The sequence below is a fragment of the Phocoena phocoena genome, chromosome 12 (genome assembly GCF_963924675.1).
Source record: "Phocoena phocoena chromosome 12, mPhoPho1.1, whole genome shotgun sequence".
NCBI classification, from domain to species: domain Eukaryota; kingdom Metazoa; phylum Chordata; class Mammalia; order Artiodactyla; family Phocoenidae; genus Phocoena; species Phocoena phocoena.
In genome coordinates this window covers 29,183,052-29,255,140 of record NC_089230.1, presented here as the reverse complement: position 1 = coordinate 29,255,140, position 72,089 = coordinate 29,183,052, and the positions used below count along the sequence as shown (strand labels likewise).

The window sequence follows — 72,089 nt, the reverse complement described above, 5'->3', positions numbered from 1 at the left end:
TGCCCTATGATGCTTTCATAGTTCTTTTAGTACCCTAGAGAGGACTCTAGTATTTAGTGTGTATGTGTGTGTGTGTAAACACATCTAGTGCCACTCTAACAACTTTTCAAAGGAGTGGTAAGAAATGTATGTCTGGTGGTTCTTGTAATAACTCTTGATCACTCTTGTCAGGAGTGCTGGCAAGCGTGGGCAGCCTTCTGCCCAGTACTGTCAACTGTATACTCAGAGCCAGTCCCATGATTCAAAGGGAGCTTATGGGGTGTGATCTGAGGATTGCTGAAAGGGTATTCACCCAATATATCTGCCTTAATAGTAAGCCATAATGCCAGTAATCCCCATGAAGCCATTCATTTCATTAATATACAAAAGTGGGAAAATGCACATTCATCTTTAGGGATAGGAAAAATGCATAGTCATAGCCATCCATGAGTACATTAGTTCTAATTAACATGTTATATCAGTCACCCAGAAGCTTCTAATCCTATTTGTTATATAATATACATTTTTCATTTACTATATGTCAGGCATTCTGCTGAATTTTTCTACACTTTTCAACACATTTAATGCACATGACATGCTAGTGAGGTAAGCACCATCATCTTCCCTGTTTTACAGGTAAGAAAACTGGAGCACAGAAATGTGAAGTAATCTTCCAGATACCACACAGCTGAGAGATGATCAGGCCAAGATTAAAACCCAAATAGTTTTCCCCTAGGGCTAGAATCACTGTGAATATTACCTCTGTGTGAGACCCAGGATGAGGCCCAGAACAGACTGGTCTGGAGGGAGTATATGAACAAGCAAGGGCCCGCTAGGAAAGTCTGTCAATGGAAAGCTGCCTGCAAAGGAGCAGATCTGGGAGATATGCTAAAAGCAGGCAAGACATCCGCTGTTGCTGGGTACTTGAGGCCAGGAGAAGATATGGGATTGACTCAAAGGTCAATCCTGTCTGCCATACCATTCTCCCTATGACTTCCCTGACTCTGCTTTTTAAAGAAATCCCATCATAACTGTAGAGCCACTGCAGATGATTTTGCTTCTTAACAGGTGAAAGCAAAATGCAGAAAATATCACTAAGTCATAATATAATGAATGCTAAATATAGGTGAACATAAAGACATGGCCCACCCAGCCCCCATCTACATAAAGAAACTAAAGGCCCAGACAGGTTAAGCAGTCTGCCCAAGATCCCACAGTCTATTAGTCTCAAAGCTAAAACTAGAAACCAAGTTTCTTCCAATCTTTTACTCCCATGAAATGACTCCCACCTACCTATACTCCATCCTTTAAGAAGCATATCTGGTACTATCTCTGGACACTGAGTTCTGTTGCTTAAGAAATCCATTAGGATCTTAAGCCTGTGCTTGAGCTGCATGACTCATTAGAGGGAAGGCATCAGCCTAACCCCATTGCTGTGCGAATAAAGTAGTTATATTCAAACACCAAGGTTCACTCAATGAACTTTAAGCACTAATGCTTGAGGAAGGAGGAAGTTAGTGGTAGACCTCTTAACATCTTTTTTAAGGCAATGTGCTCAGTGTATTCCCAAAACCACACACACACACACACACACACACACACACACATACATTTTTAGAACTTACTAATGACAAGGGCTGTAGTGCTCTTTTTTGGATTTACTACAGACAGCAACATTTTTTGAATGGTCTAATCAGCCCCATTAAATGCTATTTATTTATTTAAGTATAGTTGATTTACAATGTTTCAGGTATACTGCAAAGAGATTCAGTTATATGTATATATGTGTATCTGTTAATCCAAATTTCTAGTTTATTCCTCCCTACCCCCCTTTCCCCTTTGGTAACCATAAGTTTGTTTTAAATGCTATTTTTTATGGGCTTTGGAGTCAGACCTACCTAAGTTTGAATCCTATATCCCCCATTTCCTCGGTGAGTAAACTTAGACAAGCTAACTGACTTCCATGGAGAACCATTGTGAAATGGGACAAGCATGAGCTTTAGAATTATAAGGCTTCATTTGAATTCTTCTTCCACCACTTGTTAGCTATATGTTCTTGGACAAGTTTCTTAACTCTTCTGAGAACATTTCTTCATCTGTAAAATATATGTTGTAACCCCTGCCTCTTACAACACATAATTCTTAGGTTTGTGGTGAGAATTAAATGAGATGATGTTTGTAAAATGCCTGACACAGTGCTAGGCACAAAGCAAATGCTCAGTAAATGTTAGTTTCTTTGTCTTTTCCATTTTGATCTCAGTCCCCTTATCTGTAATCTGTGAATAATATAATGTACCGTGGGAGGTTTTGTGTCATTTCACAATGGATGTGAAACCATAAAGAACCATGGATTCACATGGTAAATGTTGAAGATACATAAGCTTCTAGGTGCTTTGTTTCCAAATCACAGAGTACCAAGTTCGAGTGCCTGCAGTTCCCCTGCCTGCCATCTGGATTCAGGACACAGCTCTCAACCCATAGGGAAGAGGGAGTAAAGAGGAGTGGAGGTGATGGCATATAGATACCAAGTGGCTCATCTGCGAGGCAAAGAGGGCTTGCAGACACCAGGCAGGACCTTGAAGCAGAGACAATCTCCAGTAAAGACTATTAAATCTAACATCACAGAGATGCTACTTCAGTGGGTTGGACCATCCGGTGTAAGGAAGATGGATGCCACTGAGAACTGCTATGTAAGCACACAAAACACACTTCTAAGGACTTCTGGATTTAACTTCAGCCACTCACATGTTTGGAGTGCTAAAAACTAGCCCCAGACGATACTCCAGTCCATGTGCTCATCAGAACCACATTCTTCTCTGAGTAGAGATGTTGAGTATCAAGTGAAGGGACCATAAGCCATGGTTAGAAAACAAACTCCAGGCTTCTGTTTTGTCCCAATTCACATAATTTTTGGTACCTTCAATTTTTTAAAAAGTAGAATCTAAGTAAATAATTCCATTATATTTACAGAATTTTTTTAATCTCACGAAAATTTGACTATAATTTTAATGAATGGGTTGAATTGCAAATATAACCTTTCCATTCACATGAGGAAATCATGTGTGTAGTTCTTCAATTATATTTGAATTTTATAGGTTGATAACAGCAATATAGTCATTGAACAGTGCAAGAATTCCAATGTGAGTTTCTAAATATTAAAAAGTCATAAATTTCTCAAAATCCTAATATGACATTTTCCTTTGAAAGAAAATTCTTTAGTTGGTCTTTGAGAGGGGTTGGTGTGAGGAAGTACATGAAAAGTTTAACTATAGAAGCTATTATTAAAGAACAAATTCCTCTGTTTATGCTTGAAACTTGGAAACCTTTTATAAAAAATCGGAAACAAATTCCATGTATGTAAATTCCATTGCCTGTTAAATTTATAATGATTAGGAAAACATACAGCGATAAGATTTCTCATGACTTATTCTGAGCTGTTCTTTTAAGATATTAATTTTGAAAGGATATCTCAGCTCATATCCCTGATACCTGCCTACATATGTACACAGAACCACAGCGGTTACATTTGAATTTCAGATAAATAACAAAAAATTAGTACAAATATGGCCAGTGAAAAACGCTCAATTGCATGGGACATACATATACTAAAAAATTATTCTTTGTTTTCTGAAATTTAAATTTAGCTGGGTAGTCTGTATTTAATTTGCTAAATCTGGCAACCCTAACACACCTAGACATATGCACCCACATACACACACACACAAGGCCAGTAAAAAAATCTTTAAATTTCTTTTTATTTTTAATTTAATTAATTAATTTATTTTTTTGGCTACGTTGGGTCTTTGTTGCTGCACGCGGACTTTCTCTAGTTGCAGTGAACAGGGACTAGCTGCGATGGGAGTGCTTCTCATTGTGGTGGCTTCTCTTGTTGCAGAGCATGGGTAGGTGCACGGGCTTCAGTAGTTGTGTCACGCTGGCTCAGTAGTTGTGGCTCACGGGCTCTAGAACGCAGGCTTAGTAGTTGTGGTGCACGGGCTTAGTTGCTCTGCAGCACGTGGGATCTTCCCAGACCAGGGCTCAAACCCTTGTCCGCTGCATTGGCAGGTGGATTCTTAACCACTGAGCCAGTAGAAGAATCTTTAAACCCCTATGTCTACTGTAAAACAAAGTTTTAGAAGCCACACACCACAAAGTTTTATTTAAATCTTTGGGACTGGAGGGACTACTCAGGCCTCCACTGATAACATACAGCATAATCATTAAACTCTCTGATACAATTAACATGTGACTTCAAACTAACTCGAAATTGTCTCCTTCCTTTACTTCTTATCTTCATTTGCCTTGCCCACCTGCAGGCTCCTCTTGAACACTTGTTCCTCTCTTGCTCTGCAATTCCCTACTATCTACCTGTGCATTTATTAGCCTGTTGGATTCTCATTCTAACCCACGAGTAACTCCCCACTGCCTTAGCAAAGACCACAATTAATATTTACTTAAGTTTATCATCTAGTATTAATACCTGTGCCCACACTCATCTCTGTCATCTTAGTTTCCTCAGTGACTCAGCACCTAGTTTATTTTTGTTCTTTCTTTTAGAAGTCTCTACCATCAACTTAGATTTACTTCAACCTCCATGTTAACAGCTCTTTAAAAACTCTTGCCTTGGAGTCCTCTGATTTTAATTTCACTCACCATCACCCTGCTAAGTCACTGACACCCAGCTTCATGTAGCATCTTGACATCACCCTCTTTCACCATAGCATCTTTACTCTCATCAGCCCCTTTGTATGCACTCTCGCTAATCTGCCCTTTTTCTTTATTCCTTCGAGCTTCCCTGTCTGCCAGTCTGTGATCACTGTACTGAGTCATACAGCGTCATTCATACCCACCAGTCTCAAACCTAAATTAAGCCCTATTTGTCTGCCCATGTTAGTTTATACCCAAATTTTTCTTAAAAGGAGACAAGGTAGTTTACAAGGAAAGAAAACATCTCCTTTCTTCAAGTCAGAGATTCTCTGGGTCTTCAAGCACCTTGCCTTCCCTCCTTTCAGCTTGGCCAGCGAGAGATTCTACCTCTTCCTCAGGCCAGTCTCTTTCCACATGTAAACTTCATATGTAACACTTCTCATCTGCAACCTTGCTAAGTAATTTTATTTCCACCAAACTCTCCCATTTTACTGCCTCCTTCCCCTCTGTGTACAGCCATGAGGAATTCTCCCCACCTCACTCCCTCAATTCCTGGAATTTTGTTAAACCTCATAATAAAAACTCTACATAAAATGGAAATAGAAGATAACTACTTAAATATAATAAAAAGCTTGCTACCAAAACTCCAGTGTAGAAAATAATTAAAAACTGAGATAATTTCTACTAAAAATAAAAGCTATGTAAATGATACCTGCTATTACTACTATAATTCAATATCATTTGAGAGGCTCTAACAAATGCAATGAGAAAATAAATAGAAATAATCAATATTAAAGAAGAGAAGGCAAAGTTACCTATACATACATATGATAGGGTTATATGCTCAGAGTACATAGAAGACTGTATAAGAAATTTAGTAAAGTAGCCAGATAAAAGAGAAAAAAGACTTACAAAACAGACTTTCTCTATATTAGCAACCAGTTAAAAATCCAAATTGAAAAACAAATATCAATTAATAATAACAACCCAAATGAAAAAATAATACCTAGGGATATATTATGTAAGAAAGGTAAGGAATTTAAAGAAAATTATATAAGAGTGGTACCTGAACACTTGGTGCTATTGTCTGAATATTTGTGTTCCCACAAAATTCATGTGTTGAAATCTAACCTGCAATATGATGGTATTAGTAGAGGAGACTTTTTGGAGGTGATTAGGTCATGAGGGTAGAGTCCTCATGAATGGGATTCGTGTCCTTCTAAAAGAGACCCCAGAGAACTTCCTAGCCTTTTGACCCACCAGTAACCATGTGAAGTTACAGAGAGAAGATGGTCCATGAACCAGGAAGAGGGCCCTCACTAGACACTGAATCTGCTGGTGTCTTGATCTTGGACTTCCCAAACTCTAGAACTGTGAGAAATGAATTTCTGTTGTCACTCAGTCTGTAGTATTTTCTTATAGCATCCCAAATGAACTGAGACTCTTGAGAAAATATATTTCATTTCTGAATGAAACAACATAATATTAAAAATGTAATTCTTTCCAAATTAATATGTAAATTTAATGCAAATTCTGAAATCATTTACTGCAATCACAATGTGAGTTATCTTGGAATTGGATAAAATTAATTTAGAATTCTCATGAAAAATAAATTACTAAGAACCACAAATATCTCTACAAGGAGGAAAAATGGAAGGAAAATATGCTTTAACATGTATTAATGTATTATAAAACAAACACAATTCCAAACAATACATAAATTTGTCAGTAGAGCAAAGTAGACAAAAGTACACATAAAAACTTGATATTTGTCAAATTTAAGCAGGAAGGATTTTGAGATGACTCATTTTTGACATGAGATAAATAACATAATGATGATAATAATAATAATCAGAAGTATATGAATCAGGGTTCCCCCAAAAGGAAAGCAGAGACAAGAACTTGGCTGCTGTTAGTTTATTTGGAATCTGGTCCCTGGGAGTAGTGAAAAAGAGGGAAATGAGGCAGGAAAGGAGGAATATTCGACCTAAAGGTGTATGATTAGGGTTGCTGTTTTGGGCAATGGGCTTAGTTCCTCTGGGACTGACTGGGAAATGTTCAGAATGCATCCCAGAATTGTCCCCTGTGAAGAATTGGAGGAAGATGGGGCATTTACCCAACAGTTCCTATCCCTCCTCGGTGGAGGATTGCCTCTGGGCATTAAAACTACCCCTCCAACCCCTATGTTGCACTTGAGTGCAGGAAGCCCATAAGTAGAGAGCATGTACCCTGGATAGGACAGTGTTAGCTGAGGTGAGCCTGAAGTCACCTGGAACTGTGCAGTGCAGATATGGCTAAAATCAGAAGTCAGTCATGGGGATGCTGATGTGGGAAACCAGATGTGCTGGGAAACCCTGGGCATATCGGTTTACCTGGACTGAATGTTCAGCCTAGAGAAATTGTGGGTAAGGGCTTTTGGGAGGTAAGTTTCTTTAGTGATGATGCTCTTTCTTCATTGTTATCTCTTATGGTATAGCCTGATTTTATGCAGTGAGTCTCATTGGGTCACTGAAAGAACACTGACAGTCAATAAAAAGCCCATGATGCATACATTTGATCTCTCTCATGGATATTCTCCCAACCCCCAAAACTAATTTTGCAAGGCAATTCCAGTGTTCCAAACCTTTACTTGTTGTTGATGGGGAAAATTGTGGGTAAAGTATCTTTCAGATTTATGAAAAATCATTGATATTCAACATTGGATTCTTGACTTTTAGCTAAAATATAAGCATTCCTTAATCATCTTAGTGCAAATGAATCATTGTTATAGCCTCAGGTGACGGGTTATCCTGTTCTTTGTTCAGAAGCCAAACATGCGTCCAATTAGAAAAATCTCAGGATGATTTAAACGCAACCCTAAGAAAGGAAAAAAACACTTCCCATGAGTTTTTTCAAAGATCAGTAATAGCAATCTCTCTGGAGAAAAAAAAAGATATATTTTAAGAAAATAAAGTAGGCAAAAAAAGCAAGGTCTGGTGAGCACCAGAAAACACTAATATATTAATATTCCTATGGTGGTGAATATATTAATCATAATTTATCTTCAGTCATGACTGACTTTTCTAGATGGATTCTATTTCCCAGGTTCTACTGCTAATTTCTTCACCTGAAATGTTCTCCTCACTTGTCTATATGTATTCAAAACTCCCTTTGGCTTTATTTCTTCACTGATTGCTGTGAATTAGTAGTAAAGTTTTCTTTTTCTGTAACACAGATTGATTTATGTTCATCACCTGGATCCTGCACCAAATATAGTAACTTCTAAGTACACTTGTTTCTATAATTGTATATGCCACATATACTATCATTCTGATGTAACTTCTTTTAATGATCGTGCTTCACGATCCCTGTCTGATGTTCCACAAAATCAACATTATGCCTCTGTTTTATGCTGATCTTCTTGTTTGCACTGTTTTATATACTAACTGACTTCTGATATAAGTTATCTTAAACAAATATCATTCAAAATGACATAGCCTTTCCTTTAATTTTAACTTTTCAGACAGTATTGTAATTTAATTTTACAAAAATTGAAACGTTCACGTTCAGAATCCTGACTTGTTGAATTAATAATACAAATAAAACTAGACTGCTCTTCAAAGATTCAAGACTCATTTTTTTATAACAATGTGACACTTCAGATTGAAAATAAAATCTTTTCTCACACAAGATATCTCAAGTTGCCTGGAAAATAGGCAACTAGGTACAATGCTAGAATAATAAGAGAATGTTCACAATAATTGTAATTCATACAACACAGAATCAAAATTAGACTTCCAAAAGATAGTTGTAAGATTGAAAAATAAACTAAAACTGCCTTCTGACATAGAAAAACACTGTATCACATGTATACTCCAAAATACTTATGTTTTCACTATAGGTACAATCTAACCAGAAAGTTTTCCAGTATTTAAGACTCAACAAGATAATATACTGTGGTTTGATATAGAATATATCAGTGTGTCCAAACAAATGTTTTCCTTAAATAGGGTGAGGCTGGGATCTAAATCTGTCTTAGGGTGTCTTCAACATGGTGTCTGCGGGAGGTATAGTGAATGTTATGGTCTGTCAGTCCAGATACCCCTCAATGGTGAGGCACTCATCCTTCCAGATGCTGGGGTGTTGACTGCTGAAGGTTCCTAGTGAGTTCCTCTCTGGACATTGCCCTTTTTTATGATAATTTTTTTATTAATTCACCTTTCTTAAACTATTTCTTAAATTGAAGTATTAAATGTTTGCAATGTTGTGTTAGTTTCAGGTGTACGGCAAATCCGAAAAGAAGCTTTTATAGGTTATTATACGATATTGAATATACAGTAGATCCTTGTTTATCTATTTTGTTTTTTAATTTTATATTGGAGTATAATTGATTTACAATGCTGCACTAGTTTCACATGTACAGCAAAGTGGTTCAGTTATACATATACATATATAGATTATTTTTCAGATTCTTTTCCCATATAGGTTATTACAAGGTATTGAGTAGAGTTTCCTGTGCTATACAATAGGTCCTTGTTGATTATCTATTTTATATATAATAGTGTGTGTATGTTAATCCCAACCTCCTAATTTATCCCTACCCCCTCACCTTTCCCCTTTGGTAACCATAAATTTGTTTTTGAAGTCTGTAAGTCTTTTTCTGTTTTGTAAATAAGTTCATTTGTATCATTTTTTAGATTCCACATATAAGTGATATCATATGATACTTGTCTTTCTCTGTCTGACTTACTTCACTTAATATGATAATCTCTAGTGAACACTGCCCTTTGTACAAGGAAGTTGCCTCACCCAAGGTAACACCTGTTCCCTGGGAGTAGCCCACATCCAAGGTAGCCAAGATAGGTGTCCAAACTGATTCAGGACAACTCTGAAGGGTCATCTCCGCTCTAGAGGATCTGCTGAGGCCTCCGTTACAACAGAATCATAGTTCAACTCCTCCTCTCTTCCCAGTGTTTCTCAACACTCACAGGTGTTTCTCCCAAGAGTGCTCATCAACTAATCGCTTTCACACAAATTTCTGTCTCAGAGTCTGTTTCTTGGGAAAGATGGAAGCCACAGCAATTTTTTAAACATTATTTGAATAGTGATATTCAACACTCTAGACGTTTTTGTGCTTTATATTAGAAAATAACATTCTTATATATATTAGATACCAAGTCTAGGCACAGAAGAAGGAAAAGAAAATTAAACCACAGGAAAATTTAATTCTCTGAACTTATCAGCTTTACTGGCAATTGTACATTTTAGTCATAAAAAATAAAGGTCATCATGAGCATGATTAATCCACATGACCTATATTAAACTAATTATAAAACTAAGTCTAAGACTGTTTGTTCATGGAAATTGAAATTATTTAGTTCAATTAGTGGTCCATTTTCCTTAAAACTTTCAAGTTACTTATATGCAAAGACATGCATAAATATATTCAGGAAATATATATTATGGAAAGCTGCCCCAGCATCAAGGGGGCAGCTTGGATGGCAGTAGCAGGAGTGGAAGCTGTTTGCTTGACCTCATAAAGGCAAACAAGACTACACAGTAAAGGATTCTGGCTGAGTCTCTACTCAAGAGTCCAAGGCCTGAATGCCTCTGTCCTGGCCTCCTCGGCCTAGTGCTGACTTTTGGCAGCAAAAGAGAAGATGCACACTTGCTGCCTAGAGGTTGTCTTTTAAGAATCCTAGGGAAGGCTCCAGGCTCTAGGTCCTCTTCCCAGGCAAGTGTGAGGAATTAGAGTCTCACTGGGAGATTGTACAGCTACTGCAGGTAAAGTGTGCCTTGCCTGCTGGCTACTTCTCACTGCACAGTGAGTATTCACTGCAATATGGAAACAACCAAGGCCAACATCTGCTCTAACTTGAGCTGCTCTTGTGATTCCTCCTCGTACCACTGGTGACCATTTCTTGTTCCAAATCTGGTGTGAACTCTATCAGCCACTTGGTCTATTCATAGAGGAGTATTCATTGCTCAAACAGCCTTGTTTTTTCACAGGGACAGGAAACGCATGGGTTAGAGAGGGATACAGGTGAGAGCTCCCTCTAAATAGTTGTCTATTGTTGAAGAAGCCTTGCCTCTCTTTGTTACTAGAGGCTGTTTTATATCCCCAGAGGTCAGTGTGAACGTGGCTGACCTCTCCTTCTCTAAATACTCCCATTTTTAAATCTTATTGCTGCAGGTGGGGGTAATTCTGGAAATTTTATAACTGCTTTTTAACAGGAAGTCACAAAGTAAGAGCAGAATTGGAAAGAGATGATGATACAATAAAGGAACTGCAAAAGAAGTTCTCTCCAACTTGTATTTCAAAGGAAATTCCCCTGTCTTGTACTGTTTATTTTCCACGGTTAAAATAATATAGAATCAGAGGCTCAGGATTTCAAGCAGTCTTTTGTTTCTAATTTCCTTACAGAATTGACTAAATCAATTTAGAATATTTTTGCTTAATGTTTTCAAAACTCTTGTAATCTTTCTCTCATTTGCCTCACTCTGTATTTCACACTGCACTTTAATTGTTGATAAGGTCCATTATCCATGGCTTCATGTTTTATTTGGTAGAATACCAGACTCATAGATGATTAGCCATAGTTTATGAAGTAAACTTTCTTAGAAGTTCAGGGGTCTTCTATTGTACGAAACTGAATATCTAAAACTAGTCTTTGGTGTCCTCTCAGTGCAAATGGTGTGGTCACAATCACCCGCTCATCCAAAGATGAGAAAACTGGCCAAAGCAATATAAGAAAACTGATGTTTCTTATTGACCCCTACTGATTTCATAATCAAAATTTATTTTGTCAAGTCAGTTTTGAAGATTATAATAATTTTGTTAAATAATTAAGTTTTAAAAATGCACATAATTAGTTTTATTTTACTGATAAAATATTTATTAGCAATCAAAATAGGCAAAAAAAATTTATAGGGAAAAATAACAAATACATATGCTGTCAACTGTATTGTAATGCACTTGACACCACCTACAAATAAGTCTATAAACTACAATAATTCACCAAATTATGACTTTACAACAGCATTATTGCTGTCAAGGAAAGATGAGGGAGAGCAGAGCCACTAGCACAGAAAAAAGCAAATTGAAGTACATATAACTAAAAAGCAAAAAAAACCTAGATTTTATTAGTTGCATTGTAATTGGAGTGGTTTTTGGAGAGGAGTAAAAATATGCCATCCATCTGCTTCTAAGGAAGAAGATTCAAACATTCCATTCAATAAATAAAATAATAAAAACAAAGTTTAACTTCATGATATAGTTAATAGAGTCAAAGAAGAGGGAAGAGAAATAGACACAAAAGGAGACCACACACAGTCACACAGAAAGAGATAAAGAAAGGGGCCCTATGAAGGAAGAAATGTACAGTCATTAACACAGAAACAGAGAAGCAGGGCCGATTTCCATGGAGAAGTACCTTCATCTTGTGGACTTGGCATTTTGGGTCCTTAAAGCCCATGAACCTAGTGCAGCAAACACCCTTGTCACTTGGGGCTGTTTGACTGTGGGCTGAAATTTAGTCAAGAACCAGCTGGGCTCCATGGGCCAGCTCTCACTTTCCAATTTTCTTGACTAAATTAATAAAATCTATCTGCTTACACCAATTTTCATTAGAAAGAAGGCTTACTTCGCTAATTATCTCACTTCTAAAATGTCAAACGGAAAGCTAAAGTTAATACTTTTATTCCCACCACCACACCCCCAAAAAACCCCAAAACATAACCAAAAGACAAAAAAAAAATGTTATTTGCTTTAGGAGCTGATGTGTTTTTTTTTTAAAGGAGGAAATGAAAGAAGGGTGTTTACCAGTTTTACACATGTCTTTTCTTAAAGAATCTTATGAGAATCTAAGTTTGAGAAATATATGTTAGAGAGAAAAAGATGAGCAGTGAAAGAGCAAGCCAATAGCAGTAGCAACCCTGCATGACCTTGGACCTAGCAGCTAGGGAGCAGCAAGATGCCCAAAGGGATGAGGGCAAGAGCCCAGAAAAACAAGGGAAGCAGTCACTGCTACTTACAGTGTTCTCCCCCTGTGCTAGGCTAACCTTTTAAAGCCTCATTTAAAAGATGTATTTATATGTGAACTAATAACCTCAATATTATGTAACAGCCTAAATGGGAAAAAAATTTGGAAAAGAATAGATACATGTATATATATATATATATATATATATATATATATATATATATATATAAAACTGAATCACTTTGCAGTACACCTGAAATTAACACATCATTGTTAATCAACTATACTCCAATAGAACATAAAAAGTTAAAAAAAAACCAAAAAACCTACTGTATAGCTAGGAACTCTACTCAATACTCTGTAATGACCTATATGGGAAACGAATCTTAAAAAGAGTGGATATAAGTATAACTGATTCACTTTGCCGTACAGCAGAAACTAACACAACATTGTAAATCAACTGTACTCCAATAAAAATTAATTTAATAAAAAGAAAACAGATAAAAAAAGAAAAATAATAAAAGATTTATTTAGAGATAAACCTGTGCTAAGTTTATGCCATTCAGAGATTTTAAAAATAGCTTTATTGAGGCATAGTTGACGTACATAAACTGCACATATTTAAAGTATAGAATTTGAACCACCCCTGCAAGGTAATGAACATATTTATCACTCGCAGAAGTTTTCTTGCACTTCTTCATAATCCCTTCCTTCAGGACCTCCTAACCTTCTTTCTCCGGCAACCTCTGATCTGTTTGCTGTCAGAATACATTAGTTTGCATTTTTCAGTTTATAAAAATGGAATCATACAGGATTTTTTTTCTGACTTCCTTCACTCAGCATAATTATTCTGAAACTCTTTCCTGCTGTAACATGGATAAATATTTCATTCATTTTTATTATTGAGTAGCATTCCATTGAATGGGTGAACCACATCACTTAGTTTATGCATACCTATTAATGGAAATTTGAATTCTTTTCACTTTTTGGCTATTATAAATAAAGTTCCTATGAGCATTTGTGTACAAGTCTCTATATGGATGTGTGCTTTCATTTCTCTTAGGTAGGATCTAGTGGAAGTGCTAGGCCAGATGATAGGTGTATGTTTAACATTTTAAGAAATTGCCTATTTTCCAAAACTGTTTTACCATTTTACATCTCTACCAGTAAGAGTTCCACTTCCTCATCAACACTTAGTATGGTCAGCTTTGAAAATTTTAGCCATTTAATAAATATGCAATGCAGTGTTATTTTGTTGTAGTTTTTTTTGGGGGGGGTGCTGAACCTAATTATTTTATTTGAAAGAATACTACAAATGAAAGAACTTAAGTTGGTGTTTTGGTGCAACTTAGAGAAAAGGTAAAGGTAAACCCAAATGCATGTACTGCCTTGGTGACCAAAGAGGTCACCCCATGGCTATGGAGAAGCCAACTTAAGGCTTAACCCTCAGGGTCACTGTCTTCCAGGGTGTGCTTGTCAAAGACAGGCTCTGTAGTGCCAGGTTCCAGGGCCCCCATCTTATGCAAGTTGATTATAGTGGTCACCCAGTTCTTTAATGAATTTCACCTGCTCATTCAGGTCATATGTCTCAATGAAATCACACAAGTAGGTCTGTTTTTGTCAATGCCAGTCTGTGCAGTTCCAGTACTGACTGACTTACACTTATTTTTCAAGTGTAACATGCACTCCATTGCGTTCAACTCACTCTCCCAGTGGTCTCAGTTTGGTTTCTTGATATCCTGATGGGAGTTTTGGGTATCTACTTGTTTCTTGTAGCTTCATCAGTTTCCAGCATGTTCTCTCTCCTTATGAGATTGGTGAAGGAAACATTTGGCAAAGTTCTTTAAAGCCACATCATCACAGTCAAAGTAGTAAGAGGTGCATGGACAGGTAGATATAGGAGATGTAGAGCTCCTGCTTGATCTGACAGTTGGTGGTGACCTCTGAGTCCTGGCAGTCATTCTGGTAAACCTGCAAGGGGGAACTGGCCACCACGGCAGGCAGTGGGCTCCTGGAGGTGGTCTGTGGGATCTATGAGGAAGTGTCAGAGGGCTGGCCCTAAGTGACAGGCTAGCTAGTTTCCATAGAAGGAGTACTGAAACAGGAAGCCACAGTGACTTTCTGCGAAGAACCTCTGCCCTATTGCATTGTAGCTTTAATTTGCATTTCTCTAATAATATTGAACATCTTTTCCTGTGCTTATTTGCCATTCTTATATCTTCTTAGATGAAGTGTCTGTTCAAAACTGTTGCCCACTTTTTAAAAAAATGGATTATTTGTTTACATATTGTTGAGTTATGAGAGTTTTTTACATGTGTGAGATACTAGTTTTTTAATCAGAGTGGTACTTGGCAAAGATTTTCTCCTAGTCTTGGGTTTTCAAAGAACAATTTTTATTAAGTTCATTTATTAATTTGTTCTTTTATGATTTATGCTTTTGGTGTTGCATCTAAGAAATCTTTACCTAACCCAAGATCATAAAGGTTTTCTCCTATGTTTTCTTCTAGAAGATGTATAGTCTTACATCTGGTTTGTAACCTATTTTTGAGTTAACCTGTGCATATAATGTGATGTATGAATCAAATTTTTGTTTATTCATCCATTTTTTTCTATATGGATATCCAATTTCTAAGCACTTTTGTTGAAAAAACTATTTTTTCACCATTGAATTACCTTTGAACTTGTGTTGAAAATCAGTTGTCTATTATGTGTAGGTCATTTTGTAAACTATTTTATTTTACTCTTTTATTTCTCTGTCTTATTACCAATGCCACACTGTTTTAATTTCTATAACTTTATAATAAGTCTTAATAACATATAGTGTTAGTCCTCTAACTTTATTTTTTGTTTTCAAAGTTGTTTTAAATATTCCAGTAGAATCAGATATCTTAAAACCTTCAAAAATTCCTAGTATTTCCCTCCAAAGTTATGGTGCTAGTACACTTACTCAGAAATAAAATTTAGAAAAAACTGGACACATACAAATTGATGTTATTCATATATCAATATGTTGTTATACCATATCCAGAAGCTGTATTATTAGAAGAACCCTATCAAGGAGAACAGTCTGCAAATAGGAAGAATCAACTTGATTAAAAGATAATGAAAATGTGAGTGGAGAATAAGAAAATCAGAAAGCACTTTAATTTCTTTAACTTGACTCATATTCCAAGTCCAAACATACTTTATTTAGGGCCCTAGAATAACTTCAAGATATTTTCTTTAAGGCACATTCCTCCACTCAGCACAACAAAGGCTCAAAAGCTAAGCAGGATGACACAGGCTAAAAATACATTTTTATATATGTGAGATATATAGAGCTATATATATATATTCAATATATATATATATATGTATGTATATATGTATAATTTTTCCCTATCACAAAGGGAAATTCCAAGAATGGCAGTGGGAAACTTCTAAGATAAGCCAGCTGTTCTTGGGTGGCCATTTTCATTTAAGTGACATGATTACATAAATTAAGTACGCATGGGTTGGGAAATGTAGAAAAATTTCCTTACAAGTAAATCTGGACAGATTTTGAGGTCTTGAGCTTCCCAACACTGTGAGTTCAGAAACAGACTGGAGGCCCTCCATCAGGGGTGTTGGGGAGAAAATTTCCTCACTGGGTGAGAGACAAATGTCACTGACCTTGAAGGAGGCAGCCGACTCCAAAAATTGATGGTTTTTGAACAATTCATCCTATGGCATAGATAACTACAATAGGTGAGTAGTTTTCAAACTATATTCCAGAGTACAGCATCTCTCTATATTTCATAGAGAGAGCGTTGCTTCGGTGCCTGCCTCAGCTACTGCGCTAGCAGTGTACCTCCAGGGCCTGGGTGAGCAAAATTCACGAGGAGATTCCAGCAGTTCAGAAATTAAAGTCATTCTCCTTCCATTGCTTTACACTTTCAATTATATAAACACATACTGGCTTTTTAGTGATCCAAGCAGCATTTCACACTTGATTGGCCCACTCTTCTGTGGGAACTTTTCCTTTGCTCACATGGATGACCACAGGAACCATTTCAGAATTCTGCACAGAGTAGCAATAAAAATGACTTTGGCCCACATGTTTGACTGTAGAGCTGATATCTACCCCAGATCAAATAGTTTTTACTCTATAAATAAAGGGTTTGACCTGTTCATTTTAGCTAGCTTGTCTAAACACAGCAGTTCAGCTGAGAAGTGATCCAGATTTCAAGTGTCCGGGCCTTACATATATAAAACACGGGCACACATTTGCACACATATGCAGATTCATGTGTGCACACAGGCTGGCATTCTTCCCCCTTTGACCAGTTTTGGAGTATCTGCCCTACTTCTCAGAGGAATCATCTAGTAAATAATCAGCACAGGGAGAGAGAATGATCCTAGGATTTTTTCCAGAACACCTCTAGCTCAGTAGGCACTCGGATGAAAAGTAGGGCAAATACCAATCTTAAAGTTTATTGGCTGTTTAATTTCCAGCCAAGAAAGCAATGAAGATGGAAAAGGGGGAGTACCTGTGGTCTGTGATTACTGGGGTGGCAGGCTTCCAGAGACACTGAGCCTTGACTTTGTTTCATCAGGATTCTTCCTAAGTTGCTATTAAGAAGTATTTTCAACAATCTCTTTTTATTAGCCGTTTGTGCCCAATATAGTTTTCTAGTTGCTAGTTTGTTATGGCTTTAACATAAATAAGGTTCTAAAAATGTCTCACATGAGGAGTTGCAGGGCTGGGTATGCTATTTAGACCACATAAAAAGTCTATGTAAAGGACTTCCCTTGTAATGGGACTCTTTTATATTTAATAGAACTGTCATATAAACATATACTAGCATTTAAAATACAGTTTCTGAGCTATAAAATAAACACCATTTCTAATATTGCTGTTGGCTTTCACATGCATAGAGCTTAGTTCATTAAATGTTCTTTATTCCATTTACGTGAAATGTGTTTTTAACCACCGGAGCAGCACATAAAGTGCATTATCCCTTGAAATGCAGCCATTATCAAGTAAAGAGCAGTGAAAATCAAACATACCAAACATTTTAGGCAGATTCAAGAAAATTACAGTTAATTTTAACACCTTGTACAATGCCACAAATTGGTACTTTTCCAATAAATTATTATTGATGATTATAACTGTATTCATAAAATGAAATATAAATGTGGACATATATCACAGAAAAATATATATATTTATTTAGAAATATTTTCACAATTTATTGTTTACCTGAAAGTTATACAATAGCAATATTTCATTTATTTTTCAAGTTAAAATGAAGTGGATTAAATAAAATGATTCTGCATTGCCTATCTTTATAAACTTGAGTAAAAATTTGCTACAGTGTGCTTCAGTTTTCTCATTTGAAAAATGCTGATAATAGTAGTTCCTAAGTCACAGTTTTCTTAGAAATGAGTTAAATATATAAAGTTATAGAGTTAACATAGTTAACACATATAGAGTTAACATAGTTTTTAGAACATTTCCAAGCACATAATCAGCAACCAATAAATCTCAGCTAGTAATAATATTTTTCTAGAGCTCTATTTTAGAGTCACCACAAGTAAATATTTTGTTGCACATGTTGCAATATCCAACAGAAATCATCGGTGTACATTTTGTGCTAAGTAGGAGGTGCTATGTTGTTTATCAACATATAGCATGAATCAGTTTAGATCAATATGTCTATTAACAATGTTTCATTGTACTTAATTTTTATAAAAGTTAAAAAGTGTGGGAGAGTCAAAGAGCCATAAGATGTGATTACTGTCCTTAAGTAGTTATGTGAACATAAAAAAGAAATTAATGACATTAAAAATACTAAAATTAACCTTACAAAAAACACTGACAGTGACATTACCAGACAGTTGGGAAGTGGTTGGCATTTGATACATGGTGCTAGAACATGTGGCTATTCCTACATAATACAACACAGAAAAAGTAACTACCTGGTAAATTAAAGGCCTCAATATGAAAATAAAACTGAAAAACTTTTAGGAGAAATCCTAAGAGGATATCTTTATAACATCAGGACTCAGAAAAATTTATTAAACCAGACACAAAACCCACAAACTATAAAGGAAAAAATGTTTGAAATTTATCTATTAGCACTGAAAATTTCTGTGTGACAAAAGGTAACGTAAAGAAAATTGAGACAAGTCATAGACTAGAGGAAGATATTTGCAGACATATTATAGCCTCCTTTCCCCCAAATTGTATTTGGAGTTCTTCATGTGTTAGCAACCAAAAAACAACCTAATAAAAAGTGGACAAAGGATTCACAGAGAAGAAAACACAATGATCAGTAAATATATAAAGACATCCCCAAGCCCACTATAATAAATGGATATGCAAATTAAAATAACAGTCAGAGGGCGTGTGCATCTGGCTATAGCTGCCTAACTTGCATAAGACTAAATCTTTTAATATAAAACAACAAAAAAAAGTCTGGAAAAATTAAAAAATCTGTTTTAAGACTTCAGAGAGCAATCAAAATAGTTAGGACTTGAGAAGCCAAAATTCCAAAGAGAAAGGAATAACAGAGAAGTAAGCTCAATATTCACCGTTGCCTGCCCCGTTGAAATATTTGTCAATATTTGCCAATCTGTAACTTTCAGCCAAGATGCCAAAAGCCAAACAAAAATGGTATCTAAGAGATTAAGAAGCTTCAGATTTTCCAACAGTCACAAAGGCTGGGGAGACAAAAACTGAAATACAGGGCTTACCATAGAAGATCATGGTAAAATGCCCCAGACATTCAGCTGAAACTCCAGAAAGGCTACGCTTTGGACTAAGGAAACTGGAAATAGACTATTAGTGAAAAATATCTGGAATTAGTTCAACCCAAAATAGATTAGGATGACCTCCTTCTATTCTAATTGTCTGTCTACCAGAAGCAAAATTTAGTACTCTCTGTAGGAAAGTAATATTATCATGAGTGTCAAATTATCTTTGAACATTTTCATATACAATGACAACATCCATTTAAAACAACCAGTCATACCAGAAACAGAATCAAATTACTTAGAACAAAAAGGAAAAAAATTGGTAAAATAAAAACAGATCCATAGGAGATCCAAATATTAGAGTTATCAGACACAGAATTAAAAATAATTACGGTTAATATGATCAAAAAAAAAAGTACAGGACAAGATAGAGGCTTTCAGCAGAGAACTAGAGTCCAGAGCAAAGAATCAAATAAGAATTCTAGCTTGGAAAAATATAAAAACCCAAATTAAGAACTCAGTGGATTGGTTTAACAGAAGGCTGGGCACTGTTAACGAGAGAATTAGTGCACTGGAAGATAGGTTGGCAGGTAACAGCTTGAATGAAACACAGTGACAAAAAAAGAGGAAGAGTATAGAATATATTACAAGAAACATACTGGACATGATAAAAAGTCTAGCATGTAATAAATATATAATATGTATAAAAGGAGAGAAGAGATAAAGTGGGACAAAACAATATTTGAAGAATATGACTAAGAATTTCCATAAATGTGTAGAAAATATCAAGCTACAGACTCAATAAATTTTATGAACCACAAAAGAGATAAATACAAAGCAAGTCCACACAGATACACATCACAGTAAAACTACTGACACACCAAAGATTCAAACATACAAATACAAATACAGAGAAAATATCAGATGCATCGAGAGAGAAAATGTTACCCTCAAAAAAGCAAGAAACAGACTAATGGCTAAATATGCTACACAAACATTAGAAACTAGAAGAAAGTGATAGTTTTTCAATACTGGAATAAACTACCTGCTAATCTAGAATTGTATACACAGCAAAAATATCCATCAAAATTTAAGGTAAAATAAGTATATATTCAGAGATAAAAAAACTGAGGGTTAGTCACCTGCAGACCCACAATAAAAATATATATATATAATAAAAATTTTATTAAGTTCTTTAGGTAGAAAACCTGCATAGAAAAGCTGGAAAAAATAAAGAACAAAAAAAGGATAATTATTTGAATACATCTGAATGAATGTCTAAAATATTGTCTAATACATTGTGTGATTTAAACATTTGAAGATGTAAAATACATAACAATGAAAGATAGGAAAAGAATATATGCATTACTGGGGAAGTGGTAAAAGTAACAGTTTGTATTAAAATGTAACAAATCAAGATTCATGTTTTAGTCTTTAGGCTAATCAGCTAAAGAATAGTATAATAATGAATAACAAAGTAATAGAGGGTAAGTATGGAATAATAAAAAATACTTGATTAATCTAAAAGAAAACAAGAAAGGGCAAAAGAAAAACATGTAGAAAATAAATAATAAGATGGTAGATTTAAACCCAAATATAACAGCTATTTAATTAAATGTAAGTAGTCTGAACACTGTGATTAAAAGACAAAGTTTGTAGAATTGGATGTGGTTTTTTGTTATTTATTTATGGCTGCGTTGGGTCTCTGTTGCTGCGTGCAGGCTTTCTCTAGTAGCAGCGAGTGGGGGCTACTCTTCCTTGCAGTGCACAGGCTTCTCATTGCAATGGCTTCTCTTGCTGTGGAACACAAGGCGCACGGGCTTCAATAGTTGTGGCATGTGGGTTCAGTAGTTGTGGCATGCGGGCTCTAGAGCACAGGCTCAGCAGTTGTGGTGCACGGGCCCAGTTGCTCCGCAGCATGTGGGATCTTCTCAGACCAGGGCTCGAACCCATGTCCCCTGCACTGGCAGGCGGATTCTTAACCACTGTGCCATCAGGGAAGTCCCTGTATGTTTTTTAAGTCAGGCATTTATGACACACAAAAGATGCATCTTAAATGTAAGACTGTAGAAATGTTGAAAGTAAATTTTTTCTGAAAAGAATGATAAAAGATACATATGCAAATATTAGCCAAAATAAAATTTATATAACTGTACTAATATTAAAAGAAGTAGGCTTTACTGCAAAAATCACTATTAGAGACAAAGAGGAATATTTCAAAATGATAAAAGATCCAATCTACTAAGCATATATAACAATTCATAAAGGCTCAAAATACGTAAATCAATAACTGACAGAATGTAGAGAAGAAATTGACAAATCCACAATCATTGGGACATTTTATTACAAAGATTGATGGGGATATGGAAGATTTCAGCAGCGTGAGTAACCAGTTTAACTGACTTGAAATAACAGAGGACACTGCACAAACATGGAATACACATTCTTTTCAAGTATAAAATTGGCCATATGCTAGTCCATAAAGCAAGTGCTCAATCTCATTAGTAGTTAAGGAAATACATATTAAATTCACAATGAAATTATTACACATCAGAGTAACCAAAATAAAAAATACAGAAAATACCTCGTGCCAAAAGAATGTGGAGCCACTGGAATGTACTGCTGTTGAGAGTGTAGATTGGTGAAGCTAATTTAGAAAAGTTTTTGGCTGAATCTACTAGAATTGAACAAATGCACTTACCATGATGCAACAATTCCATTCCTAGATCAATACCCTAGAAAAATGAACATGTGCTCACCAATATGAACAAGTTGTACAAGAATCTTCAAAGCAACACTTTTTTTGTGTGTGTGGTATGCGGGCCTCTCACTGTTGTGGCCTCTCCCGTTGTGGAGCACAGGCTCTGGACGCGCAGCCTCAGCGGCTATGGCTCACGGGCCCAGCCGCTCCGCGGCATGTGGGATCTTCCTGGACCGGGGCACGAACCCATGTCCCCTGCAAAGGCAGGCGGACTCTCAACCACTGTGCCACCAGGGAAGCCCCAAAGCAGCACTCTTTATAGCAGCCAAACACTGGAAATGACTCGAATGCTTATGAACATAAATGGAGCAATACATTTTTACACACACATAATGGAATGCCATAGACCAGCAAGATGGACAAACTACCACCATGTTCAACAATGCAGTAAATCTCAAGAAAATATCTTTAGTGAACAGATCTAACACAAAAGATTCTGAATCCGATAGTGATCCTGTTACTAAATCATTCTGAATGAAACTAATCTACTGTACTAGTTTTTTTGCAGGCTGCCATAACGAAGCACTGCAAACTGGATATCTAAAACAACAGACATTTATTTTCTCACAGTGCTGGAGGCTAGAAATTCAAGATTGGCAGGGTTGGTTTCTTTTGAGACCTTTCTCTTTTGGTTTGTAGAAGACCATCTTCTCCTTGTATTTTCACATTGTTTTCCCTTTGTACCCATCTGTGTCCTAATCTCCTCTCCTTATAAGAACACCAGTCATGTTGGATTAGGGCCTACCCTGATGACCTCTTTTTAACCTAATTACTCTTTGGGGGGGGTTACAATTTTGCCCATAACATTTATGTGATTAAAATTTAGGATAGTGTTTACCTTTAAGGAGGATGGTGGTAGTAACTGAGAGGAGGAAAGAGGAGGTCTGATATTCTTGATTCTGATAATACGTGTATTCTCACTTTATAAATGCTCATTAAGCTATATACTGATGATTTGTGCACTTTTCTAAACGTTTGTTGTTCTTCATTTTTAAAAATCTTAATAAGAAAATATGAATTAATAAAAAGTAATTTACATCCATCAAATTGCAGAAATATAAAAAATGCAATGATATGTGAAGACTTATGCACTGCTGGTAAGTTTATAAATTAGTGAAACACCTTAGAGAGCAATTCGGCAATTGTTGGAAAGATAACAAAATAATTGATATACTCATTGAGCACTGTTCTAAGCACTGTTGTATTTACTATGACAATGCCATAAATGATGTATTTTTTGAGTCTGAACTGGACTGCTGTAAAAAAGTGACTAATAAAAACCCAGTGGTTAAAAAAGACACCTATGTATCCTCCTTATAACAGTCCAGCAGTAGATGGCTAACAGGACAACTCTGCCAGGTTCAAGATTTCAAGATGGAGATTCCATCTCTAGGAATAAGGCCTCTCTCTCTCTCTCTTTCTCACACACACACACACACACACACACACACACACACACACACATACCATTCTCTCTCTCTCACCATTTCTAGATAGCAGGAAGTGGGGAAAGGCACACAAACACACGCAGGAGTGTACATCACTTTCACTCACATCCCATTAGCTAGAATGTAGTCACATGTCCACATCTAGCTGGAAGAATGCTAAGAAATGTAGCCTTTATCTGGACACCTGAAACTCTTCTATGGACAAAGGGGATAATGGATATTGGAGTACAACAGGCAGTCTGTCATAGGCAGCTACTACTACTATCATGATTTTAGAGATCAAGAAACAGAGTCAAATTTGGTAAGGGTACACACAGAGTAAACGACAGAGTCAAGACTTGAACTCACACAAACAACATACCTACTGTATGAGGCACTGCCTCTCTACAGCTAATAAAATTAAAGTTGTATACCCTGTAACCCAGCTGTTCTAGCACACGTGCATAAAGACGCATGTACTGGGATGTTCATTCCAACACTGATTGTTAAAATAAAAAACAAACAAGCTAAACTAAACTAAAAAAGACATGCAATGGAAACTTCTCAGCCATCAAAACTAGCGTTCAATATGAAAAAATCTCCAGAACATAATACTGAAAGGAAAGAAGTTATAGAAAGAATACATACAGTATGATGTCAGTTGCATAACACTTTAGAAATAAAAAATATGTATTGTTTATGACTGAATAAGTGTGCAGTAAAAGTACAGCATATGTGTGGGAATAATGTTCACAAATCTATTAAATATGGCAAGATGTTAACAAATATTTAGTCTTATATGCTCATTATTTTAATTTCTGGTTTTGGTGTGTTTTAAAAATTTACCAGTGGTGTCTAAATTTTCTTTTTTAGATGCATTGACCATATGGTGTAGATTTATTGGGGATAGTTTGGATATAAATTGCTCTTTATAATCTCTGTAAACTATCAATATATTCTAGGAATATCAATTCCTTTTGGACTACCTCTCACACATAGAACTGATATAAAAATCATTATCTTGATTTTTTATCTAGAAATATAGTTGGCCTAGATGTGGTGGCTTACTCAGTTGACTTAGGATTCAAATTTCACATTTAATTTTTACATTAATCATATAAGAGAGAAACCATTTTTCTTTCATATAAATGATGTAATTTTCTGCTTCTCATCCTCCTATACTTTCAAAAGTTCCTTCCTTTTCATCTAAAAATCTTTCAGACTAATTCATATTGGTCTACCATTTTAAATTATCAGTTTCATTTCCAAGTGAAAATTTGACTTACATTTTTGTGACTAAACAAAAATAACAACAGACTTCATCACATTTAGGCTAGACTGAATTTTTAAGTGAAGCAATTTCTTCACATCTTTTCTAGGTGGGACTGGGGGAAAGAATGGGAATGTGAGGAGAGATCTTTGATAGCTTTTTTTTTTTTTTTTTTGAAGGGCAGGCTCAAGTGTGGTGTAGAGAGATTATAGAGTCAAGATATTTCCACTGGACAAAAAAAAAAAGATTTTTCCACTGGATATTCCAATTATTCTTGAGGCGCTATCTTTCTCTTAGACCAACATCATTTAAATCCAGATATATTGCCTTGGCTTAAAACAATTTGGGTAAGAGTAAAGCAGAATTATTCATCATTCTTTCTTCTTATCGAATGCTGACATATTCAAGACAGATTTGGAAATTATAGGTACCTAAACACTCATCTCCTTCATTATTTAAAGTTGATGAATTCCTAAATTAATTCTTAGACCTTTCTTTAACAAGACAGACAGAAATAAAAGGAGGGTAGAGAGGTTCCTCTTACATTTGAACCAAAGTTACTTTATTACTTAGTATAGCTAAAATTATCAAAGACAGATTTCATGTTTTAACAATGGATTCTCTACAGTTTATAGGGATATTGTTCTACAGAGGAAAAACAAACTGAGGACTTTTATAAGAGGGCATTCTTGGTTCAGAGTACATTATAGATGATGTGCTATCACTTTCAGACCCAACAAAAAAAGAGACAAGGTTTTAATGTTAAAACACTAAGATTGATTTATTGATATTATGCTTGTCAAACACAGGAGAAATGGTTTTATAATGTTGATAAAGTGAGCATAGAATTTAGTTTTGGCTATAGATATAATTTCTTATGTAATGCAACTACAAAAACAATTTCTTGAGGGTTCTCTGAGGAGTAAACTGGGTTGAGGTGGACCACTAGAACTTCAGTGTATTCTTAGTAAACTGGAAGCTAATAATGACCCTATCTCTTTCTGGCAGCTGAATGTTTCTAGCTTCATATCTAGGGGTTCACATAAGAAATGCATGATAGCCAGGCCTACAAAATTTCTTACTTACAATCTCTTTGGGGTAAAGTGAAATAAAATTTTGATCAACTTCATTCATCAGCTTTGATCTCTTCTCTAAATTATTTGGCCTATATTTCTAAAAAATGAGACTCTAAGACAAAGTCTTGCATGCAGGTAGTTGATCTCAGGGAGAAAAGAAGGAGGACATGGAAAGTGAGACCAGGAGGAAGGGAAAGCTAATCCAAAGGTACATATTGAACTGGCCGTTACTGTGGGGGCCGGTGCGTCATCCTGTCAAGAATTCTCAAGCACTTCATGGAATATGTCTCAGATTGAAAAACCAGGGGACAAAACAAGAGAAATGTTTATTAATTGGCTCCATTTACCTTATTAGTCAATGGTAGGCTCACTCCTTTGCAGTCCTGGTTTGTGCATTCATGAAGGCCAGGTGGGTCATTCAATCCCATGTTGCAGTATCAGAGGTGTCCTGGGGCAGGTAGTGAGGGATATTTGGCACGAGTGTTGTTCAGAAGCACCTGAGCAAAGCTGGTAGAAATCTGCAGAGAAGATATGAAGCAGTACTCAAGAAGTGTCTGATGTAGTCTTTGCAACTTTGCACCTTTTAGATCCTCTTGTGTCCCGCATTAATTAATTCCATTAAGTCAAGCTCATCAGAGTCCCTTTCTAGGTCATGACCACTTGCAATATTTATAAAGACTCAATACTAAGAGGCTTAGTGCAATAAGTTGTGTTTCCTGCTGCTACAATCGGTGCTGAGACTGAAATTGATACTTACCATCTCACTCCTCTACTACCCATTCTAGAATTCTCTCATCCTTTGCCTGTGCCTCAGCTTGTCTAGGTTGCTTATCTAGTGTGGTGACCTACACTGTCTTTCCCAAAGACTCCGAGCTCTTAATGCCTTTCCCTTTTCAAGCTGTGGTTGCTATGCATCCATTTACCATTATCACTAAGCACAGAGTCACCAAAAGACATCCTCAAATACCCTGTAGTCTAGACAGACTTCCCTAAGTTCCCATAATGTAGCAGCAACTCTAGATCTTCAGAAAAATTAGAGTCAATTACTTTAAGTTATTCCTTCCTTTGCTGACATGAAAAACCCAAAATGACCAAGTGGTAGTTGGAGCTATAAGTTCAGAGGAATCTTTACTATGTCTTGTGGTGTAAGTGTTTCCTCATTGGGAACTGAGACTTTTGATCTGGCAGAGCACGAATAGGAAACTCAAATTCCAAAATACAGTCACTAATGGTGAGAGGGTTCTGTACTACCTGTCTTTGGCTCCTGGACCCAATTTTTCTGACAACTCAACACCAAATATCACGTATCGGATAAGCAAATATGCCACATCCCAGACTATGGCTATCCACCTTGCTGGTGCATCAGCTGAGCTGCTTCTAAGCAATAAAGTTTATAGTCTGGAGCCACTTGTCTCGTGTCATAAAATGTGTACCTTCATCTGAGTCACTGTTATATGGGATACCATAACAATGGATTGGTATTTTGGAATTCCTCAGATGGTGGTACTAGCTGAGACATGGGTTATACATACAGTAAACCCATATCTACTATAAGTGTCAGTTCTGACTGGGGTACCTCACTTCTTCCTCCAGAACGAAAGGGATCTGATGTAGCAGATATACTACCAGAAATCTGGTATCTCAAGGGATTGTGCTACATCTAGGGTTTCAACCAGCTCTTCCCTGGATCATTGTCACTGAAGTTCCAAAGTCTGACTCTCAGTGTCTAACAGAGTACAAGAACACGCGAGAAATTATTTTATAATAGCAGATACTTAGTTCTCTGCTAAAGCAGCCATGACTTTGCTCTAGAATTCTGGAAGTCTGAATTGTGACTTTTCTGGTAGAGCTTGATAGAGATTCTACCTTGCACACTTGACCACCATGGATACCTCTAGCACTCTAAGCTCTTGAGGCAAATGGCCCAAGTGCCAGGCATCTCTCATTGAGTATGCATCTGGTATAAAATTTTCCATTATTCTGGGTACCACTCAAAACTGGGAGCCTTCTGAACCATCTAATAGGTGAGGCAGAGCATTATTCCAAAGAGTAGTATATATTGCTTTAGAACCCAAAGGCCCACAAAACATTGAGCTTCTTTCTTTTTTGTTGTTTTAATTTTAATTTTATTGGAGTATAGTTGATTTACAATATTGTGCTAGTTTCAGGTGTACAGCAAAGTGATTGAGCTTCTTTCTTAATAAAGAGGGCTGCAATAAATAACAACGTGTCCTTAGAAAGGTTGTTTCAGGATAGCCCAGATCATTGGACCCATTAAAACTTCATCAATATGATAGGCCTTCTAAAACTTTTGAGAGTTTATTCTCTCTCCTATGCCATTCATCAGTCTTAATGGGCATTCAATGCACCTGCCACTATCTGTTCATCCTCTGCAGTTAGCATGACATAATCAACATTGTGGTCCAGTGACATGGATAGACAGAATATATTAATTGGGTTTTAGATATAATAAAATTGTTGTAATAACCAGACTTCCAAATAATAATGCCCATCAGGCAACTACAAATGTAATGGTTGTGTAGCAAGGTAAAAAATAAATGAATGTGCATGAAAATATTGGTTTGGCAATAAATTATAAGAGGATGACAAGGTCTTCCAGAAGTAAATTAGTCCTCAGAGAAAAATGACACAAAAGAGCAGTAAACCAGTTCTGTTGTTTTGAGCTGCTGTATGACCCTGTGCTTCCTCTATTCTTAAATTAAAAGATAAAGTGTTGTACAACAACACTTGAAACTAATATAAAGTTATATGTCAATTATATCTCAATGAAAAAAAGATACAGTATTAATGTGGGCAGTGCACCAGGACCTACATGGTTAGGAAAATAAGTGTGAATAAATACAGTGTAGGGATCGAGAAAAGTGAAGAATGATTATCAGTTTAAGGACCAGCAGCAGGACTCTGCCTAGAGAAGAGTAACAAACTCATATCCTAGTGGGGAGGACTATTTTGGCTTGGCTAATCTGATGAGACATCTTTGATACGGGAAATTAGCTTTCAGCATATTGCCAGTAAAATTTATGCATGAAATAAAGTGATTTTAAAGAAAATTATATGGGAGATTTCAGTAAGTTAGCTAGAAAGGAAAAAAACCACCAATAACAAACATTAGACTGGGGAAGAGAAGAAACATGATGGGGATGGGAATCCAGGAAGAGGACGTAAATAGTTAAACTTTTCCAGCAGGAGATTGTGGAGGGGGAGGAAAGGATAAGGATAATGGCAATGACTTTTAAGGTTAAGAACTTTATATTTAAACCATATGATCTTCTGCATAAGCCTCCTGCCTTGCCTTATTTGCCCCCTAAAATAAGTAAAAGTCTATGACCTACCCACATGCCATGGAGCGGCTAGGTCCGTGAGCCATGGCCTCTGAGCCTGCGTGTCCAGAGCCTGTGCTCTGCAACAGGAGAGGCCACAACAGTGAGAGGCCCATGTACTGCAAAAAAAAAAAAAAAATGTTGCAAGAATAGTACAGATAATTCACCTTCTCCTTATGTTAGCAACTTACATAACTATAGTACTATTATCAATGCAAGAAAATGAACATTGGTACAATACTACCAAACTAACCTGCAAACTTTATTCTAACTTCATCAGTTTTTCTTCTAATGTCATTTTTTGTTTGTTTCAAGATCTTATTCTGGATATCACATTGCATTTAGTTATGTCTCCTTAGTCTCCTGCAAGCTATGACAGTTCTCCATTCTTTACATTTTTTTCATGACCCTGACAATTTTGATGAGTACTGGTCAGTTATTTTGTGGTTTGTCCGATGTTTTCCAACAATTAGATTGAAGTTATGCAGTTTTGGGCAAGAATACTGCAAAAATAATATTTTGTCCTCAATGAATCTTGGAAACAGGGTATATATGTTTTCAATATGTCCTACTACTGGTGATATCAACCTTTGAACTCTTGCTTAAGTGATGTCTGCTGGGATTCTCCACTGTAGTTACTCTTTTCCCTTTTTCAATTGATAAATATCTTGGGAGAGACACTTTGAGTCTATGTAAATATCCTGTTTCTCCTCAAGTTTTCCAGTGGTCAATCAGTGCATCTTCCTGCAACAATTATTACTGTGGTGATTGCCAAATGGTGAGTTTTTATTCCCTTGTTTCTTTCTACATTTATTAACTGGGTTTATATTATAAGGTGGAACTGACGCTTTTCCTCCCATCATATGGGTCAGATATTTTATTTTCCAGGCTCCTTTGTGGATAGGGCTAGGCACCCGACCTAAGTGTGGCCAATCAGATAATTCCACAAAAATCACCTAGACTTTCTATCCCATCATCAAGAGTCAAGAGAGGGCCCACACACTGGGAGTAACCATCAGCTTCTCAAAAATCTCTACTCCTGCCCTAGTCCATTTAGGCTGCTATAACAAAATACTATTGTTATAAGCTATAAACTACTGTTATGATATAAACTGGGTGGATTATAAAAAACAAAAATTTATTTCTCACAGTGCTGGATGCTGGGAAATGCCAGATCTTGGTGCCAGCATATTTGGTGTCTGATGAGACCCTGCTTCCTGGTTCATAGATGGCCATCTCTCTGAGGTCTCTTTTATAAGGGCACTAATCCCATTCATGAGAGCTCCACCCTCATGACCTAATCACTCCCCAAAGCCTCACCTCCAAACACCATCACATTGGGCATTAGGATTCAAAATACAAATATTGGATGGACACAAACATTCAGTTTATAGCATTCCATTAACAGATATCAAGGCAAAGTCCAAACATCTAATATAAGGCTCTGTCTCCTCCAATAAGTGCACTGCATCTGTGACCACTCCTCCACCCAAGTCTTCTACCATCATTTTCAGGAAAGGATCTACAACCTGAGACTATGACCCAGCTACCCCAAATTTCCTTACCTCTATTGATAAGGAGCTGCAGGTACTCACCCTCCAATCCCCTAATGTACATTATCTGTCTTGAATTCACCCAGGAAATACTCTCATTTAACCCTTTATTCCTGTTTTTATCTCTCACCTGGGCTCACAGTTAACCTTTTTTCTTCTGCTTTTATTCCCCGTAACCCTCTGTACTGTCTCCCTCTCCCACTGCTCCAGTTCCAAAAATCATTTCACTGTGTCCTCTGAAATTCATGGTCCACATGCCAGACTGTATTTTCTACAGTGGCCACAAGATCTCTCAACCCTCTGCTCCTGCAATGTTCGCTGGAATGTCACTCTTTTATGAGGACTCCCAAAACACTCCATTTAAAATTGTCACCTACAAGCACCCACCCAGCCCACCCTTTTTATCCCCCTTAATCTACACTTGTTTTCCTAAAGCACTTTATCATCTAACATCAATTTACATGATCCTTTACTTTATTGTTTATGGTCTGTCTCAAGATACCCCACTCTCCCCTGCTTGAATATAATTTCTAAGAGGATGGAGGCATTTGTTTGTTCTTTCAGTGATATATCCCAAACACCCCGAGTGGCATGAGGCACATTTTAGGTGCTCCAGATTTTGAATCAGAAGTTGATGTCTCAAATAGATAAGATCAAAATGACTTTTCTTCCTAGTTGTAATGTTAGCAGCCCCACACTCACTTTCCCAGGATGGGGCATGTAGGGCAGCAGCAACAGTAAAGCCAGTGTGTCCAGCACCCCATGATGTTGTGGTCACCAGCAATGTCAGTACTGACCTCTGGACCATCACTGTGCCTGGATTTTGGCTACAGTTTTGCTTGGTCTTCTTGTTAGTTTTGCTCAGCCTGCCTGTTTCTTGGGACTGATTCTGCAGCCAACTCTGTGATCTTGCAAGTGACACAAAATTCTTTTGAATAATTTTTTTCTGCTTATATCAGCTGGTGAGGGCTTGTTTCTTTGCTAAGAACAACGAACTTTTAAGTATTGGCCTTTTGAAAATGGATGAGGACATATCTGAAATACTCACAAGTTCAGAACAGCATCACTAAAAATAAAAGGGAAAATAGTACCAGAGGAGGCTGTCTATCTAATTAGCTACCAACATATGAAGATGAGAATGCTGGTCCAGAAACTTGGAATAGAGAAAGCCACAAAATGTCAAGATTGTTTCATCCAACATCACATAGACAGCCTATTTCTTTACTTCTTTTGGTAGGGCTGGTCAGAAAGACATGGGAGTGAAAAAACATCTCTTTTTAAAAGCCATCACTTGGACTCGTGTAATATAAAAGGCCATCCCTGGGAGACACCCGGCATGGATCCATATGCTTTGTGAGTCTTTTTCCCTGTGACATTTTTATGAAGGTTATGTATATGGCCCGTTCATCTTCATTCTCCTGGTGCTAATTGCTGTCCATTGGACCTTGCTACTGTGTACACAGACCACATGCTTCTCCGACACTGCCCTGGCTGCGGTGTGCCACATGGCCCTGCTGTCCTCAGATAAGAACCTGCTGCTGTCTGACCACAACAGCTGGAAATGTTCTGCCTTGAAGAGCTTATCTTGTGGAGACTCAAGCTGAGCTATGACACAGTCGACAAGCACACAGAATGAGTAGATTCTCTGGGGGCAGCTTATGGAAGCCAAAAAGCCTCCCATGTGCTGTTGGATGAGAGTTTGGAGTTGATAGTGAGCTTTACTGTGGACACTTCCTGTGAGGAAAGCATTGTGTTGAAGACAGAAAGAGGTTCAAGAGAGACACGAGCACAACTTCTCCAACCATTGGTCTCTCTCTGGGACTCTCAGCTTTTTACTGATTTTTCCTTGATTAGGGGCAGGAAAAAATGAAAGAAGATAACTGTTCAATTCTTTCTCCTTCATCTCCTTCTAATTTATAAAGCATCTGCAATCCAAGAATTGCAACATTACTGATAACTGGCCTCTACTCTGATGCTTTTTACCAGTCTTACACTTCTGCCTCCCCAAGCCCCCCATCCAACATTATCTGTTTTTCATTTCCTTGCTTTTTAAAATAATTCTTTCACATATGTCTGGATGCTTAACCAACATAGTGTTTAGTTTCTGGGTTTTATGAAAGTGATATCATACTGTGTACAGTCAGCCCTCCATAGCTGCGGGTTTGGCATCTGCTGATTCAACCAAAATTACCACCCAGGATTGGTTGTATCTGTGGATGCAAAACCTGCAGATAGGCAAAGCCCACTGTACAGTGTTCTGGAACTTGCCTTTTTATCAGTTACCAGTATGTTTCTAAGGTTCATCCATGTGGTTCTGTGGAATAGAGATTGACATTTCCTGCTATATATTAGGCTTTTGTATGACTAGACCAGAGCGTGTTTATATGTATTCCTGCCGACATTTGGGTTGTTTCCTGTTTTTTAGGTGTCTGAACAGACCTGCTCTGAACATTCTTGCCCGTGGCCCTTGGAGCACTCCTGCTACACTTCCTCTAGAATAGATTTGCTGGTTGTTTGCATGTTTCATCTCACGCGATAGGACCAAATTGTCCAAAATGATTATTCTACTTTACAAGCAATCCATGAGTTCCCCTTGATACACCTTCTCTCAACATTTGGTCTATTTGATTTCACAGAAGATTTATTTTGTGAGGGAGAAGGAATTGTCCCTAATTTGAGAGGATGAGCTAATTAATGCTAATCAGGCTGAGAAAGGTACTCCTAGCTACCCTGCTTGCACTTTTGAGTACATCATTTCTTTTGCTTTTAATATGCTGTATTCACCCCTGTCAATTCAGCTGTTGCTTAGGAGTGGGGCCTGGCAACACCCTTCAGGAAGAGAGCACGGATACCGGGTCAGAGAGGAAAACATCTCCTTCTCTCCTGTACCATCCCAGGGCTCCCTATCTTGTGGAAAAAGACTAATTCTTGGGCTCCCTCACCCCTACACACTTGCAGTGGTGATAGAGAAAATATAAGGCAGGTGATATTTGTCCTGGGCATCCCCACTGCTCAGGTATTGATGATGGCTCTGTGCTGGATGCTCCTAGGCCTGTTCCTGTCCCTGGGAACATTCAGGCTTGCTTTTTGTGGGAAGGGGGTGGGGTATGTGTGGAAGGGGAGATTCAGGGATACAGGCCAGTGACTCTCTCTTCCTACTAACATTGGAGTATCTGTGTTACTCTCAGAAACAAGGCATCACTCACTAACGCTCTGACCTGCACTGCACTGATGGGAGAGGGCTAGCATTCCCGTCTAGGTGGCAAAGGGATATTTCACCAGGGCTATCACGTGGCGGGAATTTCAAGCTAGGTAGGAAGGAGGACAAGGCAGAAAGGCAGTTGGAAACATAATAGCACACCAATTAGTTGACTTAATCTTGAAGCTAAGCCAAATCTCACTTTGATAAAATTGAGGCAGAGAATCAGGTTTGTTATTCATTTATATGAATTTAATTTTCTTCCCAGCAAGCCTACAACTCTGCCTCTCAGCCTCTTCAGAGATTTGGGTTCTGTCTCTATAATAAACTTGAAATTTTAAAATAAAGTCTGCACTTTTTCTCTGGAAACATTTCTGTATTTGGAGAATCCTTATTTAGGGCCACATTTCCTAACGATCAGCTGGCTGTTTCAAGTTACTTAACCACAGATTTGAAGTTTGGTGAGCTCTCTGCCTCCAAAGTTTTTCTGAAGTCCTGGAAAATACATGATATGTTCAAGGTCACAGTTTGCTCTTGGAATTTTTGAAAATATCTGTGCATGCTGATTTACGGTACTGTAGCCTTTCCCAAGCAGAGAAGACCTTGTTCCTTTGGTATACATGCTTGGATAAAGATGTTTTCTTCTTTTTTAATGGAACTCTTCTTCTATTGGAAAAGTGATGTAGGAAAGAATAATGGAATTTACTAGCTAAAAATGATTCTGAATTGTAAAAATGCAATGCTTTGGCCAAAAAACACTTCCTCTCTTGTTCCTTGTCATTAGAAGTATGTATGTGTATAATAAATAAGCTACTTGCCATTGCTTTTTATTCTCTGGAAATAGACTTTTTAATTCACTAGACATTTTCCAAGTTAAGCAAAGGAAACTGGAAGATAAATTTATGACTACAGTTTCTGGGGAATAAACATGAGGCCAGTTGGATATAACCCTAGTGAAGTAAGGGTGGTGCAACAAAGCAATGAAATCAGAACAGTCTAACTAGCCAATAAGGATGAATCACAGAATAATGTAATCTTAGGTTTGAAGGGATTTTAAAGGTCATCTAGTCCAGCAATATGATTTAGACCAAAGACTATTTTGGCTCAGCAACATAAAACCAATGTTGGGTAGTTTGTTTTCTAGAACCAATCCAAAATTTTCTAGCAAAATCAGATTTGCCTTGCACATTTATTCTAACCTCAAACTCATATACTAGAGGTTTTCAACCTGTAATCTAGGGATGGCCCACAGGGGAGCCCTGGGGCCCTCTGAAATGGAATGCAAAATTGTTTGGGATTGTATACATTTGTGCTTTATTCTAATACAGTAAATATTATCAATATAACCCAAATAAACAACAGTTCTTCGAGATCCTTAATAATTAAAAAAGAATTTTTTTAACAGTCCTGAGACCAAAGAGTTTGAGAAACTTTGTCTTATACATTACTGCTATCTTTCATTTCTTGCACAAAATAAATACCTTGTTTTTTCTCCTGGGCCTCTAAAACAAGTAACTGTAATGTCTCCAATTTGGACAGCCTGCTTGTGTCTCCCCCTTTCTCACTTCCACAGATTAACCATCCTGGAACCTTAGTTTTATCATAGAATCTGAAGTGACCCTTAAAGATAATTTACTTATTTTTTACAGTGATGAAACTGAGATCCAGGAAGATAAGCAATTTGTCCCAGGTCACACAGGTAGAGGCAACTACTTCTCATCTGGGCTCAAGACCTCCAGACTTCTAAGTCCAAAGCTCCCAGCCTGGCATTCAGCGTCAACACAACTACTTGTCCTACTGTTCCTAACACAGTCCCCTCCTGGAAACAGCTCATTTCCTTTGCTGTCCCCTGAACCCACTAGACCCACCGTTACCTCCAGGTGAAGAACTCCTGTTTAGATAGAGCTGGTCTCTGCACTCAATCTTTCCCTAGTCCAGAATGGTTTCTACCCTTTTAAATCCTACTTATTTTATATTGTATAGTAGAGAACAATTGCATATAACTATGCCCTAAATCATACATGTAATATATTATCAAACAACGATTCTTGCCTGTCTCCCTACCCCAGAATCCCACTGCACAGAAACAACCACTTTCAGTTCTCCACTATTTTTTCTGTTGTATGTCTCAGTATTTCAAAATAACATACTTTAAAATGATGTTTCCTAATATTTTAATATGGGAAATTATCTATTGACTACAATTCGACATCAGGATTTAACTCTTTAGCTTCACCACCTACAACACAGACATATCTCTTCCTGCTAGTCTTCCAATCTAGTGATGTCACAATATTTGGCTAAATCAATATTCGGTATATTAGATTGCATCATATAAAATTGCTGTCATATAACCATTTTGTCTTTTTTACCATTTATTTTTAGCTTACACACAGTAAAAAATATGTATCCTTTCACAAATACCACACTGCCTTGCTTACTGTTGATTAACAGTACATTTTAAAATCAAGAATTCTGAGTTCTCTCAGTTTTTTCTTCTTTTTCAAAATGGTTTGGGCAATTCTAGCTCTTTTCCCTTTCCATGTAAATTTTAGAATCAGAATAGGGACTTATTTTCTCAGTTTCTTTTATCCAGAGAAGGATTTTTCATTGGGGATTCACAGGCCTGCTGCTACAGCTGCCATGAGTGTACAGTTCCACACCTGGGGCTGGCCTCAGGGCAGAGCCAAGAGAGAAAAAGAGAGAGAAGTGGAGATTCTCCTGACACTCTCCAGCTTGCACGGTTTTTATTCCTTTTTAGATATGACTAACATTTAAATCAGTAGATTCTGAGTAAAGCAGAGCACCCTCCATGGTGTGGGTAGTCTCATCCAGTCAGTTGAAAGCCTTAAGACAAAAAAGTGAGGTCCCCAGCAGAGGAAGGATTTCTGCCTCTAAACTGCCATTGGACTTGAGACTAAACATCAACTCTTCCCTGGGTCTGCCCTGCAGATTGTGGTCTTCCAACCCCCATGATGACATAAGCCAATTCCTTAAAATAAATCTAGACAGAAAGATACAGATATCGATATAAATACATCCTATTGGTTCTGTTTCTCTGGAGAACCCTGACTAATACAGCTACCTAGACACATAATTTTTAAAAAATCAATAATGCGCTTACAGTAATATAAAAGAAAAACAATTTATAATAAAATTATCTGGAATTCAACATATAAATTCAAGCAGTGTCCCAGTTACTGCTGCTGCATAACAAACAACCCCAAATTTGGGAGTGTAAAATAACCACTTTATTACACTCACAAATTCTGGGTATTAAGAATGCAGAAAGAGCAAAGCAGTGACAGCATATCTCAGAGCCACAATGTCTGAGGCCTCAATTAGAAAGACTTGAGAGCTAAGAGTGACTCAGTAGCTGGGGACTTGAATAATCTGAAAGTTCATTTACACACATCTAGTGCTTGAGTTTGAATGAAAGGTGAGACTTCAGCTGGAACTATTGAGCAGAACATGGGCAAGTGAAATCTCTATGTGGCTGTGGCTTCCTCAAAATGTGGTAGCTAGGTACCAAGAGCATTCCAAGAGAGCTAAGTGGATGCTGTATCACCTTTTATGAACTAACTTTTGAAGTCTCATAACATCACTTACTCTGTGGTCACCAAGCCACTTAGATTGAAAGAGAGGGAAAATTTTTGCACTTCTTGATGGGATAAGTGCCAAAATCATGTTGTAGGAAAAGTATATGGACTTAAGGATAGTGTCATTGTTTGGAAATGCAGTCTGCCATGGACTAGAAATAAAATATTTCCATCCATATTTCCAAAATATTCTATGAAGGGCCCTGTCAAGAATCAATATTTTAGAGCTATGGGAAACCAACTGGTGAGAAAGGAGTACATGTGACTGTGTCTTTTACATTGTAAAGATCACTTCTAGAGCAGTGATGATTTGAGTATGATATAACAGTAAGTATAGATAAGTCTCTGAGAAGTTTCTAGAAGTAGTCCAGATGAGAAACAATGGTAGCTTTAGACTAGGGTTGAGGGGAAATGGAAAAAGCTACATGGATTTGGTAAAAGTTTTAGAGATAAAATCCATAGGATTTGCTGATGAGTGGATACAGGGCAGAGGTGGTGAAGGAGAGGAACATGTCATAAACAATGATGACAACTTTTCTTGTTTGCACAACTTGGAGGGACCATGGTGCCATTCACTAGAGCCATGGGATAAAGGTTTGGGGAAAGATCATAATTTGTGGGGTTTTTTATTTGAATAATAGGAATTATCTTTAATATCTTTCTGAAATAATTGTTTCTGTAAGGAGAACAGAATTAACTTGGTCGTTAATTGGATGATGAGTGGCTCTGATAAACTAGCTGGAAATTATTTCCCAGCTTAAAAATTAGAGGAAAGTATTTTGTTTTTCAAATGTCTAGGAAAATGATCCTTCTAAAGTGCTCAAGTTGAGCCCTCTGTCACCATTAAGTCATCGTGGCCAAACCACTGTTAATTTTCTAGTTCTTCTCTGGGTTTATTTCATAATTCATAATTTTAAGCATCAGAGTTCAGCTGCATCTGTTGATATTTTCTCAGAATAAAGTGAAGGTCGTTGATGCAATTTAACTGAGGAATGTCTGGAAGGAATATTCAGGAAAGCCTACAGTGACAGTGGTGGAAGTGGTTGCCTAATCAGTTGGGCTGGCTACAAAAGAATACATTTTGAGAAAGAAGAAAATTGGAAAAGAGATCAGCGACAGTCCTCCGGCCATTTCTCCCTGTCACTCTTTCGGAAACAAAGAACTGAAAGAAAACAAAAGATCCTTTCTGGATTTTATTGTTTTGCTGGAAAATAAGGTTTTAGGAGATATTAGTTTTGTAATTGACACTATGAGTCTCCTTAAAATATGAGAATTATATTTCTGTGAAATGTAATTTTACATTCTATAACATTTTCTTTTTCCACTTTTTCAAATAGTAGTTTTAGTTTGTAAAGTGGAGCTCACAATACCCCCCTAGCAAGATTGTGGTTCATTTCAAATAATAGATGTAAAGAACCTAAGCTCATTACTAGAATTATAGTATGCACTCAGTAAATGTTTGTATATTACTTTTATTACCATTATTACAAATTCTTTGTCATTGTTGATGACATGATCAAAGGTATTTCTAAAAGTATATGTTAAGCAGGTTTGATCATTTTCCTAACAGTGTATCAGAGCAATATGACACTGAAGCAAGTTGCAGAAAACCACTTTGATGTTTTTATTAGCAGCAGCAATAAACACGTAGAGTACCTACTAACCTTGGGAAACTTCTAGGTCTATTTAAGGTCTAGAATTAATTTAATTAATACAATAGTTTTGAATACAGAGAATTTATTCTTAAGGCTTTTATAAGCTATATGTTGACAGACAATGTATTAGTGGAAAAGAGAAAGAGATAACATTTGCAAGACCCTCAATTTAAAATTGTCATCAAAGACCCTGATCTACATTGGGGAAGGGGGATCTACTGAGCTCTGCATTGTGAAATATAATCCTCAGTTTATTATTCTTGAGATAGAATCATTTAAGAATCTCCAGAATATATACACATATTGAAGAGAACAGTTAGTGTTAGATAAGATTCTAAGGAAAGGCATGTGTGATCTTAAAATTAATTTTAGCAATAATTGCAACTAGAAAACTTTAGTTTTCATTTTGTACAACGAAGTGATAATATTCAGTTGCATAAATAATATAACTTAATGATATGCTTCTTTTCATGCTTTTTTTTCTAGTGAAAGAAAGATGAGAAAATCACACTTTGTGGGAAGTTGTAAAAGGTATTTTTAAATTTGATTTATTATAATAATGGGATAATTATATTAAAATATAACTCTTATAGATATGAGATATTATTGTAAAGATTTCTGCAGGATAAAAAAGTAGTTAGACATTTTTATGAATCCTGTGATGTTGTCAAAGGAGAATTTTGAAAACTGTAGTTGTTCTACCAAATGTAAATTGGAACCAAGTCATATATAAATTCAGTGATAATGTCTGAAGATTAAAGTGAGCTATAATTTTAGTCTTTGATCTAGACTAATTTTTACTGAGTTATACTAATAGCTATTTTAGATAATAAAATGTTATGACTATGTTTAAATGTATTCATAATGCTTACACTAATACTGAAGACACTTTCATAAAAGATGTTCTTGAAGATAGTTTACATAATAACTGAACAAGAAAATCTAGTCAGAGTGGAATTCAAAAGATATTAATAAATTATAGTCATTTTTCTTCTTGAGAAGACCTTTTTCTGAATGAGTCTTCTCCTGAGGAGGTATTACATAATATAAATGATATAACTGGTAAAGAATTGCAGTATAGCATTATAGCATTTATCAGCAGATGTTATTCTTGTGTGTCATCTGGATTGTGAGGACCTGAGGGCATTGTCATTGATTCTGATTTAGTTGTCTTTGAATTTTCCTCAGTCCACGACAGTGACAAATAGGCATAGAGAAGACAATTAGCATGCTTCTTAACTGAGATGGATTTATTTTCTTCAGGGGTAAAAAGCATGCTTTCGCTATTGCCCTCTGTCTTGTGTATTCCTGGAGCTGGAACCAAGAAGCGCATCTTCCAGACACCCTTGCCAGCAGGATTGCAGTGCAGACCTGCCAACAAAAGGTATTTGCATGGAGTGCGACAGGCTGAAGGGAGGTAAAGCCATTATTGTCCCTTTGACAATTGGCTTCAGCAGATTGCAAATGTAAGGTTCTGTGTGGTTTTAGGCAATCTTCAAATCACTCCCCAATGATATGGGCAGCTGAAATCTTAGCTGTGGTTTCCTATAATTTCTGACTACTACGGCATTCCTCAGCAACTAATTCTCTATAATATGTTGATTACTTCTGGCAGAATTTAAACTGATGTCTGCATTACTGATTAATCTATGACTTAAAATACTGAATAAAGTATCTAAGAAAGGTTAGTTCAAAATGACTCTTTAATTATGGATGAACCAAGAAAATGAACAATGGACTTAAAGCAACCTGGTTTTATGTCCCAAACTTGCAACCACATAAGCTTAATTCAAAAATGTCACTCCTCATATCAGGTATATTATCTGCCAAGTGTAGCTATTAGCAAAATTCTTACTTTATTCATTGTCTTATTCTTTATTCATTCTTACTTTATTCATTGTCTGCTAAGGCTGCCATAACAAAGTGCTATAGGCTGGGTGGCTTCAACGACAGAATTTATTTCTCATTGTTCTGGAGACTGGGAAGTCCAAAATGCCAGGAAGGTAAGTTTTCTTCTGAGTCCTCTCCTCTTGGCTTGTAGTCTTCTGCCTTCCTGCTGTGTGCTCATGGGACCCCTCTTTTGTGTGCACATTAGGGAGAGAAAGAGACAGAGAAATTTCTCATCCTCTTCTTATAAGACCACCAATCCTAATGGGTTAGGACCCCACCCTTATGACCTCATTCAATCTTAATTACCTCCTAAAAGCCCTATCTCAATATACAGTCACATGTGGGTTAGGACCTCAACATACGAATCTGGGGGGGGTACACAGTTCATTCCTTAGCATTCATTAAGCTGATATGAAGATTAAAACCATAAAATTGAGGAAAATGTTATGGAGACTAGAAGTTCAAATTGTTGTCATACTGACTTCCCATATTTGTAAGTTTAGTATAACTCTTTTTTATCCTTCATTTTAAATATTATAGTTATATCCTAGCCTAATTCAATCTATTCCCTAATAAAATTAATATGCACCTTTTGAAGTAATATTACTCTAATAAAACTCAATTACATTTATCATATAGTGATCAAAATTCTATAGACTTAGATATACTGAAGATTTCTGTTTATAACAAAAATTTACAATATCCTTAAACTTCTACTTCAAATCCTATAATGTAAATATAGAATTGAGAAAGTCTATTTTCAAACCCTCTCTCCCTTCTCAACTGCTCCATTTCTATCTGAGGCATATAATCCATACATTATCCATCTCTTATTTCTCTATGATTTTCTCAAATTTCTGTACTAGATTTTTCATTGCTTCTCTATAAGATTTATAATAAAATTGCCTACATCTTTGAAGATATTTTACACAAAATCAGACTTGTTCATTATCTTCAACATCATCCTACTCCTCCTGACTCACCACCACTATAGTCTGCTCACTATATTCTTTTCTAATTAATTATATGGAATGTATATATTTTAATCTGTTTAAAAAATTATTTATGATGTAACACATTAGTTTCATTTTATCTTTGAATATCTTATGATAATCATCTTCTTATAAGTGGAAGAGCATGACACTGTAAAAAGCATGAGGTCTGAAGTTGAGACCTAGATTCTAATCTTGCCTGTGGCACTAACTATGGATCTTGAGTAGTAAGTTGGCTAACTGCTTTGTCATCTGTAGAAATAAGCCATTAGACTATAGCTATATGTCTTCAAAGCTACTTTTAATTGTAACTTTACTTACATTTTATTGAGCAACTACTATTGCATATCCTGTACTAAGCAGTATGGAAAGATTCTAAAAAAAGATTCATAGTGTTTCTTATGGAGCTTCTACCCCAGAAGGGAAGATAAAACAATGTCAAAGATAGATGAAAAGAGGAAGAGAGAAGAAACCTCTTTGTACTTTATTGTATATGTAGTGGATTGTACAAAGTCTGACACACAGTAATGATTAGTAAATATCTATTGCACAAATCAACCAACGTAAATATAAAATGAGAAAGCATAAAAAAGCACTAAGTTGCATACATATAGATTGAATCTCGTTTGATGGTATGAAATACAATTCAAATTCTGGGTGCCCATTTGGCCTTTAATCTCAATTCAATCACTTTATATTATTATTCCAAATTAATTATATGTTTTCTCTATCAGAAATAGTAGCCATGACTAAACAATAAAAAATCTGAGAAAGAACTAGAATCAAATGAACTATGGATTAATGGACTGCTTAGTAATAATACCACTTCAGCTAATTGATTGTTAATTGATTTGATAGCAGTTTTGTAGAAATTAGTTATAATGATAACTCTTTAAAATTTGACCAACATGGCTAATTTAAATTACTACTCAAAAATACAAATCTTATATAATATACTATTTATATAATACAAATTATTATTATTCAATAATTATATATTATTATTCAAAATAATCATAAGTTACTTTTAAAATGCAATTGCAAGAAATTTGGGGGGGGCCAAAAATACTAAGAGTAATACAGTTGAATCTTTCCATATTTAACCCATAGCTGTTTGGTTTAACTTTGAAAGTAGCATTAAATATGCTACTTCATACGATACAAAAGTTTTTTTTAACAGGAATCTCAGGACGAACAGCCTAATGCATTAACTTTAATCTAGCTTTATCATTTATTACCCTCCCCCCAATTTTTTTAACATTGAACACTAAATTGAATGCATTAATCTTTTCTGCTTCTAATGTATATGCTACATTTTTTCTTTGATTCTTGCTATCCTGAAGCAGCAACATTAAATTCTTTTTTTCTCTCAAACTGCAGTTGTAGATGATCATTTATCAGGTGTATATTAGAGGATAATGTGGTTTTTAGAAATTCCATTTGCTATATGCGGTCTGTGATCTTTGCACAGAGCATTCATTTGTCATGGGATTTAGCTCTCAGCTGTGTTTAGTTTTTAGGTCTTGAGAACAAGTCAATCCATATTCAGACACTTAATGATATAATTTATGCAGTACAAAAGACTTGACTGCCCTCTATCAACCTATCTGTAGACAAGTCCTTTGAATGTAGTAACGGGTAACAATATGAAAAAAGGACCTCTTGCCAAATATCAAAGTTTCTTGAAAAACCTGATTCTGTAACTTAGCCTTAATGACATTGGCACAGCACCAGAATCTCCTAGAATATTCACTTACTCGACACTAGCCCAAAATAACCAATGTCTTAATGTGTCTGTTGACTTGTTTTGAAATCTGTTACAAACTGAAAAGTTAGAGACTAGTTACACTAAATCTTATGAAATGAGAAAATAACCACAACGTGTATGACCAAGAATCCAATGTCTTTCATAGGAAAATTCTCCCTAGGTATAAGGAAAACATAATTTATAAAGCAACAAATTATCTCCTACATCATATTGGGGAATGTAAATGTAAAATAAATAAAAGCTGAACAGGGATTACCCAGCATTGTTTTACTGTCAAGATTGTTTACAGTTTGTTTGAATAAGTAGTGACTAATTTTTAAATTAGTCTTATTTTATCTCATTAAGATTTATCTTGCTGCTTTAAAAACTGAATTTAACACTTCATCAATCATTTGGTTTGTGAAGGTCCCTAAAGTGTTCCAATTCTTATTCGACTAGTATTTTATCAGGTATTCACTTCACTTTAACTTTACTCCATTATTTTGTCTCAATTTATAAAAGAAATCTTTATACTGTCATTAATTCCTCAAGTGATTATAATTAGAATCATAAGATGTTGATTTCAAATAACTTTCCATCTTTTCGAAGGGGGGAACCAAAGATTCATGAAAAGATTTTAGGCACTCTGAAGTTTAGTATATTTTGTACCTCCAAATGCCTATTTGTGGTTAATAACATAAAGACATTTTCCATCCTTGATAAATCAAAAGCCTTATCAAAATCCATGTGATTTTTTGGCTACTGGAGCCTTTATTAAAGCTCATTATAAATGAAGTCTAGAATGCCCTTCATTAAACTGTGTCTGAAGTTTGGATGGTGATAGAACTAGTTCATATGGGAATTAGAGTAATTTAAAGATGTACATGAAAAGGTTTAAGACACCATCAAAGATGATCAACGATATTATCCATGGTAGTGTACATGTCTCCAATGGGTATTAAATAAATGGTTGTTATTTACAAAGTGAATGATAGGTTATCTAAGGGCATACCTCATAAACATGTAGTCTTTGTGGATATGTGTTATAAAAGTCAATTAATAGAAAATTTAAGTGGTTATTACTCTTCTTTTAGCCTGAGATCAATCTCTGGCAGTGAAGGATGAAAGGAATTTTGATCTCCACATTGCCGTGGAGTCTGACCTCCCTTGTGTGAAAAGGGTATGGATAGGTTGATGCCTCTTATACAAGATTTTTCAAGCATTTCTGACAGTGATCCACAAAAAATTAATTTTACATTGCAATCCACTTACACACACAAGCACACACAGAAAATATTTCTTACCATTACTCTACATGACCTACACATACATATTTTTTCTATTCTTCTATTCAGTTCTATTACATCTTTAAATTACTGCTTTCATATCACCAACTTGATTTCATGATATCTAATGGGTCATGAACTACAGCTTGGAAAATACTCTCCTAGACCATATCCAATATGCATTGACACAGTCAAGAGTTTATCAGAAAAGAATGGAGCAACTTAGAGGAAGATTGTTAAGAGCACCAGCAACAGAGACTTTGCACGTTAGCTCAGAATCAGACATGAACATGACAATGGGCCAGTGACAATGGGTTTTACTAACGCAGATGCTAATCTCCCTAGATCCTAAAGGTTTGAAGGGTGCTTTTGAATTTAACCCTGGCACAGACATATTTTCTAAGGGTTATCTTTTGCTGTTGCCTCTCTTTTGTCTTCCACATTCAATATTTCACTGACTTCTCTGAAATATCTCTTGGACTTCTCCTTTCTATTCCCATTATCATCACTCTAGTTCAGGAGTGAACTAGATCTGCTTCCCAGATCATTGTAGAAGCATCTCGTTGCTTATCCTCTGTGGTTGCTACGAGGCTTATCTTTGTAAAGAATTGCCCAGTTACATCATTCAACCTGGTTAGAACTCCATAATGATGTTGTACTTCCTAATATATGAAAAGAGCAAAGAGGATCAATATTTACAGAACATTTACTTTGTAGCAGGAGTTGGATTGTGTTCTTTTCTATTCATTACTTCCCTTAATTCTCAAGACAATATTATAAAATAGATGTTTTTGGTAATTCAGAAAGAGACAATAAAAATTACACCTTGCTAAAAAACCAATAACATCACCCATAAGTATTAGTTTCATAGTGCTTCTGTAAAAAATTACCACAAAGTTAGATAATATCATAAATCACAAACATAAATGCACATTCATTATCTGACAGTTCTGGAGGTCAGAATTCTAACAGAGCAAAAGTTAAGGTGTTGGCGGGACTTTATTCCTACTGTGGGCTCTAGAGAAGACTCAGTTCTTTGTCTTTTCCAGCTTCTGGGGGACTGCCCACATTCCTCTGCTCATGGTTCTCTTCCATCTTCAAAGCCAGCCATTGCATTCCTTCAACCTCTGCTCCTGTAGTCACATCTCTTCTATGGATGCTCCTGCCTTTGTGTCCTTTATAAAGACGCTTGTAATTGTATTAGATTCACAGGTATAATCCAGGATAATCTCCCTATCTCCAGATTATTACAAGCAAAATTATGCCCATTGGTCTGGCAGTTTAAAGAAAATGGACAAATTCCTTGAAAGATACAAATTATTTGATTTCTCTACTGTTAAATAAATCATAGTCCCAATTTGATCAAGTTGACACAAAATGGTAAAAAGGGCAAACAAAAAGGATTTAAGAATGAATCTAAAAAGAATGCACAAGAATTTCATGGAGAACTTTTACAGTTCAATTTTAGGACATAGAAAAAAGCCTCAATAAACAAAGAAAAAATAGCTATGTTCATGGATGGCATGACTTGAACCAATAAAGATAATGACTTTGCCCCAAAATTAATCTAAAAATTCTTTACAATACCAATCAAATGTTGAGATGAATATTTTGAAGAACCTAACATATATACTAATATTTATGTAAGAATAACTACCCAAGAAGGGCTGAGTCAGCTTGAGCAAGAATAGGAAATGGGGAGAAATCAACCTGTGAGATGTTAAGATACATTAGAAAGCTGTAACAATAAAAACAATAAGATATCTGTACAGGAATAGATAACTAGATCAGATCAGTAGAACAGAACAGAATACTCACCAATAGGTTCATATATTTATGGACACTATATATTAAAAATTATACTTAAAATCAGTGAGGAAAATAGATTGCACAGTTGAAGGGTTAGGAAATTATCTTGCTTTTTGAAGCTAAAGAAAAGCTGGATTTTAACATTACACCATATTGCAAATATGAATTCAAGATAGATTAAATACCTAAGTGTGAAAGATGGATCTATAATGCTTAAAAAAATGAATATCTCTGTAAACTTTGTATGTGAAAGAACTTCTTAAATAAGACTCCAACAACATAAACTCTAAGTTGAAAAAAAAGATATTTATCAAATTCATTGTAATTATGTTTTTCAGTTCAACAAAAGACACTACATACAAAGTTTTAATATGTGAATGATTAGTAAATTATAGATTAATAGAAAACATTTGCAAATATCTAGAACAAGAGATTAGTATCCAGACTACAAGGAACTCCTACAAAGGCAAAGGAAAAGGCAAGAAATGCAAAAGAAAAATAGACAAATAATATAAATTGGCAATTCACAGAAGTGAAAACATAAACATTCCATATATAGAGCTTCTTAGCCTCACTAGATATTGGAGAAAAATAAATCAAAATAATAATGAGATACCACTCTATGTCGATAGATGGTAAATTTTAGAAACTTTAAAATGGGAAATTGCATGCACTGCTGGTGAAAGCCCACCTGGAGAGCAATTTCTGTTGATCTGATGACCCAAGAATCCCACTTTCAGGCATACAACTAAAAAAATTAAGCAAGAATATTTATCATGGTGCTGTTCAGGGCCATACTAAGTGTTCATAACAACCATCCTAAGTGGTGGGAGGTAGTATCTCAATGTAGTTTTGATTTGCATTTCCCTGATATTAGTGATGTTGAACACTTTTTCATATAATTTTGTCCATTTATCTTTTTTAGAGAACTTAAGTCCTCTGTCCATTTTTTAATCAAGTCTGGTTGGTTTGTTTGTTTTTTTACTGTTGAGTCATAGGAGTTTAGAAATTAACACCTTATCAGATATACGGTTTGCAAATATTTTCTGCCAGTCTATAGGTTTCCTTTTCACTCTGCTTATTATTTTTGTTTTTGTTTTTTCGCTAGGCAGAAGCTTTTTAGTTTGATGTATTTATTGAAGTTTTAGCCACCCAGTACAACACTAACTTTGGTCTGCCTTCAAGCTAAGAGTCATATTAAGTGGGCAACTCACCCTATGTTGTTCCTTCCTTCCTAGTGTCAACTCCCTTCCAGAATCTTCTTGCTTTTGTTCACTCTTCAGTGATTTCAGGTGGTTTTTCCTGTTGCTGAATGTACTTTATTCAGAGTTTACAATTGTTATCTGTGAAGATACTGGGTCTGGTAGGACCTCACTTAATCATACTAGAAGTGGAAATATGAGAAAATGAATTATAAAATACTATAAATAAGAGCCACTTTTCCCCTTGCCACCCTGTTTTTTTTTTTTTTTTTTTTTTTTTTGCGGTATGTAGGCCTCTCATTGTTGTGGCCTCTCCCGTTGCAGAGCACAGGCTCCGGATGCGCAGGCTCAGCGGCCATGGCTCACGGGCCCAGCCGCTCCATGGCATGTGGGATCTTCCCGGACTGGGGCACGAACCCATGTCCCCTGCATCGGCAGGCGGGCTCTCAACCACTGTGCCACCAGGGAAGCCCCGCCACCCTGTGTTTAAGTGTTGGTAGCAGCAATGGTTATCTCTGCAGAACGGTTCAATATAGCAATGAAGGAATCTTCCAGAAACTAATGTCATGGCAGATGACAAGAAGGTGGCACAGAAGAACTTGAAGGGTCTAGTACTGAGAAGCTGGGAAACAGTGCCCTGACAAACTAATATTAGCTGGAGACTACCATTATGGGGACTCTTTATGACAATAAATCCAGGTGAGATTTGCTCCCTTTTAGTCCAGATTGTACATGCAAAGGAAAGGAACCATATTCTTGCCGATGAGCTAAGATGTTTTGTTTATAAAAACAGAAAACGCTGAAGTAATATTTAATTAAGTTACATAAGAGTGATGTAAGGGAAAGAAAGCCAATGCCAAGGTGGAGAACTATAAATTTGAAATAAATATGCAGTACACAATATTGCTCTTTCTAATACTTGGAACCATTATAGAACTCCTAGCAGTTAATATTTACCTGGCTTATAAACTGAACTTGACATCCTTTTATTTCTGTTGGAAATGTTTTTATCACAAAAATATTAGAATTAGAATCACTATTCAACCCACAGTCTCCAAATATTTACATGTTCAATTAAGGAGAATGAATTCTGATGTACCGAAACTAATTAAATACATGACGATGTCATAAAAAGTCTACTTATCCTACATGTGAGGAAGTAACTGCCCCTTTCAGATGTACGGATGTGGCATTTCTTGTCATCAAAACCTTGTAAAAATGTAAAAGTATAAAATGTATAATATTATAGACATGTTTAGTATAAAGAATAAACACTGGGGCAAAGTGGTTTGAATATTAAGACCTCAGCTAAGTTTTCCTTGAACTTATTACCTTACAAATCTAAACATGAGTCTAGGACTCTCACACAAGCTGAGGCGGTTTATTATTATAAAGTGGCACAAAATGTAATAGACAGGGCAAGTGGCTAAAAGCTCTACTAACCTCATAAATTTAAAAAAGCAAAAAAACTCAGCCTCCTGGCTTAGTAGTCAAATAGTAATTCTGAATTATAAAATTACTGCTATGTAGTGATTTGTGTGATCTGTTACCTTTATGAATATGCTTTGGAAAGAGGGAAGGCAAGTGAAATTATTCTGAAAACAATGTATGAGAAGCAGAAATCCCCAATCAATCTTCCCTTATTTCACAAATAAGTTAGAGAAAGAATAAATGGGAGGCAAAACTGTGATAAAGTAGTAGGGAAAGAGATGGAGTTTTAAAGAGGTTTGGGGATTCTATCAGTATGTGAAAGCACTAAGAGAACTAGAGTTCTACCCCTTAGAAAACCAATACACGCTCTGGTCTAGCCTGGGATCAGTTCTGAGAATAGAGGACAGGGACCATAAGAAAATCTTGAAGGAGATTTAAGGAAGAATTAGGCAAGAAATTGTGTGTGTGTGTGTGTGTGTGTGGCTGTGTGGGTGTGTGCACCTGATAGCCATGGCTTTTTGGACAGAACATTTTCTTTAATTCTGTTGGAATTAAACATAATTCTTTAATGTTTCTAGAATACATTGCAATTTATTCATTGAATGAATAAATTTATATTGAGCACCTACTATAAGATAAGTACTAGGGGAAAATTGTGGATAAAACAGGGTTTCTGCCTTCTTGACGCTTAGATTTCAGTGAGAGATACAGGCAAGCAAGAACACAATCTCAATACAGTACGATGCCAGGGAGAGGGAACTGCTCTGTACCATGGAAGCATGTAGGAGGAGGGCTCAACCTAAACTGAGGGGAAGGGTATTCAAGGAACACTTCACTGAATTAATGCTTAAAGGAACTGTTTTAGAAACACAGGGAGGAGTGTAGAAGGCTGAGACATAAAGAGTAGATGTGAAGATAATGGGGTGAGAAACAAGGATGGAGAGGTGAACAGGACTCAGTTAGTAAAGGGTCTTATACACCATGTTATAGAGCCTAGTTTTTGTCTTGAGAACAGTGGCGAGCAGAAGAGGCAGGATCAGATTTGCATTTTAGAAAGATCACCATCTGGTGAATAGATGGGTGGGTGGGGCAGAGCCTGAGGCAAGGAGCTTAGAAGGTTCTTGCAGTAAGTCACAGGAGAGAGGCTCATGGCTTTATTTAGGGTAGAAGCAGTGGGGATGCAGGAAAGTGGGCAGATTTGAGAGGTACCAAGGACATAGAGGTACCAAGATTTGATGTTTGGTCAAATGTTGGGAGTTTGGAAGAGGGATGTGTGAAGAATACTGCTGAAAATGCTGTTTTGGATTGGTGAACAATGTATTATTTATTGAATGAAAAAGCAAAAGATGAGAGACAGGTTTGGAATTGGGGAGTAGAAATAATGAGATCACTTTTAGCCATGTTCATCTGAGGCATCTGTGGATATCCAAGTGAAGATGTCAAATACATACGTCAGTTTATGGATTAGGGACTGGTTGGAGGGATGGATGGAAGGATGGATGGATGAATTAGAAAGAATGTGTTGAAGCTATGGAAGTAGATGAGACCTATGAGGAGGAACACATGGCATAAGAAAAAAGAGCCAAAAATAGTTACCTGATGTGAAATAACATTTCAGAGATGGAGAGACGAAGATGCTCTGATACAGAAAACTAAGAAGAAACATCCAGAGAGGAAGAAAACCAGGAAAGTGTGTTATCATGGAAGCCAAAGGAGGAGAGTTTGTTGGAAAGAGAAAGTGTTCAATAGCATTGAATATTACAGAGAGGACAAAAAAATGGAAAGTATAAAATATCCTTTAAATTTAGTAACAGTCACACAAATAATAAGTGCCCTGCTGCAGAGTAGCAGATTCCTCCCTTAAAGAAAGGAAATAAAAGGGTCTTAATGCTTCTCTGCGAATTGGTCAGCCTACTCAGAGAATCCAGCCCACAATGTACTGGAGTCTTCAGTTACATTCACAAACACTAGGGTGTGTGCACCTTCTCAGCATTCAGCATTTACAATGATCCCACCGATGACTACAATGAGAAATAAATAAACCCCTCCTTTTGTCAATTGTTTTGTCTCTTTCTTTTCCTCCTCGTCTGATCCTCTGCTTTTCAATGGGATTCAGTACTAAGGAGTCTTAAATGTACAGCTTTGAAAAAGAAGGATCTCCTAAGTAGAAGTATTCAGCAGTATCAAGCAAAAATGCCCATGTTTGGACACTCCACTTATCTTCTACGGCAGCTCATCTTCTGTACTATTCTAAAATCGTGTGCTGTGGGCACGATATTTATAACCTGGTCTTTATAACCTGGCAGCAGAATTACCTCCCCAGGGTTGCTACCAACCAAGCACTCAACCATTTTGCAGTCCATCAATTATAGTGCCCTTAAAAGGATGTCACAGGGAGAATAATCCACACCTCCTTACATTTACACACACACACACACACGCGCGCGCACGCACATGTGAGTCAGTCAGTCCTCTTCTACACCATTGCTCACTATTTCCTCTTTAGTGAATATTCTCCCTTGGATTATAGTTGACCATTTTCTTGTCTCTCACTTTCTATTTAAGTTTCTTCAAAACAGAGGTAATCTCTTGTACTTTCATCCTGCCAACACCTAACATCATGCCTCAGACATAGCGAATAATTGACAAATAGTTGTCAAATTTGAACTTATTTAATTAAATTAAGAGCTTATCAGGGTTCTTTCAGTTCTTAGCTCTTTACAAAAGTTGGAAAGCGTTATTTTTCAATTTCTAAGGTAAACTCTCTACTTCATGGACATAATTTAACGGCCTAACTTATTTTGTGGTTTACATCATGAGGTTATATTCATTCTGCTGATTGACTCTTAAGACTCTGACTGTCCTATGTTATAAGATGCTCTTAATATAGAGAAAAGTTTTCAAAAATACAATACCGAACTGTTAGAACACTAGCGGTGGGAAATTCACTGAACTTTGGCTACATTTTATTGCACATTAATTATATCTCCCTAAAGTGTATTTTAAAAATTACTCTTGAACTAACCAATAATTAGTAAGGAGATTGAATCAGTAATCCAAAACTTACCAACAGAGAAAAGCCTGGGACCAGACTGCTTCACTGGAGAATTCTACCAAACATTTAAAGAAGAGTTAACACCAAAACTCCTTAAACTCTTCCAAAATATTGAATAGGAGGGAGCACTTCCAAACTCATTCTATGAGGCCAGCATTACCCTGATACCAATGCCAGACAAGGATGCTACAAGACAAAAAAACTATAGACCAATATCTCCAATGAATATTGATGCAAAAATCCTCAACGAAACACTAGCAAACAGAAATCAGTAGTACTTTAAAAGGATTAAACACACCTTGACCAAGTGTGTTATATTTCTGTAATGCAAGAATGGGTCAACATATGAAAATCTATTGATGTAATACTCCATGTTAACAGAATGAAGGACAAAAAACACATGATTATAACAACTGATGTAGAACAGTCATTTTATAATACTTAACACATTTTCATGGTAAAAAAAAACACTCAACAAATTAGAAATAAAAGGAATGTACCTCAACTTAATAAAGCCATATATTAAAAGCCCACAGCTAACAACATACTCAATGGTGAAAGACTTAAAGTTTTCTTTTAAGATCGGGGACAAAACAAGTTTGCCTGCTCTCACTACTTCTATTCAAGACAGTATTGGAAGTCCTAGCCAGAACAATTAGGCAAAAAAAAAAAAAAAAAAAAAAAAAAATCCAAATTGGAAAAGAAACAAAAATATCTTTGCAAATGACATGATCTCATATTATAAAAATCCTAAAGATTCCACAAAAATTCTTTTAGAAATAAATTCAACAGAGTTTCAGGACACAAAGTCAACATACAAAATTCAGCTCTATTTCTATATACTAACAATGAACACTTCTGCCAAAAAAAGTTAGGAAAACAATTCCATTTGCAATAGCTACAAACAGAATAAAATACTTAGGAATAAACTTAACCAAGGAACTGAAAGTATTGTACACTAGAAACTACAAAACTTCGCTGAAGGAAATTTTAAAAGACACAAATAAATGGAAATGCATCTCAACTTCATGGATTGAAAGACTTAATATCCTTAAGATGCCAGTACTATCCAAAGCTATCTACAGATCAAATAAAATCTCAATGAAAAGATCAACACCAATTTTTTACAAAAATGCAAACATCCATCCCAAAATTGGTATGGAATCTCAAGAGACACCAAATAGCCAAAACAATTTTGAAAAGGAAGAGCAAAGTTGGAAGAGTCACACTTCCTGATCTCAAAACATATTGCAAAACTACAGTAACCAAAAGTGTGGTACAATCATAAACACAAACCAGTACCAATGTAATGGAACAGAGAGCCCAGAAACAAACTCTCCCATACATGGTCAAATGATCTTTGATAAGAGTGCCAAAAACCTGGACTTCCTTGGTGGCACAGTGGTTGAGAATCTGTCTGCCAATGCAGGGGACACTGGTACTGGAAGATCACACATGCCATGGGGCAACTAAACCCGTGCACCATAACTACTGAGCCTGTGCTCTAGAGCCCACAAGCCACAACTACTGAAGCCCGTGTGCCTAGAACCCATGCTCCACAACAAGAGAAGCCACTGCAGTGAGAAGACCGCACACTGCAACAAAGGATAGCCCCTGCTCCCCACAACTAGAGAAAGCCCACGCACAGCAACGAAGGTACAGCACAGCCAAAAATAATAAATAAATAAATTTATTTTTAAAAAAGAGTGCCAAAAACCCAAAATGAGAAAAGGACAGTCTCTTCAATAGATAAAGTTGGGAAAACTGGATAACTACATGCAAAAGAACGAAGTTGAATTCTTATCTTACCTTTTATAAAACAACTAACTTAGAATGGATTAAAGACCTAAATGTAAGATTCAAAACTAAAGTTCTCAGAAAAAAATATAGAGGAAAACTTCATGGCATTGGACTGGATTTGGGAATGATTTCTCAGATGTGACACTACAATCACAGGCAAGAGAAGCAAAATAGACAAATGGGCATCAAATTTATAAACTTCTATGCATCAAAGGACAACCATCAACAGAGTGAAAATGCAACCTATGGAGTAGAAGAAAATATTTATAAATCATATATCTGATAAGGGATTAATAACCAGAATATATAAAGAACTTCTACAACTGAACAACAAAAAGTCAAATAACCTGACTAAAAAAATGTGCAAAGGATTTGAACTGACATTTCTCCAAAGATGATATACAAATTGTCAACAAACATATAAAAAGATGCTCACCATCTAGTCATTAGAGGAACGTAAATCAAAACCAACATGAGATATAACCTCACAACTTAGTAGTTAGGATAGCTACTATGAAAATAATAATAATAACAAAACTTATTGTCAATAAAAGTGTTGGCAAGGATGTGGAGAAATTGGCACCCTTGTGCACCATGGTGGGAATGTAAATGGTGCCATCATCACTTAATACATCATACTGTATGAGAAAACAGTATGGACGTTCTTCGAAAAATTAAAAATAGAATTACCATGTGATTCAGCAATCCCACTTCTGATTATATATCCAAAAGACTTCAAAGCAGGATCTCAAAGAGATATTTGCACACCTAAGTTTATTGCAGCATCGGTCACAATAGCCACGAGGTGGAAGCAACCCAAATGTCAATTGACAAATAAATGGATAAAGAAAATATGGTATATACATACAATGGAATACTATGCAGCCTTAAAAAAGAAGGAAATCCTGTCACATGCTATACAAGGTGGATGAACCTCATGGACATTAAGCTAAGTGAAATAAGCCAGTTACAGAAAGGGAAGTACTGTATGATCCCACTCACATGAAATGTCTAAAGTAGTCAAAATCAGAAATAGAAAGTACAAAGGTGGTTGCCAAGAGCTCGAGGGGTGGCGGAGAGGGAATTAGCGTTTAATGGGCATAGAGTTTCAGTTTTGCAAGATGAAAAAGTTCTGGAGTTCTGCTGTACAGCTATATGACCAAACTTAATGCACCTGAACTATACACTAAAAATGGTTAAAATGGTAACTTTTATCATTTTTTACCACAATTAAAAAAATTACTCTTGTCAGAGGCTAAGAAGATCAATCACATTACAGGTATCTCCCATGTCTTTAATCTGACATTCATATATTACTGAATCATAGAGTCTTATACTTGCAAATTAACAACAAATCTTGGTTTTACAAGGAATATTCTAATGAAGTTTGTCCTTTGTTAAATCTCTCCTCAGTTTTTACCTGAAAGAGAACTTCTCTGGCCACACTCTCTAAAATAATCTCTCATCAGTCGCCATCCCCTTTTCTCCACTTTGTCTTCATAGAACTTTATAGCACTCCCTGACATTAAATATTTTATCTATTTACTTTTCATTGTCTGTCTTCTGCCTAGAGTATAAGTTCCTTTAGGACAGGAACTTTGTATTGTTGTGTGATATTGGCAGCACCTAGAAGAATGCACATGTATGGCAGGTTTTCAATCATTACATGAACAAATAAATTGACATTATTGAGAGAAATAACTTCTACATGAGAAAGGGAATTTTATCTGGGCCATCTATTCTGATTATTTCTTATATCACAAGTACTTTTGTTTCCAGCCTGTTTAAATTAATGAAATCTAGATTTCAGCATGGCAAATCCGTTCATTTGAACAGCCATTATGATTTATCACTTATACTGAGCCAATAAGCATCATATATAAAGACAGCTAAAGTAATTGAATTAGTCATACAGCCATATGTCATGATGAAATATATGTTTTAATTAAATGATTCTTTTTCTTTAGCTTACTAACCAGTAAAATTATAGCTCTTGTGTTTTAAGCTCTTTTCAACTTAGATACATTCTTCATATTAAGATACTAATCTACGTCTTGTTTTGCTCCTTATTGGTTTTGTTTTTTTTTTTTTTTAATTATTTATTTATTTATTTTTGGCTGCTTTGGGTCTTAGTTGCTGTGCATGGACTTCTCATTGTGGTGGTTTCTTTTTGTTGCAGAGCACAGGCTGTAGGCTCACAGGCTTCAGTAGTTGTGGCACGTGGGCTCAGTAATTGTGACGCATGGGCTTAATTGCTCTGCGGTATGTGGGATCTTCCCAGACTAGGGATCGAACCCCTAGGATCGTGTCCCCTGCATTGGCAGGCGTATTCTTAACCACAGCACCACCAGGGAAGGCCCTGCTCATTATTACTTAAGCCAGTTAAATTTCATGTCACTTCACTATTTTTGACTCTCCTCTAAATTTTGGAGCTTTTAAGGAATACACATTAAAGAGAGATTACCAGGTGTACTTTCATTATAGGAGATTTTGTTGACTCTTTTGTGAACCTGTCCATTGTAGTTGTAGACAACAGATTATAGCCTAATGAATGTAACCTAACAGAGCCAGCAAGACTTGTGTCTGAATCACAACTCAGCCACTTACTAGCTTTGGTGGGCTTAAGTTAGTTAAGATCACTGATTTGCAATTTCTCATCTGTGAAATATGCCAATAATGCCCAGGTCACAGGTATATTAAGAAGATTAAATAAAATAATATATGTGACAGTTCCTGAATACCTGGCACACAACACATGATCTGTTTTCTTACTGTTTTTTCCCTTAATTTCAGCTATACTTTATTGATAATTAGTAAGTTAACTTCTAAAAATTGAATGCCACTTTAAATACTCCAGAAGAAATCTGGCTACTTTAAGAAGTTCTATAATCAAACTTTTCATTAAGAGAAAAACCCTTTTGTAAAGCAATGACTCACCTTAAATTTTTATACTTTGAAGTTTCTGTTAAATTAAGTCATAACTTTTATGAATTTAAATGCTTTCAGTTAAAGCTATTTGTTTCTTCACCTTCATAATTCAAAGAAATGTTTTCACTTTCTCTCCAAACATGTAAGATAATCAATAATATAGTAATCACTTTATCTCTGTAACTTTCTCTCAAGCAATCAAATAAATTAAGTTTACTGTGGTTACCTAATAGACTATGTTGGATCTGGTAACAACCCCTCTGCTAGATGTTAGGATGAACAACACTTAGTAAGACCATAAACAATCTGAATGTATACTAATGCTTGTTAAGCCAGATCTTTAATATATTATATTACTTTCTTAAGTTCTAAGGATATCAAGTGTAATAAGAATAGAATTTCTTTTTGGTTAATAAATAGTACATGGTTTTAACCAATTTTCATATTTCTAGTTTTTCTAATCCTCATCCCTAAACAAGCAAAATAATGGGAATAAGTACACCAGTGTTCTTTTTCTTTTTACATAATACTTTAGGCTCTGTGTCAACTGGGTATCTAGTCTCCTGGCCCTCGGTTGCTTGAATTATTTTTCACCCACTTGGAAGTGACTTTAGATTTTATATTATTTTGCAAATGTCACTAATTTGACTGAACTGTGTTTTTCAGTGGATACACTTCTCGGCAGCTTCCTTTCTCCTCCTCTTTTACCAGCTCATTTCCCCTGCTTAAACCTTTCTTTACTGTCTCCCATGAAACTCAGAATGTGAACGCATCCTGCATCTGGTTAACGTTATCTTCCTTTGCATTATCTAATACCCAGCTTCCTCCCTTTTTCTCCTTTTCCAGAAAACTTGCTTTTGATTCTGTTCTTCACAACGGTGTTTGGTAATTGTTAGTGTTTGCATTCTTTCTTTCCAAGGAAACTGACTTTCTTATGCTTTACTGTAAATGAACCAAAAATATTCTAGAATTTTTTCTGATATAATAACCATGCATAGTATTTACACCTCTGCCCAAATGTCACTGAAAAGATAAATTCTGCTTCATCAACATGACTGCAGGTATTCTACCTTGAGTAAAAATGGCTTCATATGAAGATTACGAATTATTCCATTTTTCAGCCACTATGGAAAACAGTATGGGGGTTCCTTGAAAAACTAAAAATAGAGCTGCCATATGAGCTAGCAATCCCACCCCTGGGCATATATCCAGACAAAACTGTAATTTGAAAATATACACGCACCCTTATGTTCATTGTAGCACTCTTCACAATAGCTAAGACATGGAAACAACTTAAATGTCCCTTGACAGGTGAATGGATAAAGAAAATGTGGTATATATACAATGGAATACTACTACTCAGTCACAAAAAAGAATGAAATAATGTCATTTGTAGCAACATGGATGAACCTAGAGAGTATCATACTAAGTGAAGTCAGTCAGAAAGAGAAAGACAAATACCATATTATATCATTTATATGTGGAATCTAAAATATGACACAAATGAACTTATTTATGAAACAGAAGCAGACTCATAGACATAGAGGACAGACTTGTGGTTGCCAAGGGGGAGGGATGGATTGGGAGTTTGGGATTAGCAGATGCAAACTATTGTATATAGAATGGATAAACAACAAGGTCCTACTGTATAGCACAGGGAACTATATTCAATATCCTGTGATAAACCAAAATGGAAAAGGAAAAAAAATAATTGTTCCATTTTTAATGAAAGTATTCATCAGTTTAAAGTTAAAAATAATGAATTTATTTTGTTATTTATGTGACTATTCTTAAGGGGAAAATATTTTCTGATTGTGAAAACTGTGCTGAAAATTCAGTTTTACTCCAAACATTCAGTACTTCTATTGGACTGTTTTGTTTAATTTGTCTGCATATGTATGTTATGACTTAATCAACAGACATTGAAAGGTTTGGGTGTTATGTATTAGGTATTATGAAATATCCAAATGATAAGTAAGAGAAGAAGGAAGAACACAAAGAAATAAGAGGTATCACTGATGCTTTCCCACCAGCATTCGCAAGAACACTAGGGTTTTCCATTCTAATTTAATAGGTCTGATTAGCTTATATCCTTGCTCTGCAAGAAAATAAAGTATCAATTTTTGTCTTCTCTAAAGGATTCTACTTCCCTGGTATAAAAGCACAGGAAATGCAGTTTAAGGGACTCTTCAATGTTTCTTGCTTTTAGGTTGGGGCCCCTGACTCCCTTGCTTGAGGGTCACTATTCAAGTTATTCCTGAAATCTTTCTTGACAGATGCTTCTTGAAGATATGTGAGTTTGAGCAGGCATGATGGTGGGTTTGCACACTAGCTTCTCATCTACCCATGGTATTCAGCGCTTTCCACGTGGGATGTGATTCCCGTCCTCAGCTTGACTGAGAGAGCAGGAGAGTTTAATCAAGTATGCCTATTACAACCAAAACAGCCATAACAATGAACTGACTTCTATGATCTATCAAAAGTCAAAACTCCAGGATATTTTTGTGCTATGGTTATGGAGGAAAATGCTAATCTCATTTCTTATTCCTATACTTAACAGTCCCCATGTGGGCAGAAATCCACACTGTCAAATTTCGTGGCACTGAGAAAGCCCTGGTTCCTAACATGCCTCACATTGAACTCTCCCTAAGGTCTGAGTGTCAACATTTGTCAGTCAAGCATTCCTACTGGCTAGCAGCACCCTTTTTGTCACTTTTTCTATTCTTTTCTTTTATGATAAGAAGAAGCCGAGGGCTCCTATAAAATTCCTGAAAGTGAAAAGAAAACAGATGAAAAATTGTAAATCTAACGTTGGTGTTGTTAGAACTGAATTGTATGCCATATGAATACGGACAGACTCCTGCAACCAAACTCTTGGTTAACTGCAAAAAATCTTTGTCCAGTTTGTAATTATGCTTCAGGACAAAGCCATTCACAATTTACATGAAATAAGCCCACAGAAGAATTTTCTTGCTTAATTTTCCAGTTTGTTTTGAAACCTCTCATTTAAACAAAATTGTACCCATATTTTTTTCTTCAAGCCAATGAGTACAGGCAAAGTACTTAAGGGAATTTAATTATCATTAAGTCATTTGGGCAGTAAATGCAAAGAAATCAGACCCTTCTCCTCTCCAGATCATCAGAAGCCGAGAGTGAAAAGATTGAGACTATGACTTGGCACAGGTCAATGTCTTTGGAGGTAATAAAAAATGTTTCAATGAAAAACTTCCATCTTTTTTACAAAAAAGGCCTAGCCCAGTGAGCTGTGGCTTTGAATGTAGAGGTTGTCATTTTTGGAGGATGAAATGAAAACCACTTTTCAAGCTGTAGTGGTGGCAGGAAAAAGGTCTCTTCCTAGGAGAGTTTATTACTTGTCCATTAGAAGGCTTAGCATCAAATCCCACAGTGGGGAGATTTAAACAAGGGTTATAGGCTAGCTAGGTCTCCCTGCAGCAAGCAGTTTGTACTGTGGGCAGTGACAGCCTCATTACCACCCAAGCTGCTCCTACACTGACTGCAGTGTGACATGGAAAGAGCAAACGGAAGGGGAAGGAGAGAAATGTAATATGACCTATTATTTTGCAATTAACTTGAGACTAGCCCCTGTCCACTGTCAGCACACACACTGCACACACCACACACACTCATACACATAGGAGGCTGGATCCAGAAACACTAAATCAATTTCCCCTCTGTCTCTCGCTCTCATGGAGAGACTAGAACAACCTCACCTTCTCCTGTGTGAAAACTTGGCTCCCAAGACCCTCATGGACCAGAGCACCAGGTTCTTCACTCTCCTGGAAGAAAGCCAGCTAGAGGTTTCATTTATGCATATTCCTCTTCCATCACTGTTTTGTGATATCTGTTTCATGATATGGATTTCATCATACAACTTAAATGCAAATGATCAGAAAATCTAAATGCTACCTAAGTAATTACATTTGTCTTTAATTATAACGACTAATTTGTCCAGTGTCCTAGAAAAACACTGGTTGGCATCAGTTACATCACTTTACCTGAAAGCAGACCAAGCGCTTGTTTATCCGTGCTAGCTAATTAAGTAAAAATTCATTGCAAAAAAGTTAAACAGATTAACATTGTTTGTATATTTTACATTATCATTAAGGTAGGGGAAATAAAGATATTTTCAAACATTGTAAAACAAAATATAAAGTATTGTTATTTGCATGCACACCCTTATCAGAGAAGCTAAAAACATGGTTTGAAAAATTATTAGAACTGACGGTTAAATATATGGAGAGACTGAAAGAGATAGATCCCACTAAGCGGCACCAAGAAAAAATGTAAATTACTTGTATTAATTTTTTAAATATGAAGAATCTATATTAAGAAAACAATATGTCAAGAAGACTTGAATAAATAAAATGATATCCCATGTTACTGATTATAGACTTTATTTTAAAGATATTCTCCTGTAATTGCTTTTCAAGTTTAACTCAACTACAAGTCTCAGTGTTTCATGGTGTCTTGCAGGAGTGGGGCTCTTACCAATGGATGTAAATATGCACCTGGCCCAGGAGCTCGAAAAAGTGAGGAAGGATCTGGTGGGAAGAACCAGATGAGCTAGCAGATATATGACCACATGCTTGAGCTGCAGCAGTGCCTGGTGACCCTGCACCAACCTCCTGAGAATAAAAGGCATATAATCCTGCTTTACTTCCACCTTCCAAATCTCATACAAAATGTCTCTTCTGGCCCAGCCAAACTTGGAACTATTCAGGGAATGGAACTCTGTTTAATGTACTGGCAAATTAGTTAGGCTGACAGAATACAAACTCACGACAACCATACAAACTTTTTGAAAGTAGTGACTTATAGAGCTTTGAGGGTATAGAAGAATTTTCTAAACATGACATCAAAGGCAAAAAGCATAAAGAAAAAACGGAAAGATATGACGTCATAAAAGTTTTTCTTAAGTCTGTTTAAAGAAACAAAAACCAAATGTAATTATTTTATTTAAAGAAAGAAAAAATTAGGGAAATATTTTCAGTGTAGTGATAGACAAATTCTTAATCTGTTTAATATATAAAGAAGCTTTCCAAATTAATAAAAAAGAGATGAACACCTGATATTTTAAATGTACAATAGGTAGTAACTTAATTCACAAAAGAAGAAAAAATAAAATGGCTAAAACACATTTTTAAATGTAAAATCCATTGGAAATCAAATAAATGCAAACTGGTATTCACCGACCTGTTGGCAAAAGGTATAAAAATAAGTATATATCCTAATATAAAGAAAGTATTAGGGAATCAATTCTTTAATGTATTCATACAATTTGATCTAGATTTTTTAAACTTTATTAATTTTTTTCAGAAAAAATATATCACAAAATGCCCAAGATAAAATAAGCACCTAATAAATATGTTTGAAGGGATGTGTAAAAATTCTTTTGCTCTAAGGATATTTAAAACAGCAAAAAATGGAAATGTCCCATAATAACATATTAATTAAATAGATTTTGATATCTCCTTTCAATAAAATATTGTGTAGCCATTGAAAACATTTGAATAAAAATGTGGAACCATTTATGATAAAATAAGCAGTTTAAAAAGTTTTATCATGTGATCTCATTTGAGTAAAAAATGTTATATATCTACACATATATAGTCATTCACATGGATGAAAGTAATGGAAGGATATATACTAACTTATTAGTAGAATTATTGTTCTTTTCATTTTCAGTAAATATGTATTATTAATACAGTACAAGAAGTGATAGAAGTCATTTTAACTACTATTAAAAAGCTTGATTACATGATAAAAACTTTATTATTTTCCCCTTCTCCCCTCCCTTAAATGTCTGTACTCTTATTGAGTGTATGAAGCATAAAGATATCAAAGAGAATAAGATGAATTTAATTAGAAGGATGAGGGAACTCTTCCCAAAAGAGGTGACATTTGAGATAAGTCTCAAAGGGTGGGCAGAGTTTTAAGTGGAAGAGCTGCAGTAAACAGGAGGCATCCAAGTGTATGTGGGAGCAAATACTGAGCCTGTGCTCTAGAGCCCGTGAGCCACAACTACTGAGCCCGCGTGCCACAGCTACTGAAGCCCACGTGCCTAGAGCCCGTGCTCCACAACAAGAGAAGCCACCGCAATGAGAACCCCACATGCCACAACAAAAAGTAGCCCCCGCTCGCCACAACTAGAGAAAGTCTGCGCACAGCAATGAAGACCCAATGCAGCCAAAAATAAATAAAAATAAAATAAATTTATTTAAAAAAGAAGTGTATGTAGGAGAAGAGATGAGTTCAGTTTGTGGAGCAGCAGGAGTAGCAGGTGTGTTAGACATGAAGCTGAAAGGTCGGTCGGAATAAAGAAGATAAGTAGACTTCTCCATCCTAATGAGGAGTCTGAATCTAGCAATACAGATACTTTGCACGTTGGTATTTCAGGTGGAGCAAAGCCTGGGAAATGCCTTTAACCTTCAGTTATGGGTCACACGCTCAGAGCCCTGTAAGGACTCTGAACCTGGGATTCAGGCATTAGATGGTCCCAGAGACTGACTCAGGGAAATGTTCATGAATACAAAAGAAATTATCATTAAGCCTTCTTAATATATGTTCTACCCATAAAAATCATTTTTGAAGATCGATATTGATAGCCTAGGTCAAAGGAGTAGGAAATAAATTATTTTGCTCTGGCTAACATTATTGGTAAATAAGTGAGAACTGACACTCTTTTTTCTTTTTCATCCCACATAATATTCTTATAAGATACTTTTTTTCTGGAATGTGAACATGTCACTCTTGAAAATAAGCCCAGGAGTATGGGTCTAATTGCCACGAGACACATCATGCAGCCCCAGATCCACAAGAATCCACCTCCACCGATCTCTGCATGTGCTCCTTCAGTATCCACCCTTCCACTTCTATGAGTCTATCTAAATATACATACGGTTTGCCTGTCTTGACTAAAATGACTAGTTATTTCAGGTCAAAAAAGAATTCATTTTGCTTTTTAAAAAAAAATTATACATAATGTCTGCCCATTTCTATGGAGCCAGCTGATTCAATCAAAGTCATCTAACAATTTATACCTACCTTTGAAAAGTTTTCTTAATCATTCGTTAAGGAAACCACTGCATGCCTCCCTGCCCTTTACAGGCAGCTCTGTATGACAAGATAGGCATGGTGGTTTCTTACTACTGCGAGGGACTGTCATTGAATGTTAATTGTGTATCTCTGCAGCTAACTGAGACTTATGAGTGAAAATGAACCCCCCCAAAATAATTACTGTGTGTTCACTGATAAAAATGGAAAACAACACCATTACCAATCATGGTTAACATTTACCTTCTAATTATGAATAACACAAAATAATCTTTTTTTATTACTGATGTAGATCATGGTCTGTACTCCTGAAATAATGTTTCTTCTTCCTACCTCTGCAACCTGAGCTTACCCATCCTCTGTGTCATTTTCTCTAATGTTTTAGATGATTGGTCAGTTAATGTAAAACACTAACTAAAGCTTATGTTAATAGCCACAGATAGTTATTTAAAATACAGAAGAATATAAGCTAAAAGTGTCTCTTCCAAATAGAATTTGCTATTTAACCAAACCACATAAAGCAGTGAAAAATGAAAGTGTTACGATCACTGCGCTAGCACAGAGAGGGTCACTTATGCCAGGTCGGTCATTGCCCACACTGCCAACATACAGACAACACCCTTTTTCATTTCTATATATTAAGGCAGAATCTAGAAAGAGAAAGAAAATAGATCAAAAATTACGCTTTTTGGAAATTTGGTCTGATGAACCATGAAACACAACCCAAGACAGAAATATGATGGATAGTGTCGTTAACATTTAAGAAAGCATTGACTTTAGATGGTCTCTGTCCAGATGCACAGCTAATCATCAAAATCCTTACCAAAATTATGTATGAGTGTAAAAAAATACATTTCAAACACATAAATCTATAAAGGTGTTAGAGCAAGAGAAACTGACATGCACTGGCTTCGCTGGGGTTGTGAATCAATTTGCCAGTGTTTTTGCTTTGCTGTCCTACTGCTTTCCAGAGTTTGATTTTCTCATTTACAAAAATTTGGGATATATTTCATTTACCAAAAAAAGTTGGATTTAACTCTATAATTTGTAAATATTTATGCACATTTCCAAAGCATACATGGGCTTAACTACATTTTTCCCTGATTACTTTTATGCCAAATACATCATGTTAGATCTCACATCTTGCACTTTCACAATAAAACGTTCAGATGAGAAGGCGATAACCCAAACAACCTGACAATGAATCAGCAGACACTTGCAAAAAATAAAACCTGAAGTTAGACATAATCTATAAAATTGGTGCAGATTTAATTTGAGGGCTATTTTCTACTTACACTTAAAAATTTTCTTTTTCTGTTCAAGGATGAAATCTCTGTTGCGATTTTGCAGAGGGTTAATAAACCGTCTAACAAATGACCAGCTGGTGTCAGTGACCCTACCCCATTTCTCTTCCACCTTCACTCACATGGCAAGTGGGATATGAACGCGTTGTTCTGCGTCGTATTCAAAGATGACACGACTGACAGTGATTGCTCCAGCCCCGTGTGTGACTGAGAAGCCCAATATGGTACCAGAAATCCTTCCTGTAGTTTGCACATATGAAGCTTGTTGGGAGATTTGTGACTGCAGCTGCTTTTAACAGAGCCTGCCATTGTTTATATCTCTGCCTCCAAAATACAAAATGGGCCGTTGCTAGGAACGAACCACTCCATTTCCTGATCACTGCAAGCCAGACTGATGTCTCTGTTGTTCTTTCCCAGATGTTCTCCAGCACGACCACGTTACTTGAAGTTGTGCTTTGCCTCATTCAGGGATGAACAAGATAAGTTAGCTTGAATGGCAAGTATCCCTTTGGTTGAAGATTGTGTGCACTGCAGTGAATAACAATAAAAATTGAGAACTGATTCTAAGTACCTACTCTGCATTACAGAGCTGTGATAAATGGTAGGCAGAACACAAAGCAGTATGAGCCGTAGGCTCTGCCATTGGGTTGTTTACTATGTAGATACACTCTTAAAATGGTGCAAGTCAATGAGTGATTAGGACAAGGGCTGGACAAGGACTTCCATAAAATGTAACTAGAGGGAGAGACCATTTCAGGTTTGGATGTGAGGAAATTCTTCCTGGAATAGAGTATATTTGAAGAAAGATGATCAGAGAGGACACTTTGAGCATGGGAAATGTGAAAGACTATAGCAAATTGGCAAATGGACAATGTATTTTGAAAATAGTGACTATACAGGTTGGGCCCAAGGGCAAGACTACGGGATATAAGAAAGAAGTAGGATGGAGCCTGGACATAAGGGTTAAAGCCATTATAGACATGCCATAGAAACTTCGAAAATAATTAGATTAAGGAGCAGTCAATCCATGAGCATGATTTGTCCCCATTCTGGCACAAACTAATTGTGTAATACTGAACAAAGGATTTAACCTACCAGGGCCTCAATTTTTAAATCTGTAGATTGAGAAGACTAGAATAGAAAAATAGTTCTCAACACCTAGGTGCAGAAATATTTGGAAAATTATGAAGGAACAACTAAAGATTTGGGAAAGGGGAGTGATATTAGCATCTAATGGACCTAGCCAAAAATGCCCGATGTTCTGCAACACATGGAACGGTCCCACCAGAAAATGTTCACACAGTTTTCAAATGTCCCCCAGGCATAGAGGAATAACCTATTTATTATTATCTGAGCCTAAAAGCCAATTCTGTTTTGTTTGAAAATTTAAAGTATGTTAATTAAATATTAATGTAGTTGCTTTCCCTAGATGTAACACTCTTATGGTATTTGGATTACCAATAAAATTGTCACCTTCATGGTAAATCTAAGTATTTGTAAGAATATAATTATTTAGCTCATATTTCAAAATGCCAATATAAAAGGAGGTATTGACAATATGCACTTGAATATTGTCTTCATTTGTTTTTTTCATAAATTTATTTATTTTTGGCTGCGTTGGGTCTTTGTTGCTGTGTGCGGGCTTTCTCTAGTGGTGGTGAGCAGATGCAACTCTTCATTGCGGTGCACGGGCTTCTCATTGCGGTGGCTTCTCTTGTTGCAGAGCACAGGCTCTACAGGCGCAGTCTTCAGTAGTTGTGGCTCGTGGGCTTTAGAGCTCAGGCTCAGTAGTTGTGGCGCACGGGCTTAGTTGCTCCGTGGCATGTGGGATCTTCCCGCACCAGGGCTCGAACCCGTGTTCCCTGCATTGGCAGGTGGATTCTTAACCACTGCGCCACCAGGGAAGTCGCATTGTCTTCATTTAAATCCAAACTCATTCATTCTAAGTAGGGGAAAACCTCAGGTTACTTCATAGTATCTTCTAGTGTAGTTGCACCTAAGTTGTCACATTTTGAAAGGCACATTCTTTTATTACAAATGCTTTTTTCTTTTCTTCCTCCTTCTTATTATAGTTAGGGCATTTATTAAGGGTTTCAAATGATGTGTACAGGTAGACAATCTACCTATGAATTTTATTTCAGCTAGTCAAGAGGATTGTAGAAAATATTTGTAAGTTAAAGAGGTATTATGTCTGCTGAGATTGGGGACCACTGAGTGAGATGATCTGGAAGCTCCTTCCAGAGCAAACCCTCTGTTATCCTGCTGATGTGAGAGAGTCTAGGGCTCAGATGTGTCCAGTGAACTCTCAGAAGCTCAGTGTGCTATTTCTTAACAATACAGAGCCATAGATTAGTAAATGATTACTTAATGGATGGAAGGAGCAACGTCAAGACAATCCATCTTTCACTAACAGAATGATATTTATCCTTAGAATATTTACCCTGGGAGTAAATATAAGCAGAAAATCCTTAGGATTTTCCAGTAAATTCCTCACCAAAAACAAAGGGTTTTTCTTTGTAGTGTTCTGAAGCAGCATGCCTCTGGTACCCTATGCCTGCCAAGCAGTCACTTACTCATCTGATCAATTTCCAACGGCATTTGACATGTCACAATGCTCTTTTTCTCTTACCATTGTCACTCTGCCTCTTGCGTGAAAGCAGTCGTCGCCATGATATTTTTTTACCATGTCTGCAGTTCAGCAAACGTTGATTTAAGGCTTTTATACTTGGAGCATGTCCTGGACTCTCCCCAACACACCTTGAGCAAGCAACGCCCTGACCTGGAGACGGTGTAGGCATAACGCCAGCCTCGACGGTCAGAAGATTTCTGCTTCCTTTGCCGGCTGTAGGATGTTTGCAGGGGCCCCTGGGAGATGCTTGGCTAATGAGTTACAGGCTGCCTCATCTATCCAGTGCTTTGACTATCTGCCCAATCTTCCTAAGTTCCTAACCTCATGCTTCCTCTTTCCTCCTACTAGATGTCCTTCTGGGAGACATTGGATATGGGGATAAAACAGTCTAATCCTAGGGCCTGCAATCTTGTCAGTGTGTACAACCCAGGGGTCTGTTGCTTTGTTTATCTTTCCTACTTGTCTAGTGGGAGGTTTGGCGAAACGGGAAGGAATCAGATTGTAGTCTTGGAAAAATATCTGAGTGGTTTGTTGTTGTTTTTAAATTCCAGTCATTAATAATGGAGGGCTGAAACTGACTTACTTGAAAATGAAGTTGTCTGCTTTGAATATAGCAATCTTTCCACTCTGACAATAAGGAAGATCTTACACATTGTACTATGTTCTTTTAAAACTGACCTTGGTGACTGTCAACAAACAGAATAGCAGCTTAAACAGTAAGATATCTTTACGTTAGAAAACCAAAGATGTTATTTCCAAAACAGAATCCTGTTGACCTCACGTAAGCCATGCTTTGTTTTGGACAGACTGAACGAATTGAAGGAAGGGGAATTTGGGGATAGAAATTTTATTGGTTGCTTTCTGTTGTTTTTTTTTAAAAACACATTGTTATTGGCGTATAATTGCTTTACAATGGTGTGTTACTTTCTGCTTTATAACAAAGTGAATCAGCTATACATATACATATATCCCCATATCTCCTCCCTCTTGCGTCTCCCTCCCACCCTCCCTATCCCACCCCTCTAGGTGGATAGAAAGCACCGAGCTGATCTCCATGCGCTGTGCGCTGCTTCTCATTAGCTATCTATTTTACATTTGGTAGTGTATATATGTCCACACCACTCTCACATTTCGTCTCAGCTTACCCTTCCTCCTCCTGGTGCCCTCAAGTCCATTCTCTATGTCTGTGTCTTTATTCCTGCTCCTGGTTCTTCATAAACTTTTTATTTTGTTTTATTTTTTAGATTCCATATATATGTGTTAGCATACGGTATTTGTTTTTCTCTTTCTGATTTACTTCACTCTGTATGACAGATTCTAGGTCCATCCACCTCACTACAAATATCTCAATTTCGTTTCTTTTTATGGCTGAGTAATATTCCATTGTATATATGTGTCACATCCTTCTTTATAGATTCATCTGTCGATGGACACTTAGGTTGCTTCCATGGCCTGGCTATTGTAAATACAGCTGCAGTGAACATTGTGGTACATGACTCTTTTTGAATTATAATTTTCTCAGGGTATATGCCCAGCAGTGGGATTGCTGAGTCATATGGTAGTTCTATTTTTAGTTTTTTGAGGAACATCCATACTGTTCTCCATAGTGGCTGTATCAATTTACATTCCTACCAACAGTGTAGGAGGGTTCTCCACACCCTCTCCAGCATTTATTGCTTGTAATTTTTTGACGATGGCCATTCTGACCAGTGTGAGGTGATACCTCATTGTAGTTTTGATTTGCATTTCTCTAATGATTCGTGATGTTGAGCATTCTTTCATGTGTTTGTTGGCTATCTGTATATCTTCTTTGGATAAATGTCTATTAAGGTCTTCTGCCCATTTTTGGGTTGGGTTGTTTGATATTGAGCTGCATGAGCTGCTTGTATATTTTGGAGATTAATCCTTTGTCAGTTGCTTAATTTGCAAATATTTTCTCCCATTCTGAGCATTGGCTTTTTGTCTTCTTTATGGTTTCCTTTGCTGTGCAAAAGCTTTTAAGTTTCATTAGGTCCCATTTGTTTACTTTTGCTTTTATTTCTGCCCATTTTTGGATTGGGTTGTTTGTTTTTTGATATTGAGCTGCATGAGCTACTTGTATACTTTGGAGATTAATCCTTTGTCAGTTGCTTCATTAGCAAATATTTTATCCCATTCTGATGGTTGTCTTTTTGGATTGTTTATGGTTTCCTTTGCTGTGCAAAAGCTTTTAAGTTTTCTTAGGTCCCATTTGTTTATTTTTGTTTTTTTTCCATTTCTGTAGGAGGTGGGTCAAAAAGAATCTTGCTGTGATTTATGTCAGAGTGTTCTGCCTATGTTTTCCTCTAAGAGTTTTATACTGTCTGGCCTTACATTTAGGTCTTTAATCCATTTTGAGTTTGTTTTTGTGTATGGTGTTAGGGAATGTTCTAATTTCATTCTTTTACCTGTAGCTGTACAGTTTTCCCAGCACCACTTATTGAAGAGGCTGTCTTTCTCCATTGTATATTCTTGCCTCCTTTATCAAAGATATGGTGACCATATGTGTGTGGGTTTATCTCTGGGCTTTCTATCATGTTCCATTGATCTATATTTCTGTATTTGTGCCAGAACCATACTGTCTTGATTACTGTAGCTCTGTAGTATAGTCTGAAATCAGGGACCCTGATTCCTCCAGCTCCGTTTTTCCTTCTCAAGATTGCTTTGGCTATTCGGGGTCTTTTGTGTTTCCATAAAAATTGTGACTTTTTTTTTTCTAGTTCTGTAAAAAACGCCATGGGTAGTTTGATAGGGATGCATTTAATCTGTAGATGGCTTTGGGTAGTAGAGTCATTTTCACAATGTTGATTTTTCAAATCAAAGAACATGGTATATCTCTCCATCTGTTTGTATCATCTTTAATTTCTTTCATCAGTGTCTTATAGTTTTCTGCATACTGGTCTTTCATCTCCTTAGGTAGGTTTACCCCTAGGTATTTTATTCTTTTTGTTGCAATGGTAAATGTGAGGGTATCCTTAATTACTCTTTCAGAGTTTTCATCATTAGTGTATAGGAATGCAAGAGATTTCTGTGCATTAATTTTGTATTCTGTTACTTTACCAAATTCATTGACTAGACCTCGTAATTTTCTGGTAGCATCTTTAGGATTCTCTATGTATAGTGTCATGTCATCTGCAAACAGTGACAGCTTTACTTCTTCTTTTCTGATTTGGATTCCTTTTATTTCTTTTTCTTCTCTGATTGCTGTGGCTAAAACTTCCAAAACTATATTGAATAATAATGGTGAGAGTGGGAAACCTTGTCTTGTTCCTGATCTTAGTGGAAATGGTTTCTGTTTTTCACCATTGAGAAAGATGTTGGCTGTAGGTTTGTCATATATTGCCTTTGTTATGTTGAGGTAAGTTACATGTATGCCTACTTTCTGGAGGGTTATTTTCATAAATGGGTGTGGAATTTTGTCAAAAGCTTTTCCTGCATCTATTGAGATGATCATATGGTTTTTATTCTTTGGTTTGTTAATATGGTGTATCACATTGATTGATTTGAGTACATTGAAGAATCCTTGCATTCCTGGGATAAGCCTCACTTGATCATGATGTATGATCCTTTTAATGTGCTGTTTGATTCTGTTTGCTAGTATTTTCTTGAGGATTTTTGCATCTATGTTCATCAGTGATATTGGCCTGTAATTTTCTTTCTTTATGACATCTTTGTCTGGTTTTGGTATCAGGGTGATGGTGGCCTCATAGAATGAGTTTGGGAGTGTTCCTTCCCCTGC

At 36.3% G+C, this 72,089-nt stretch overlaps 1 pseudogene; it reads right to left on the bottom strand.

Annotated features, from left to right (window-relative positions):
- Positions 1 to 14,026: 14,026 nt before the first annotated feature.
- Positions 14,027 to 68,501, bottom strand: LOC136131838 (ferritin heavy chain pseudogene; annotated as a pseudogene).
- Between the last annotated feature and the right edge of the window lie 3,588 nt (positions 68,502 to 72,089).